Raw genomic sequence first — 72,089 nt, 5'->3', positions numbered from 1 at the left:
TCCCAATATCCCTTATGGATGCTAGAGGGGAAAAAAAGAAATCAGAGATATATACATTTAAATGGGAACCTCAATACCATTTCCCTATTTTAGCTTTAAGGCACAATGGGGTAAATGTATGATACTGGCACAATTCCCCCTTAGCGATGCCTGTCAACGGCCCCAATGTATCAGCCTAGTGCTGATGCGCTGAGTCTCTCCCTCCAAGCCAGCACATCTCGCAAGTCTCGTGAGGTCTCAGATGCAGCTTGGAGCCGCCAGCGCTGTCCCTGCTGTGGAGATAGGGCAACGACAACTGCGGCTGTTGAAATCGATAGCTGCAGGTGTCAGAATGGTCAGTGTCACTGACGATTCATACATTGCCCTGCATATCGGTGTGCTATCTTGTAGATAGCAGTGCTGATATAGACAGGGGGTATGCTCCGCCGCTGTAATACAATACATACGGGAGAAGCAGTATCAGTGCCCCAATGATCCCTATGGCTACATGCATTTTCAAACAAGGTTTCTTGTGGGGTGTAGTATAATATCCCAATCTTTGGGATGGCAGTGGACCAACCCGAAATCGAGAATCCCAAAACTTTTGGGGGTAAGTGCACTATCCCCCCCCCCCCCCCCCTTTATCTTAACCCTACTTCTCTACTAGTGGCAGCTAGTGCTAAATCTAGGGTGAGGCAGCTAGGGCTACATTTTGGGGGGCGGCAGCTATGACTAACCACCCCCCTAGTGCCGAACTCTAACCCCCCCTAATGCCTAACCCTACCACCCCCAGGCCCTAACCCTAATACCCACACCAATACTTACCTCCGGGATGTCGGCTGTTGGTGTCCCAGTGCCCTGAGCGGTGTCAGGATTCTGGCATTGGTCACATGACCGCCGGCATCCTGACTGCCAGGATGCCAAACGCATCCCTTCTTGTGGCCACTTATCTGGAACCACTTGTAAAACTCAATACATGAGCAAGCCCTAAAATCATCAACAAGTAGATCTTACTAACTGCTTTGGGACACTTATAGGTGTTGCTTTCACAATCTCCCTGAAATGCATTTTCAAAAGTAGGCAAGTATGACATACATAGATATATAAACACACACACACACACACACACACACACACACACACACCGGCTTGCAAAACTATTCAACCCCCTAATAAATTTGTATTACACATTGATTATTCCAGACAGTATTTTTGTGAACCAATGGACCCTTGTTTTCAATATCATAATTCATTATTTGCAGTTTAAAAAAACAACAACTGAAAACTGCTTGAATAACTATTCACAATGGCGTCAGAAGGGGGATGCCATGTGTACAGCCCGCTCACACGCAGTTGTCACCCTTGGAAGGCATGACATCAAAATGTTGGCTTCTCCAGAGTGACAGAAACTAGGTACTACAGTACGTATAAAACCCCCCAACTCAATTAACATTGATAATACTGTGAATCTGTGGAAAAGCTGTGAGAATGAAGACAGCGGAGATGCTTTGCAGGCCAGCAGGCCTGCAGCCTGATGAAACACTCTCCCAGGCAAGAAGCAACGAGTTTGCAAACTTCTTTGCAGATAAAATATCCACCATCTGGCCTGGAATCGCCACAGTGCCATTAAAGGATTGCCAAACTACCAAACCTACCAATGTAAGCTACCTATCTTTATGGCGTTCGGTATGGGATCCCGGCGGCAAGGATCTTGGCGGTCAGCATACCGACGTTGGGATCCCAGCTGTTAGAATGCTAGCAGGGGGGCGAGCACAGCGAAGCCCCTTGTGTGCTCGCCGCGCTGTGGGCTTGGCAGCTCGCTGTGCTCGCCACAAGTTCTTTTCCCACTCTATAAGTGCCGTGGACAACCACAACTGGGTATAGCCCCTGTTAGCCAGGATTCCGGCTGGCGGCATTGTCAGTGGTTGTGATTCTGGCGTTGGAATCCTGACAGTAGGGATCTCAACTGCCGACAATGTAACTATATCCCATCTTCATGGACCAGCTTTGAGCCAATGGATGTAAAGGATTTTGCTGAAATTGTCAGAATTTTGCATCCCATTTCCAGTGATCTGGACCCTCAACAAAGCTTCTAATAGGGTGTATGGATATAATTGGTCTTGTCTTTGCAAAAGTAGTTCAATGTGCTTTGCAGATAGACATTTTTCCTGAACCCCTAAAGGAAGCAATTGTTAGACCTCTTTTTAAAAAACCTAACTTAGATCCTAACTGCATGACCAACTACAGACCGGTATCAAACCTTTCTTTTCTAGGAAAGGTAACATAGTAACATAGTTTCTGAGATTGAAAAAAAGACAATTTGTCCATCGAGTTCAACCTCCTACACTGTATTATTTTTAGGACTAATTTTGTCTGTTGCTAATGTCGCTTGTTGTGTTTACTCCTCTTTTTTTTTATAACTATAGTGCATGACTAAGCACCATAACCCTGTCTATCCTTATCCATTAGGAATTTATCTAGCCCAAGTGTTGACCGAGTCCGCCATTACTACTCTCTCAGGCAGGGCATTCCAAACACGTATTGTCCTTACTGTGAAAAAACCTTTATGCGTCTGTGTGTAAAATATCCTCTCCTTTAACCTAAGCGGGTGTCCACGTGTCCTCTGTGTCGATTTTACCAAAAACAAATCCCACGCAAGCTCTGTGTATTGTCCCCTTATATAGCCTTGCAAGCTTTTCCTCATATTCCAGCATCTCCATCCCCTTAATTAGTTTGGCCGCCCGCCTCTGAACCTTTTCTAGTGCCAAGATATCCTTTTTGTAGTACAGTGCCCAAAATTGTGCACAGTAATCAAGATGTGGCCTCACTAGTGATTTATATAATGGGAGTATAACACTGTCATCCCTTGCATCAATTCCCCGTTTTATGCATGCTAATACCTTGTTAGCCTTCTTTGCCGCAATCCTACTTTGGGTACTGCTGCATAGTTTGCTATCTATGTGAATACCTAAGTCTTTTTCCAGTACAGAATCCCCTAATTTTGGTGGTCATTCCGAGTTGTTCGCTTGTTGCCGTTTTTCGCAACGGAGCGATTAACTGAAAAATGTGCATGCGCATGGTACGCAGCGCGCATGCGCTAAGTATTTTAACACAAAACTTAGGAGATTTACACAAGCTTGAGCGACGTTTTTTCATCGCTCGAGTGATCGTAGTGTGATTGACAGGAAGTAGGTGTTTCTGGGCGGAAACTGGCCGTTTTCAGGGAGTGTGCTAAAAAACGCAGGCGTGCCAGGTAAAAACGCAGGAGTGGCTGGAGAAATGGGGGAGTGGCTGGCCGAACGCAGGGCGTGTTTGTGACGTCAAACCAGGAACTAAACGGACTGAGGTGATCGCAATCTAGGAGTAGGTCTGGAGCTACTCAGAAACTGCAAGGAATTATTTAGTAGCAGTTCTGCTAACCTTTTTCGTTCGCTATTCTGCTAAGCTAAGATACACTCCCAGAGGGCGGTGGCCTAGCGTATGCAATGCTGCTAAAAGCAGCCAGCGAGCGAACAACTTGGAATGAGGGCCTTTACCCCATTTAGTATGTAGGTGTTATTTTTGTTCTTGCTACCAAAGTGCATTACCTTACACTTGTCTGTATTGAAACTCATACTCCATTTTGCTGCCCATGCTTCCAGTTTAACCAAGTCATTCGGAAGAGACTCAGCATCCCCCTCCATATTTATAACCTTACACAATTTGGTATCGTATGCAAAAATTGACAGCATGCTCTCTAGATCTACTGCTAGATCGTTAATGAAAATGTTGAACTATAGTGGTCTAAGTACAGACCCTTGTGGCACACCACTTAGTACTTCAGTACAATTTGAGAAAGTTCTATTTACCACAACGCGCTGCTCCCTATTATCTAACCAATTTCTGACCCAAGTGCATATTGTGCTCCCCAGCCCTAGTTTTTGTAACTTATGGATAAGTCTCATGTGCGGTACTGTGTCGAAAGCTTTAACAAAGTCTAAAAAGATTACATCCACCTCCTTACCCTGATCAAGCTTCGCACTAACTGTTTCATAAAAGCCTAGTAAGTTTGTTTGACATGATCTATCCTTCACAAATCATTGTTGGTTCCTATTAATAACCTTGTTGGCTTCAAGGAACTTCTGTACACTATCCATAAGAATACATTCAAGTACTTTCCCCACTATAGATGTAAGACTAACTGGTCTATAATTACCCGGTTCAGCTTTACTTTCCCTATTGAATATCGGCACTACTTCCGCTATACGCCAGTCTTTGGGAACCATGCCTGATGTAAGTGAATCATTGAAGATCAAAAATAATGGTCTTGCTAGTTCAGAGTGAAGCTCCATGAGAACTCTTGGGTGAATTCGTCGGGACCAGGTGACTTATTATTCTTAATTTTTTTAAATCGGTCACAGACTACCTCCTCACTTAAATAAGCACTTAGCAGTGGGACATTAACTTTGTTGATATTGTGTGTTAATCCCTACATCTGGTCCTCTCTTAAAATAGTAAATACAGATGAGAAAAACTCATTTAATTTATCCGCTATGTCATTATCGTTTTTGATTAAGACTCCCTGCTTGTCCTTTAAAGGGCCTATACTCTCCTTCTTTAATCTTTTGCTTTTGATATATTTAAAAAAAATAATAATTGGGGTTTGATTTGCTTTCCTTTGCTACTAGCTTTTCAGTTTCAATTTAAGCCGCTCTTATTTCTTTTTTGCATATTTTGTTACAATCCTTATAGTGCTGGAATGACTCTGCATTCCCGTCTGATTTGTATTTTTTGAGTGCTCGCCTTTTTTTGCCCATTAGTTCCCTAATCTTTTTGTTAAGCCACATTGGTTTGGAATTTTTAGTCCTTTGTTTGCTGCCCATGGGAATAAATTTGTGTGTATTATTAACAAGCAGTGATTTTAATACCTCCCATTTCTCTGTAGTATTTTTTTCCTTGAAACAAAATTTCCCATTCAATGTCCGTTAAAGCTTCCCTCATCATGTAATGCTTATTAAAACTGATATTGAATGTGACCATATTGTGGTCGCTGTTTCCCATGGGCCTACTACTATAATATTTGATATCGATTCCCCATTGTTAGTTAATACCAGGTCTAAGATTGTATTGTACCTAGTTTGTTCCTCGATTAGTTGAAGTAGTTGTCATTTAGTTTGTTTAAAAACATATTACCCCTAGCAGCATCACATGAATCGTTTGTCCAATGTATCTCCAGATAGTTAAAATCTCCCATCAGGGCTGGTTCTTAGCTTTGTGGCGCCCCGGGCAAAATATAGGGGCGTGGCTTCAAATGGGGGCGTGGTCACGACGCTGAAAGAAAAAATTAAATAAAAAAAAATACTTACCATCCCCGTTCCTGATCCAGACCGCTGCAGACCCCTCCGCCGGCGGCGCCGCTCTTCTCCTCTCCTCTCTTCGATCTATGGGAGAGACGTTATTACGTCTCTCCCATAGAACAGCATAGACACTAGAGGTCAATTATGACCCCTAGTGTCTGTGCCACTATGCTGTGCGGTGCGCGATGACGTCATCGCGCATCGCACAGCAAAGGTCCTCTACATGAAGGGAAACTAGACCGTAGTGTCTAGTTTCCCTTCATGGAGAGGACCTTTGCTGTGCGGTGCGCGATGACGTCATCGCGCAGCGCACAACTAAGGTCTTCTCAATGAAGGGAAACTAGACGCTACGCGTCTGGTTCCCTTCAAAGCGGGGGGGCACAGCAGGGCACTGCGGGGGGCACAGTGGCGGATCTTGCCCTGGTGCGGCGCCCTCCGGATGGCGCTGGCGCCCTCCGGAAGGCGGCGCCCCGGGCAAAAGTACCGCTTGCCCGTGGCAAGAACCGCCACTGTCTCCCATCACTATTACGTCTCTTACTCCTGCTTCTTTTTCAATTTGCTTCAGTAACATTTCCTCATCAGACACATTAATACCAGACGGCTTGTAACATAGCCCCAATACTATCTTTTTTGTTCCCTTTTCCCCGCTTGCAATTTCTACCCATAATGTCTCAACAATATTTACAGTCCCCTCGTGAATAGCTTCCCATATAACAGGTTTTAAAAATGGCTTTACATAGACATACCCATCCACCCCATTTATTTAATCTGTCTCTCCTGAACAGCGTATAACCCTCTAGATTGTCCAATCATGAGATTTGTCCCATCCAGTTTCAGTAATGCCTATGATATCATACTGTATGCTTTCTGCAAGAACTTCTAGTTCCCCCTTTTCTCATACGTCCTAGAGGATGCTGGGGTCACCATTAGAACCATGGGGTATAGACGGGATCCGCAGGAGACATGGGCACTTTAAGACTTTGAAGGGTGTGAACTGGCTCCTCCCTCTATGCCCCTCCTCCAGACTCCAGTTTTAGAATTGTGCCCAGGCAGACTGGATGCACTCTGAGGAGCTCTACTGAGTTTCTCTGAAAAAGACTTTTGTTAGGTTTTTTATTTTCAGGGAGACTGCTGGCAACAGTCTCCCTGCTTCGTGGGACTAAGGGGAGAGAAGTATGACCTACTTCCAGTGAGTTCAAAGGCTCTGCTTCTGGCTACAGGACGCCATTAGCTCCTGAGGGTCTGATCGCTAGGTACGCCTAGATGCTCGTTCCCAGAGCCAGCCGTCACCCCCCTTACAGAGCCAGAAGTCAGAAGATAGTAAGCTTGCGAGCAGGGCCTTCCTACCTCTATGACTGTTTGTTATCACCCAGTTTGTTATTGTTATTTCCAATTGTAAAGCGCAACGGAATTTGCTGCGCTATATAAGAAACTGTTAATAAATAAATAAAACAGGTGAGTAGAAGAAGATCAAGAAGACTTCAGTGAAGGCATTCTGAGGTACCGCACAGCGATCGCACGCTGCGCGCCATGCTCCCACACACACAACAGCACTACAGGGTGCAGGTGGCACGGGGGGGGGGGGGCACCCTGGGCAGCAGAAAAGCCTCAAAATAAACTGGCAAGAGGGGGTCCTAACTAGTGATGAGCGGGTTCGGTTTTTCGGAAACCGAACCCCCCCGAACTTCACCTTGTTTACACGGGTCCGAGGCAGGTTCGAACCTTCCAGCCTTGCTCGGCTAACCCGAGCGCGCCCGAACGTCATCATCCCGCTGTCGGATTCTCGCGAGATTCGGATTCTATATAAGCAGCCGCGCGTCGCCGCCATTTTCACTCGTGCATTGGAGATGATAGGGAGAGGACGTGGCTGGCGTCCTCTCCGTTTATTGTAGAAGACAGTTGATTGGTTGTTTAATGCTTAATTGTGGGGAGGATTGGGGAGCAGCTGTTAGGAGTACAGTGCAGAGTTTTGCTGATAAGTGACTACCAGTTTTTATCCGTTCTCTGCCTGAAAAAAACGCTCCATACCATATCTGTGCTCAGTGTGCTGCATAATATATCTGTGCTGAGTGCTCACACTGCTTAATTGTGGGGACTGGGGAGCAGCTATAGCAGGAGTACAGTGCAGAGTTTTGCTGACAGTGACCAACAGTATACGTTGTCTGCCTGAAAAACACTCCATATCTGTGCTCAGTGTGCTGCTTTATTGTGGGGACTGGGGACCACCAGTATAATTAATATTATATAGGAGTACAGTGCAGAGTGCACTGCTGTACCTACCTACCTCTGTGTCGTCATCCATTAAGTATACTATCCATCTACATTCTATACCTGTGGTGCATTTTAGTTTTGCAGTTTGCTGACAGTGTCCACCAGTATACTATATATAGCAGTACGGTAGGCCACTGCTGTACCTACCTCTGTGTCGTCACTCGTCATCCATTAAGTATACTATCCATCTACATTCTATACCTGTGGTGCATTTTAGTTTTGCAGTTTGCTGACAGTGTCCACCAGTATACTATATATAGCAGTACGGTAGGCCACTGCTGTGTACCTACCTCTGTGTCGTCACTCGTCATCCATTAAGTATACTATCCATCTACATTCTATACCTGTGGTGCATTTTAGTTTTGCAGTTTGCTGACAGTGTCCACCAGTATACTATATATAGCAGTACGGTAGGCCACTGCTGTGTACCTACTTCTGTCGTCACTCGTCATCCATTAAGTATACTATCCATCTACATTCTATACCTGTGGTGCATTTTAGTTTTGCAGTTTGCTGACAGTGTCCACCAGTATACTATATATAGCAGTACGGTAGGCCACTGCTGTGTACCTACCTCTGTGTCGTCACTCGTCATCCATTAAGTATACTATCCATCTACATTCTATACCTGTGGTGCATTTTAGTTTTGCAGTTTGCTGACAGTGTCCACCAGTATACTATATATAGCAGTACGGTAGGTCACTGCTGTGTACCTACCTCTGTGTCGTCACTCGTCATCCATTAAGTATACTATCCATCTACATTCTATACCTGTGGTGCATTTTAGTTTTGCAGTTTGCTGACAGTGTCCACCAGTATACTATATATAGCAGTACGGTAGGCCACTGCTGTGTACCTACCTCTGTGTCGTCACTCGTCATCCATTAAGTATACTATCTATCTACATTCTATACCTGTGGTGCATTTTAGTTTTGCAGTTTGCTGACAGTGTCCACCAGTATACTATATATAGCAGTACGGGAGGCCACTGCTGTGTACCTACCTCTGTGTCGTCACTCGTCATCCATTAAGTATACTATCCATCTACATTCTATACCTGTGGTGCATTTTAGTTTTGCAGTTTGCTGACAGTGTCCACCAGTATACTATATATAGCAGTACGGTAGGCCACTGCTGTGTACCTACCTCTGTGTCGTCACTCGTCATCCATTAAGTATACTATCCATCTACATTCTATACCTGTGGTGCATTTTAGTTTTGCAGTTTGCTGACAGTGTCCACCAGTATACTATATATTGCAGTACGGTAGGCCACTGCTGTACCTACCTCTGTGTTGTCACTCGTCATCCATTAAGTATACTATCCATCTACATTCTATACCTGTGGTGCATTTTAGTTTTGCAGTTTGCTGACAGTGTCCACCAGTATACTATATATAGCAGTACAGTAGGCCACTGCTGTGTACCTACCTCTGTGTCGTCACTCGTCATCCATTAATTATACTATCCATCTACATTCTATACCTGTGGTGCATTTTAGTTTTGCAGTTTGCTGACAGTGTCCACCAGTATACTATATATAGCAGTACAGTAGGCCACTGCTGTGTACCTACCTCTGTGTCGTCACTCGTCATCCATTAAGTATACTATCCATCTACATTCTATACCTGTGGTGCATTTTAGTTTTGCAGTTTGCTGACAGTGTCCACCAGTATACTATATATAGCAGTACGGTAAGCCACTGCTGTACCTACCTCTGTGTCGCCACTCGTCATCCATTAAGTATACTATCCATCTACATTCTATACCTGTGGTGCATTTTAGTTTTGCAGTTTGCTGACAGTGTCCACCAGTATACTATATATAGCAGTACGGTAGGCCACTGCTGTGTACCTACCTCTGTGTCGTCACTCGTCATCCATTAAGTATACTATCCATCTACATTCTATACCTGTGGTGCATTTTAGTTTTGCAGTTTGCTGACAGTGTCCACCAGTATACTATATATAGCAGTACGGTAGGCCACTGCTGTGTACCTACCTCTGTGTCGTCACTCGTCATCCATTAAGTATACTATCCATCTACATTCTATACCTGTGGTGCATTTTAGTTTTGCAGTTTGCTGACAGTGTCCACCAGTATTCTATATATAGCAGTACGGTAGGCCACTGCTGTGTACCTACCTCTGTGTCGTCACTTGTCATCCATTAAGTATACTATCCATCTACATTCTATACCTGTGGTGCATTTTAGTTTTGCAGTTTGCTGACAGTGTCCACCAGTATACTATATATAGCAGTACGGTAGGCCACTGCTGTGTACCTACCTCTGTGTCGTCACTCGTCATCCATTAAGTATACTATCCATCTACATTCTATACCTGTGGTGCATTTTAGTTTTGCAGTTTGCTGACAGTGTCCACCAGTATACTATATATAGCAGTACGGTAGGCCACTGCTGTGTACCTACCTCTGTGTCATCACTCGTCATCCATTAAGTATACTATCCATCTACATTCTATACCTGTGGTGCATTTTAGTTTTGCAGTTTGCTGACAGTGTCCACCAGTATACTATATATAGCAGTACGGTAGGCCACTGCTGTACCTACCTCTGTGTCGTCACTCGTCATCCATTAAGTATACTATCCATCTACATTCTATACCTGTGGTGCATTTTAGTTTTGCGCAGTAAATATAGTAGTAGGCCATTGCTATTTGCTATTGATACTGGCATATAATTCCACACATTAAAAAATGGAGAACAAAAATGTGGAGGTTAAAATAGGGAAAGAACAAGATCCACTTCCACCTCGTGCTGAAGCTGCTGCCACTAGTCATGGCCGAGACGATAAAATGCCATCAACATCGTCTGCCAAGGCCGATGCCCAATGTCATAGTAGAGAGCATGTAAAATCCAAAACACAAAAGTTCAGTAAAATGACCCAAAAATCAAAATTAAAAGCGTCTGAGGAGAAGCGTAAACTTGCCAATATGCCATTTACGACACGGAGTGGCAAGGAACGGCTGAGGCCCTGGCCTATGTTCATGGCTAGTGGTTCAGCTTCACATGAGGATGGAAGCACTCATCCTCTCGCTAGAAAAAAGAAAAGACTTAAGCTGGCAAAAGAACTGTGCGTTCTTCTAAATCACAAATCCCCAAGGAGAGTCCAATTGTGTCGGTTGCGATGCCTGACCTTCCCAACACTGGACGGGAAGAGCTTGCGCCTTCCACCATTTGCACGCCCCCTGCAAGTGCTGGAAGGAGCACCCGCAGTCCAGTTCCTGATAGTCAAATTGAAGATGTCACTGTTGAAGTACACCAGGATGAGGATATGGGTGTTGCTGGCGCTGGGGAGGAAATTGACAAGGAGAATTCTGATGGTGAGGTGGTTTGGTTAAGTCAGGCACCCGGGGAGACACCTGTTGTCCGTGGGAGGAATATGGCCATTGACATGCCTGGTCAAAATACAAAAAAAATCAGCTCTTCGGTGTGGAATTATTTCCACACAAATGCGGACAACAGGTGTCAAGCCGTGTGTTGCCTTTGTCAAGCTGTAATAAGTAGGGGTAAGGACGTTAACCACCTCGGAACATCCTTCCTTATACGTCACCTGCAGCGCATTCATCATAAGTCAGTGACAAGTTCAAAAACTTTGGGTGACAGCGGAAGCAGTCCACTGACCACTAAATCCCTTCCTCTTGTAACCAAGCTCCTGCAAACCACACCACCAACTCCCTCAGTGTCAATTTCCTCCTTACCCAGGAAAGCCAATAGTCCTGCAGGCCATGTCACAGTCAAGTCTGACGAGTCCTCTCCTGCCTGGGATTCCTCCGATGCATCCTTGAGTGTAACGCCTACTGCTGCTGGCGCTGCTGTTGTTGCTGCTGGGAGTCGATCGTCATCCAAGAGGAGAAGTCGGAAGACCACTTGTACTACTTCCAGTAAGCAATTGACTGTCCAACAGTCCTTTGCGAGGAAGATGAAATATCACAGCAGTCATCCTGCTGCAAAGCAGATAACTCAGGCCTTGGCAGCCTGGGCGGTGAGAAACGTGGTTCCGGTATCCATCGTTAATTCAGAGGCAACTATAGACTTGATTGAGGTACTGTGTCCCCGGTACCAAATACCATCTAGGTTCCATTTCTCTAGGCAGGCGATACTGAAAATGTACACAGACCTCAGAAAAAGACTCACCAGTGTTCTAAAAAATGCAGTTGTACCCAATGTCCACTTAACCACGGACATGTGGACAAGTGGAGCAGGGCAGACTCAGGACTATATGACTGTGACAGCCCACTGGGTAGATGTATTGCCTCCCGCAGCAAGAACAGCAGCGGCGGCACCAGTAGCAGCATCTCGCAAACGCCAACTCGTTCCTAGGCAGGCTACGCTTTGTATCACCGCTTTCCAGAATAGGCACACAGCTGACAACCTCTTACGGCAACTGAGGAAGATCATCGCAGAATGGCTTACCCCAATTGGACTCTCCTGGGGATTTGTGACATCGGACAACGCCAGCAATATTGTGCGTGCATTACATCTTGGCAAATTCCATCACGTCCCATATTTTGCACATACCTTGAATTTGGTGGTGCAGAATTATTTAAAAAACGACAGGGGCGTGCAAGAGATGCTGTCGGTGGCCCGAAGAATTGCGGGCCACTTTCGGCATTCAGGCACCGCGTACAGAAGACTGGAGCACCACCAAACATTCCTGAACCTGCCCTGCCATCATCTGAAGCAAGAGGTGGTAACGAGGTGGAATTCAACCCTCTATATGCTTCAGAGGATGGAGGAGCAGCAAAAGGCCATTCAAGCCTATACATCTGGCCACGATATAGGCAAAGGAGGTGGAATGCACCTGACTCAAGCGCAGTGGAGAATGATTTCAACGTTGTGCAAGGTTCTGCAACCCTTTGAACTTGCCACACGTGAAGTCAGTTCAGACACTGCCAGCCTGAGTCAGGTCATTCCCCTCATCAGGCTTTTGCAGAAGAAGCTGGAGACATTGAAGGAGGAGCTAAAACAGAGCGATTCCGCTAGGCATGTGGGACTTGTGGATGGAGCCCTTAATTCGCTTAACCAGGATTCACGGGTGGTCAATCTGTTGAAATCAGATCACTACATTTTGGCCACCGTGCTCGATCCTAGATTTAAAACCTACGTTGTATCTCTCTTTCCGGCAGACACAAGTCTGCAGAGGTTCAAAGACCTGCTGGTGAGAAAATTGTCAAGTCAAGCGGAACGTGACCCGTCAACATCTCCTCCTTCACATTCTCCCGCAACTGGGGGTGCGAGGAAAAGGCTAAGAATTCCGAGCCCACCCGCTGGCGGTGATGCAGGGCAGTCTGGAGCGAGTGCTGACATCTGGTCCGGACTGAAGGACCTGCCAACGATTACTGACATGTCGTCTACTGTCACTGCATATGATTCTGTCACCATTGAAAGAATGGTGGAGGATAATATGAGTGACCGCATCCAAGTAGGCACGTCAGACAGTCCGTACGTATACTGGCAGGAAAAAGACAATTTGGAGGCCCTTGCACAAACTGGCTTTATTCTACCTAAGTTGCCCTCCCTCCAGTGTGTACTCCGAAAGAGTGTTTAGTGCAGCCGCTCACCTTGTCAGCAATCGGCGTACGAGGTTACTTCCAGAAAATGTGGAGAAGATGATGTTCATTAAAATGAATTATAATCAATTCCTCCGTGGAGACATTCACCAGCAGCAATTGCCTCCAGAAAGTACACGGGGACCTGAGATGGTGGATTCCAGTGGGGACGAATTAATAATCTGTGAGGAGGGGGATGTACACAGTAAAAGGGGTGAGGAATCGGAGGATGATGATGAGGTGGACATCTTGCCTCTGTAGAGCCAGTTTGTGCAAGGAGAGATTGATTGCTTCTTTTTTGGTGGGGGCCCAAACCAACCAGTCATTTCAGTCACAGTCGTGTGGCAGACCCTGTCACTGAAATGATGGGTTCGTTAAAGTGTGCATGTCCTGTTTATACAACATAAGGGTGGCTGGGAGGGCCCAAGGACAATTCCATCTTGCACCTCTTTTTTCTTTCATTTTTCTTTGCATCATGTGCTGTTTGGGGACAATTTTTTTGAAGTGCCATCCTGCCTGACACTGCAGTGCCACTCCTAGATGAGCCAGGTGTTTGTGTCGGCCACTTGTGTCGCTTAGCTTAGTCACACAGCGACCTTGGTGCGCCTCTTTTTTTCTTTGCATCATGTGCTGTTTGGGGACAATTTTTTTGAAGGGCCATCCTGCCTGACACTGCAGTGCCACTCCTAGATGGGCCAGGTGTTTGTGTCGGTTACTTGTGTCGCTTAGCTTAGTCACACAGCGACCTTGGTGCGCCTCTTTATTTCTTTGCATCATGTGCTGTTTGGGGACAATTTTTTTGAAGGGCCATCCTGCCTGACACTGCAGTGCAACTCCTAGATGGGCCAGGTGTTTGTGTCGGCCACTTGTGTCGCTTAGCTTAGTCACACAGCGACCTTGGTGCGCCTCTTTTTTTCTTTGCATCATGTGCTGTTTGGGGACAATTTTTTTGAAGGGCCATCCTGCCTGACACTGCAGTGCCACTCCTAGATGGGCCAGGTGTTTGTGTCGGCCACTTGTGTCGCTTAGCTTAGCCATCCAGCGACCTCGGTGCAAATTTTAGGACTAAAAATAATATTGTGAGGTGTGAGGTGTTCAGAATAGACTGGAAATGAGTGGAAATTATGGTTATTGAGGTTAATAATACTATGGGATCAAAATGACCCCCAAATTCTATGATTTAAGCTGTTTTTTTAGGGTTTTTTGAAAAAAACACCCGAATCCAAAACACACCTGAATCCGACAAAAAAATTTCGGTGAGGTTTTGCCAAAACGCGTCCGAATCCAAAACACGGCCGCGGAACCGAACCCAAAACCAAAACACAAAACCCAAAAAATTTCCGGTGCACATCACTAGTCCTAACCACCGCCAGTATAAATATATATCTCAAAAAAGCGGGACTGAAGCACGCCATTAAGGGGGCGGAGCTTCGTCCTCACAGCTCACACAGCTCAGCGCCATTTTTCTCTACACAGGCTGCAGAGACGCTGGTCCTTCCTCACACTTCTGAATAAGTATCAGGGTGCAAAACGGGGGGCACAGAAATATTGGTGCAATATATATTTAATATAAAAGCGCTGCAGGTCTGGGGCATTCTTTAGTGTTTCAGAACCGGTGATTAGGCGCTGGGTTGTGGGCTGGCAAACTCCCTCTGTGTCTCCCTGACAGACATTACGGTGGGTCTGTCCCCTATATGCCCGGTGTGTCTGTGGGTGTTTGGTACACGTGTGTCGGCATGTCTGAGGCTGAAGGCTCTTCCCAGGAGGAGACTGTATTAGGGACACAAACGGCTGTGGGAGTGACCCTGTCGGCACCGCCGACTCCTGATTGGGTAAATATTTTGAATGCTTTGAATGCTAATGTGGCTCTTATTAGTAAGAGATTAGATAAATCTGAATCTAAGAACCAGGCATGGAAGAAATTTGTGGAGGATGTGTTATTACAAGTCCAGACCCCCTCGGGGTCACGAAAACGTTTGTTTGCCCAGTTGGCAGACACGGATACCGATACGGGCACTGACTCCAGTGTCGACTATAGTGATGCCAGATTTGGATCCAAAATTAGCAAAGAGCATTCAGTACACGATTGTGGCGATAAAAGACATATTACATATCTCCGAGGACCCTGCTATTCCTGATAAAAGGGTCTGTATGTATAAGGTAATGTTTCCTCCCTCTCATGAACTGAACACTCTTTTTGAAAAGGTTTGGGAAAGTCCTGACAAAATGTTTCAGATTCCCAAAAGGATTCAGGTGGTGAATCTGTTTCCCTCTGGGGATAGGGAAAAGTGGGAGTCGCCCCCCCCATTGTGGACAAGGCCCTATCGCGGTTGTCTAAAAAGGTGGCTCTCCCATCTCCTGACACGGCAGCTCTTAAGGACACGGGTACGCTGCTCAGACCAGCCATTGCATCTGCGTGGGTGCATAGTGCTATCGAAAAGTGGGCAGATAACTTGTCATCTGACATAGATACTTCAAACTACCAAAATTTCTGAATGTCCTCTTTCCTGCACTCCCCCTAATTGAAAAAACAAAAAGGGAATCTCTACTTATCTTGAACCAGTTGCTTCTCAGTTTTCCACCATCTTCATACCCCCATGTATTGTCAATAAAGGTGTATATTTTTCAGAAGTGGTACATGAAAAAGAGAAGTCAGGGATACAATCTAGCGTATTATCTTTTTAACTTTTTTTTTAAAAGGAGATAACTTCCAACATATGGAGTGCAATAACCAAAACATTTATGATAAAATATAATTCTGTTTAATAGTCCAAGAACAATCCAGCAGTAAAATCTTCATCATATGGAAAGATAATGAAAAAAACAGCCATATATTTGGTGCACTTCAGAAATCCAAAATCTGGTAGGAAGCCACCCTCATATTTTTGGATGTAAAGTGGTTTTTTGGAAGTGATCTCCTTTTAAAAAAAAGTTAAAAAGATAATACACTAGATTGTATCCCTGACTTCTCTTTTTCATGTACCACTTCTGAAAAATATACACCTTTATTGACAATACATGGGGGGTATGAAGATGGTGGAAAACTGAGAGAAGCAACTGGTTCAAGATAAGTAGAGATTCCCTTTTTGTTTTTTCAATTAGGGGGAGCGCAGGAAAGAGGACATTCAGAAATTTTGGTAGTTTGAAGTGTCTTTTTTTGGGTGAGGGTAACATCCCACTTCTGAGTGTCCATTGACCTGCAGCCTGGTAGCGCAATTTCTTGATGGTGTGAAATCTCTGTATTCTTTGTGTATATCTGACATAGATACCCTAGATAGGGATAGCGTCCTTTTGACACTGGGTTATATCAGAGACGCTGCGGCTTACCTAAAGGAAACGGCGAGAGATATTGGCCTTTTGGGGTCAAAGGCCAATGCTATGGCAATCTCAGCTAGGCGAGCATTGTGATCCATCAATGGAATGCTGATGCTGACTCCAGGAAAAATATGGAAACTCAGCCATATAAAGGTGGTGTCTTGTTTGGTGACGGTCTTGCTGATTTGTTATCTACGGCTACCGCGGGTAAGTCAGCATTTCTGCCTTACGTTCCTTCACAACAAAAGAAAACACACCACTATCAGATGCAGTCCTTTCGGCCCAATAAATAAAGGAAAGGCAGAGGTTCTTCCTTCCTTTCTACTAGAGGAAGGGGTAAAAGATCACCGACCTTGGCAGGTTCCCAGGAGCAGAAGTCCTCCCCGGCTTCTGCCAAATCCACCGCATGACGCTGGGGATCCTCTGCAGGAGGGGGCACGTCTCAAACTCTTCAGTCAGTTCTGGGTTCGTTCGGACCTGGACCCATGGGTTTTAGAAATAGTGTCCCAGGGGTACAAACTAGAGTTTCAGGACATTCCCCCTCGCCGATTTTTCAAATCGGCCTTGCCAGCTTCACTTCCGGACAGGGAGGTAGTATGCAATGCAATACAAAAGTTGTGTCAAAATCAGGTCATTATCAGGGTTCCCCCGTCACAACAGGGAGAAGGCTTTTATTCGAGCCTGTTTGTGGTTCCGAAGCCGGACGGCTCGGTCAGACAAATCCTGAACCTAAAATCCCTCAATTTCTACCTAAGAAAATTAAAATTCAAGATGGAGTCTCTCCAAACAGTGATCTCCAGTCTGGAGGAAGGGGATTTTATGGTGTCAGTGGACATAAAGGATGCCTACTTACATGTTCCCATTTATCCTCCGCATCAGGCACACCTGAGGTTTGCAATTCAGGGTTGTCATTACCAATTTCAGACGTTGCCGTTTGGTCTATCCACGGCTCCGAGAATTTTCACCAAAGTGATGGCGAAAATGATGGTTCTCCTTCGCAAACAAGGAGTCACAATTATCCCGTACTTGGATGATCTCCTGATAAAGGCGAGGTCCAGGGACCAACTAGTGCAGAACGTTACACTCTCCCTGGCAGTTCTGCAGCAACATGGTTGGCTTCTAAACTTGCCAAAATCACAGTTGATTCCGACGACACGGCTGTCATTTTTGGGAATAATTCTGGACACAGAATTACAGGGAGTTTTTCTTCCAGTGGAAAAGGCTCTGGAAATTCAGAGCCTGGTCAAACAAATTCTGAAACCAGCAAGAGTGTCAGTCCATCAATGCACTCGTTTGCTGGGGAAGATGGTGGCGGCCATTCAGTTTGGCAGGTTCCATACCAGAGTGTTCCAGTGGGACCTGTTGGACAAGTGGTCCGGATCCCACCTGCACATACACCGAAGAATAATTCTGTCTGCCAAGACCAGAATCTCACTCCTGTGGTGGCTGCACAGCTCTCACCTCCTAGAGGGGCGCAGGTTCGGTATCCAGGACTGGATCCTAGTAACCACGGATGCAAGTCTCTGAGGCTGGGGGGCAGTCACACACGGGGGGAAAACTTCCAGGGAAGATGGTCAAGCCAGGAGACTTGTCTACACATAAACGTTCTGGAGTTAAGGGCTATTTACAATGGCCTTCTTCAAGCGGAACATCTGCTTCACAATCTGCCCGTCTTGATCCAGTCGGACAATATAACAGCAGTAGCGTACATAAACCGCCAGGGCGGAACAAAAAGCAGAGCGGCAATGGCGGAGGCCACGAAGGTGCTCCGCTGGGCGAAAGACATACAACCGCCCTGTCAGCGATCTTCATTCCAGGAGTGGACAACTGGGAAGCAGACTTCCTCAACATACACGATCTCCATCCAGGAGAGTGGGGTCTTCATCAAGAGGTCTTCACAGAAGTGACAGGTCTTTGGGGAATTCCTCAAATAGACATGATGGCATCTCGTCTCAACAAGAAACTTCAGAGATATTGTTCCAGGTCAAGGGACCCTCAAGCAATAGCAGTGGACGCCCTAGTGACACCATGGGTGTTTCAGTCGGTGTATGTATTCCTTCCACTTCCTCTCATTCCAAAGGTACTAAAGATCATAAGAAAAACAAAGGTTCAGGCGATCCTCATTGTTCCAGACTGGCCAAGGAGGGCCTGGTATCCAGATCTTCAGGAGTTACTCATAGGAGATCCCTGGCCTCTTCCTCTATGAGAGGGATCTGTTACAGCAGGGGCCGTGCGTGTATCAAGACTTACCACAGCTGAGTTTGACGGCTTGGCGGTTGAACGCGAGATCCTAGCCCGAAAGGTTATTCCCAGTGAAGTCATAACCACACTTCTTCAGGCTAGGAAAGGAGTAACGTCTAAACATCACCACCGTATTTGGAGAAAATATGTGTCTTGGTGTGAATCCAAGAAGGCTCCTACGGAAGAATTTCAGTTAGGACGTTTTCTCCATTTTCTACAAGCTGGTGTGGATGCGGGCTTAAAGTTGGGCTCATTTAAAGTACAAATTTCGGCCTTATCGATTTTCTTTCAAAAACAATTAGCCTCCCTTCCAGAATTTCAGACTTTCGTGAAAGGTGTGTTGCACATACAACCTCTATTTGTGCCCCCAGTGGCATCATGGGATCTTAACGTGGTGTTGCAGTTCCTTCAATCACATTGGTTTGAACCTTTACAGAAGGTGGAGTTGAAATTCGTCACTTGGAAAGTGGTCATGCTGTTGGCCTTGGCATCCACAAGGCGGGTATCAGAGTTAGCGGCTTTGTCTCACAAGAGCCCTTATTTGATCTTCCATGAAGATAGAGCAGAGTTGAGGACTCGTCAGCAATTTCTGCCGAAGGTGGTTTCATCGTTCCACATAAACCAACATATTGTGGTGCCAGTGGCTACTGACGCCTTAGTGGAGTCGAAGTCTCTCGATGTGGTCAGAGCTTTAAAAGTTTATGTCGCCAGAACGGCTCAGATTAGGAAAACGGAGGCTCTGTTTGTCCTGTATGATCCCAACAAGATTGGGGCTCCTGCTTCCAAGCAGTCTATTGCACGCTGGATCTGTGTTACGATTCAGCATGCTCATTCTACGGCTGGATTGCCGGTACCGAAATCGGTGAAGGCCCATTCTACTAGAAAGATGGGCGCGTCCTGGGCGGCTGCCCGGGGGGTCTCGGCAATTACAACTTTGCCGAGCAGCTACTTGGTCGGGTTCAAACACTTTTGCAAAGTTTTACAGGTTTGATACCCTGGCCGAGGAGGACCTCATGTTTGGTCAATCGGTGCTACAGAGTCATCCGCACTCTCCCGCCCGTCCTAGAGCTTTGGTATAAACCCCATGGTTCTAATGGTGACCCCAGCATCCTCTAGGACGTATGAGAAAATAGGATTTTAATACCTACTGGTAAATCCTTTTCTCTTTGTCCGTAGAGGATGTTGGGCGCCCGTCCCACTGCGTACTGTATCTGCAGTTATTATTTATGCTTACACACAGGTTGTGTTACGTTTATAGTCAGCCTGTTGCTGACATTGTTCATGTCGTTGACTTGAGTTCTGTTGAATGCCACATTGTATGGCATGTTTGAGGTGTGAGCTGGTATGTATCTCACCTTAGTTTAACAATAAATTCCTCGAAATGTCCGTCTCCCTGGGCACAGTTCCTATAACTGGAGTCTGGAGGAGGGGCATAGAGGGAGGAGCCAGTTCACACCCTTTCAAAGTCCTAAAGTGCTCATGTCTCCTGCGGATCCCGTCTATACCCCATGGTTCTAATAGTGACCCCAGCATCCTCTATGGACTTAGAGAAAAGGATTTACCGGTAGGTATTAAAATCCTATTTTTACCTGTAAGGCTTCTAGAATTTACGTACATACAATTAAGACAAGTATTTCCCCTTGTGCTAGGGACATTTTCTATATGCAGTAAAGATGACCCATAATCATCGTTAGTGTTTTGGTAGTACCCTTGTTAGGTCGGCTACCCCAGGTCAGCACACAGGTGAAAATTAGGGGTTAATAAGAAGCACAGGTAAGCTGGCTCTCAAATGCTGTAGGAGCCATTATCATGTGGCCTTAAACTGGGCAATTGGATCCAGACATATGTGTAATTATTTATGGGGTGGGTGTGGGGTGCGGTGGACCATATGTTGGTATGGCTGGACTGCTTCAGGTTGGCACACCCTAATACTTTATTAACACTTATGATTTTCCCTATCACTTTGTATATATGTTTGTATTATTTTAATCACACTTCACTTACATAGCACTTATGTGCTTCTTATCAACCCCTAATTTTCACCTGTGTGCTGACCTGGGGTAGCCGACCTGTGCCGACGTGGTGGGGTCCTGCACCCCAGACCCATACCTAGTATTAGGGACCCCCAGTGACAGAGACGCCTTGCCGTTCGGCCTGGGGGCTTAACCCTATATCTGCAGATATACGCAACTAAGATCTCTGTATTGTCTGATTATTACGTAGTGTTATTTTTCACTCAGTGTGCATTAGGGATAGCAAAATGTTTTTTCTTACACAGAATTACCCCTCCCTTTTAGCACCTGAGTGACATCACTATCTGATTGAGCAGATTGCCAATAAATGTTCATTGTAGTTAGAGAGGCATAGATGGGTCAGCATTAGGAGGGATAGCTGACTCCAGAGTGCCATTGAAGAAACTAGGGGTGTCTCCAGGTAAGCTGGCTATCAGATGCTGTAGGATCCATTATCATGTGGCCTTACACTGGGCAATTAGACCCAGACATATGTATAATTATTTATGGGGTTGGTGTGGGGTTCGGTGGCCCATATGTTGGTATGACTGGACTGCTTCAGGTTGGCACACCCTAATACTTTATTAACACTTATGATTTTCCCTATCACTTTGTATATATGTTTGTATTATTTTAATCACACTTCACTTACATAGCACTTATGTGCTTCTTATTAACCCCTAATTTTCACCTGTGTGCTGACCTGGGGTAGCCGACCTGTGCCGACATGATGGGGTCCTGCACCCCGGACCCATACCTAGTATTAGGGACCCCCAGTGACAGAGATGCCTTGCCGTTCGGCCTGGGGGCTTAACCCTATATCTGCAGATATACGCAACTAAGATCTCTGTATTATCTGGTTATTATGTAGTGTTATTTTTCACTCTGTGCATTAGGGATAGCAAAATGTTTTTTTTTACACAGAATTACCCCTCCCTTTTAGCACCTGAGTGACATCACTATCTGATTGAGCAGTTTGCCTATAAGTGTGCATTGTAGTTAAAGAGGCATAGATGGGTCAGCATTAGGAGGGATTGCTGACTCCAGAGTGCCATTGGAGAAACTAGGGGTGTCTCCAGGTAAGCTGGCTATCAGATGCTGTAGGATCATTATCATGTGGCCTAACACTGGGCAATTAGACTCAGACATATGTATAATTATTTATGGGGTGGGTGTGGGGTGCGGTGGCCCATATGTTGGTATGGCTGGACTGCTTCAGGTTGGCACACCCTAATACTTTATTAACACTTATGATTTTCCCTATCACTTTGTATATATGTTTGTATTATTTTAATCACAAAATGCAGCTGCTAGGCTGTTAACCAACCAGCCTTGTTTCTAGCCACATAACACCCATTCTCTACTCGCTCCACTAGTTGCCTGTAAGATGGCGAATCATCTTCAAGATTGGCTTACTGACTTTCAAAGCATTATATGACCAGGGCCCAAGGTACCTGAAGCAGCTTCTGATTCCATACTGCCCCACTCGATTACTGTGATCTGTAGATGAAGGACTTTTAGCAGTACCTAGAATCTCCCGTAATTCATCTGGGGGGTCAAGCTTTTAGTCATGCGGCTCCGACTCTATGGAACTCACTTCCCCGCACAGTGCGAGAGGCCCCCACTCTAGAATCCTTCAAAAATAGACTCAAGACTTTCCTGTTTACTCAAGCATTTCCGTAATGTCTCTCCATGGTCTCTATATTTTATGAAAAGCTTTTCTGTACTTCATTGTTTCTGTACTGTATTTTGGGCCTAATTCAGTAAGGATTGCAAATTCAGCTTTTTTGCAGAATCTGCAATCCTTTTTTTTGCATTTGCGAAGCGTAAGCGTCCTGAATTTGGACTTATGTTCATTCTATCTGTTAAGCGCCTTGAGTCCTATTGGAGAAAGAGTACTATATAAATAAAATGATGATGATTATGATGATATTATTATTATTATTATTATTATTATTATTAATAAGAAGAATTATTATTATTATTATTATTATTATTATTCTATTCTAAGAAAATTAAAGCTACTGTAAAGTTACAGATCTGATAAAATACAGATATAGGACATTTCCTACAGTACTTATGCAGTTTTACATTACCTAGCAATAGAAGTTCTATGTTACACCAGAAGGTGGCAGCATATGTATAAAAAATATTTATGTTATTATTCTTTCATTACAAAAGGCTGGTATCATTTATAACTTCAATTGTAAAAGGCTAAAAACAGTGTATAAAATGTGTTTTCAGTGTATACTATAGCTAACAGACATTTATTAATAATAAACCATAACAGCAATGCATTCAGTATGCTTCCTGTTCCTCATTGTGGTCACATGATGTGTGTGAAAATGTCATTAGCGTGGCATATCTCAGTATCATGACTATTTCTCTATATATACTTCATTGTATTATATGTAAGAAGCAGTGATATTCCAATAATAATCTTCCAATTCCCATTTACTGGGTATCCTGATTTAGGGAAGTCTGTGGTGTGCGAACGGAGCTGCAAAGTAACCTGACAGAGTGCAACAGAACTGCAGGTGAGTGGCAGAGAGCAGCAATGTACTCAGTCTTATGTACATACCTCCCAACATGACCCTCTCCAGGAGGGACACAATGCTCTGCTTCTGGACTTTTCTCTTAATGTATGATTGCTGGCACCTGTGTTGAACAGGTTAAGGGATAAGAAAGGTGTTTCACTACAGGTGATGGCAATCATACATTAAGAGGAAAGTCCAGGAGCAGAGCATTCTGTTCCTCCTGGAGAGGGTCATGTTGGGAGGTATGGTACATTGTTTATCACCATTTCATGGATCACATTAGCAATGCAAAAAATCTATACATTGTTAATTGTATACATTGCAGATTGTAGACAGACTAACGTAATCTTGAAAGTTTCTTCATTTCTATTTGAGAAATTACTAGACTGGTAGAACAAACTTTTGTCAATTTTGTCAAATAAGAAATAAGTAAATAAAAAGTGATAATTACCATAGTATCAGTTACCAGTGGCGTACCTACCGAGGGTGCAGGGGGTGCAGCTACTATAGGGCCTGAGCTGCTTCCAGGGCGTTCTGCTCCCCCTGCACCCAGACATGGGCTGCCTCCAAGGCCCGCTGCTCCGCCCACGGTGAAAACAGCTGCTACAGCCGATAGCACCACCCTCCCCCGCAGGCTACAGCTACACGGAGGATGTAGAAGGGGGTGCCAGGGTCCTTCCTGCCTAGCTCCAAGTCCCGGCTACTGAAAAATATCAGTGTCTTTTCTTCAATGGGTAGATCTTACTAACTTCAAGGCTCATTTACATTAGAGATGAGCGCCTGAAATTTTTCGGGTTTTGTGTTTTGGTTTTGGGTTCGGTTCCGCGGCCGTGTTTTGGGTTCGAACGCGTTTTGGCAAAACCTCACCGAATTTTTTTTGTCGGATTCGGGTGTGTTTTGGATTCGGGTGTTTTTTTCAAAAAACACTAAAAAACAGCTTAAATCATAGAATTTGGGGGTCATTTTGATCCCAAAGTATTATTAACCTCAAAAACCATAATTTACACTCATTTTCAGTCTATTCTGAATACCTCACACCTCACAATATTATTTTTAGTCCTAAAATTTGCACCGAGGTCGCTGTGTGAGTAAGATAAGCGACCCTAGTGGCCGACACAAACACCGGGCCCATCTAGGAGTGGCACTGCAGTGTCACGCAGGATGTCCCTTCCAAAAAACCCTCCCCAAACAGCACATGACGCAAAGAAAAAAAGAGGCGCAATGAGGTAGCTGTGTGAGTAAGATTAGCGACCCTAGTGGCCGACACAAACACCGGGCCCATCTAGGAGTGGCACTGCAGTGTCACGCAGGATGGCCCTTCCAAAAAACCCTCCCCAAACAGCACATGACGCAAAGAAAAAAAGAGGCGCAATGAGGTAGCTGTGTGAGTAAGATTAGCGACCCTAGTGGCCGACACAAACACCGGGCCCATCTAGGAGTGGCACTGCAGTGTCACGCAGGATGGCCCTTCCAAAAAACCCTCCCCAAACAGCACATGACGCAAAGAAAAAAAGAGGCGCAATGAGGTAGCTGTGTGAGTAAGATTAGCGACCCTAGTGGCCGACACAAACACCGGGCCCATCTAGGAGTGGCACTGCAGTGTCACGCAGGATGTCCCTTCCAAAAAACCCTCCCCAAACAGCACATGACGCAAAGAAAAAAAGAGGCGCAATGAGGTAGCTGTGTGAGTAAGATTAGCGACCCTAGTGGCCGACACAAACACCGGGCCCATTTAGGAGTGGCACTGCAGTGTCACGCAGGATGTCCCTTCCAAAAAACCCTCCCCAATCAGCACATGATGCAAAGAAAAAGGTTAGGTGGCATACAATTATGGACGGACTGCCTGCCGAGTGCAGACACAGAGGTAGCCACAGCCGTGAACTACCGTACTGTACTGTGTCTGCTGCTAATATAGACTGGTTGATAAAGAGATGTCGTAGTAGTATGTATGTATAAAGAAGAAAAAAAAACCACGGTTAGGTGGTATACAATTATGGACGGACTGCCTGCCGAGTGCAGACACAGAGGTAGCCACAGCCGTGAACTACCGTACTGTGTCTGCTGCGACTGGATGATAAATGATATAAAAATATATATATATCACTACTGCAGCCGGACAGGTATATATTATATATTATATAATGACGGACCTGCTGGACACTGTCTGTCAGCAGAATGAGTTTTATTTTTATAGAATAAAAAAAACAACAACACACAAGTGAAGTCACACGACGAGTGTTTAACTTTTTCAGGCAATCACAATATAAGTATACTACTAACTATACTGGTGGTCAGTGTGGTCAGGTCACTGGTCAGTCACACTGGCAGTGGCACTCCTGCAGCAAAAGTGTGCACTGTTTAATTTTAATATAATATTATGTACTCCTGGCTCCTGCTATAACCTATAACTGGCACTGCAGTGCTCCCCAGTCTCCCCCACAATTATAAGCTGTGTGAGCTGAGCAGTCAGACAGATATATAATATATATAGATGATGCAGCACACTGGGCTGAGCCTGAGCAGTGCACACAGATATGGTATGTGACTGAGTCACTGTGTGTATCGCTTTTTTCAGGCAGAGAACGGATATATTAAATAAACTGCACTGTCTGGTGGTCACTCACTATATAATATTATGTACTCCTGGCTCCTGCTATAACCTATAACTGGCACTGCAGTGCTCCCCAGTCTCCCCCACAATTATAAGCTGTGTGAGCTGAGCAGTCAGACAGATATATAATATATATAGATGATGCAGCACACTGGGCTGAGCCTGAGCAGTGCACACAGATATGGTATGTGACTGAGTCACTGTGTGTATCGCTTTTTTCAGGCAGAGAACGGATATATTAAATAAACTGCACTGTCTGGTGGTCACTCACTAGTAAACTCTCTGCACTCTCTACACTTCTACAGTACTCCTCCTAGTCCTAAGCTCCAGTAAATCTCTCTCTCTTATAATCTAAATGGAGAGGACGCCAGCCACGTCCTCTCACTATCAATCTCAATGCACGTGTGAAAATGGCGGCGACGCGCGGCTCCTTATATAGAATCCGAGTCTCGCGAGAATCCGACAGCGTCATGATGACGTTCGGGCGCGCTCGGGTTAACCGAGCAAGGCGGGAGGATCCGAGTCTGCTCGGACCCGTGAAAAAAACCATGAAGTTCGGGCGGGTTCGGATTCAGAGAAACCGAACCCGCTCATCTCTAATTTACATTTGGATGTAAGTCATTTTTATGACATGCCTCTCAGATGTAGCAGTACACGTCCGCACTGATAGGTGTTACTTTCACATCAACCTGAAAGGCTTTTTCACAGTAAGGACACTGGCAAGCCTTTTCTAGACTCCAAATTTTCGCTGCCTCTGCTGTCATTACTTTGGTACAACTTATACCCCTTTCACACCGCAGCTATAACCCAGTAAATTGCCGTTTTTTAAGCCTTCCAAAACGGTTCTAGCTGCGATATGAAAGCGCCACATTGAATTTACCGGTTACAGAATACTGATATTTTAAAACGGTTAAAAAGTAGGGTCCTACACGGTTCAGACCCGTTTCATTGTGCAATGTGAAAGGCTCAGAAACTGTATTTCCAAGCCACAGAAGGTGATAGGCTGTCTCCATGCGTGATGTCACCAGGCAGAAGCAGGAAATAAACTGAAGGAAACACATGAGAGTGAAGAAGCATTTTATTATACAGAATACAGTTTAAAATGGCAAATTGGAGTGATGAGGAGGTTAGGGAGCTGCTTAGGATCAGAGGGGATGAAGAAATGTGTAAACAAATCACTGGGACAGTGAAGGATGCAGTAATCTACAAAAATATGGTAAAGATGCTTGAAGCTGCTGAGTTCCATCGTACGGCTAGCCAAATTATTAATAATTAATTGATAATTATTAATAATGTGTGGGCCAGAAAAGTCCATTTAAAATGACAACCACTGTTTTCTATGGGTGAAACGGGTTCAGTGTGAAAGGTACCAAAACGGTAATGAAATGGTAATATACTGGTTACAACATGCGATGTGAAGGGGGTTTAACTGCTCAGACCCGTTTTAAGAAACATTTTAAAAGCAGGGTTTGCGATGTGAAAGCGGTATTACAGTGGGCAACCACTAGATAAGGTTAAGGCTAAATTCATGGGCTTGATCTTGTGCTTGACATGGATACTAGTCTTACAGCAGCAGGCTTCCTCTCTTATTTAGGATAAGACATCTCTGACACCCTGTGAGCAAGTGGTTCCCAAACTTTTTGAATCATGGTGCCCTAGAGTATCAGCATTTTCCCCAGTGTTTCCATAGGCCAAAGGTTTCTTTGGCCTATGGTAAGTAAATCGTGCTCACCTGTCACCCTTTTGCTTCAGTTATGTGGTGGTGCACAGGGTTGCCCATATATTATGGGGTCTATTCATAAAGTGGCTTCTACCTTCATGATTTATCTCATGCTGCACCCTTTCTCTGGAATTCTCTACCTCTCCCCCTCAGACTCCCCACCTCTCTACAAAACTTCAAATGGGCTCTCAAGACCCACTTCTTCACCAAACTCAGCCTAATCTCATCCTAACCCTCTGTTCCACTCTCACTGTCTACTCCATGTGTGTCACACCCATCTGTCTGCCCCTCCCCTTTAGAATGTAAACTCTCAGGAGAAGGGACCTCAACCCTCATGTGCTTATCTTTCTCTTACTTAAACCATCTTTGACAGCACCAAATCCCGTGGTTTTCTGCCACCCTGATACTTATGTCAGTTTTGTCTGCTGCTGTAGCTATGTTTATTTACCCTGTACTTGTCCTATATTGTCTTCAACTGTAAGTCACTATTTTCCTGTTTTGATTATTTGTTTATGTGCTCTGTAATTGGGCACTGCAGACCCCTTGTGGCGCAATATAAATAAAGAATATTATTATTATTATTAATAATAATAATAATAATAATAATAAATAAATAAATAAAAACAAAGTAGTGAAAAGCCCTATTTTGCTGAAAACAATGCTTGTCACTGCTTTACCCTATTCAGGAAGGGAGTTACCATAGAGAATTTCCTGACTTCTCTAGCTGCAACCCCTGCTCTGTGCCTGGATCACTTCCCCATATCCATGCCTGGATCACTTCCCCATACTACTGTACGATTCACAGAGGAACGGAAAGATGAACTTTCCATTTTGCTGCAGTGTACAGATTCACCATCTCAGTATGGCATACTTGCCTACTTTGAATGTTTCAGAGAAAAGACGCTGCAGGAGATTTCGGGGGCGGAGCCGGGCTTTGACATCATCAAGCCCTGCCCCCACACCGGAAAACGCTGCGATCAGCGGGTCCGCGGAGAAGGAGGCGGGGCTAAAATGACGCAATATGCGTCATTTTTTTCCCTTCCCCACCCCACGGACCCGCGAATACAGGAGATTATCCCTCCATCCTGCCTGCAACACTAGGGCGTGAGCAGGATGCGGGAGACCTGCCTACTCTTCCAGGGGTACGGGGGGCTACCCCAAAAATCAGGAGCCTCCCACAGCTTCCCGGAGAGTAGGCAAGTATGCAGTATGGCGTAATCTGTACATAAAAACTTCCCTGCTCGTTGCCCGGCATCTGCTTAAGCCCCACCCCCTTTCGTAGACCAGCAGCCATTGCATCGTCTGGGTAGTGACCTGCTGCCTGCTGTTTACAGATTAATAGGGTTTTTTTCCCCTCAATTTCCCCCAAATAATAATTGCAGGCTATTTAAATAAGAGGATCGGTATTCGAGGCTGGCGGATGGGATGCCGGCGATCACAATAGTGATGCTGGCATCACAATGGTCACAATCCTGACAGGGGAGAAGTACTCAAACTCCTCACCCCCTACTCCCCTAATGCCCCCTTTCCGCAACCTAACCCTCCCCGCTTACTGCCTAACCTCCCCCCTTAGTGCCTAAACCTAATCCTTTCCCCTTAGTGCCTAAATGTGAAGTTTAGACCTAGTTGAAAGCCAGAGCATAATAACTCTATATCACAAGAAGCAAACTCATCGAACTTCAAGAAGAAGAAAAAAGTACTCTCAGTAAATATGATATAATAATATGCTACTATTTTACATTCATATGTCAATATGATACAAGATACGAAGAAAATTATAACTATACTAGTTAAAATCCCGTAAAAATAACGGCCACCAGGGCTGGATTATAGGGGGGGGGGGCCTCGCTACTCACACAGGAACTGTTGGGGCTCTGTCATGCTGAGGGTATAGCATTAGCCATATATGTATGTATATATATATATATATATATATATATATGCTGTATATCTGTAATGGGCAGGCTAAAATTATGTTGCACTATATACACCAGTGCTGGCATGTGTAAGCTCACCAGTCCCCGCACAGCTCCCAGTCAGTCTGGGGAGAAGAGGTCACCAGCAGCTGGCCAGAGGGGTCTGGGTATGGCCTGTACAGGATGCAGGATGTGGGGGGTGCAAGCTCCGGACCCTGCCCTTCTGCTGGCACAAAGTATGTATAAAGAAGATGAGCTGATTATCTGCCTCCTCACCCACATCATCTGCAGCCCCAGCGCCGACCCCTCCTCCTCCCGGTCACCGCACTGTTCATTAAACCCCTTCCTGTCGGACTGATTCACCTTCTCACCCTGCTGGTAAGTGGCCACACGTGTCCCCGGTGCCTCCACTCTGATCTTTGTGGGGCTGTCTGATGGTTCCTGCATCTGTTTAGTGGTTATTGCTGCTACTTGTTACTGAGTCGCGGGATGGCAAGTAACCTGTGGTTGCAGCATAGTATATGGAGGAGGGGGTGCAGAGTATGCGATATATGGTGGGAGAAGTATATACAGGTTGAGTATCCCTTATCCAAAATGCTTGGGACCAGAAGTATTTTGGATATCGTATTTTTCCGTATTTTGGAATAATTGCATACCATAATGAGATATCATGGTGATGGGACCTAAATCTAAGTACTGAATGCATTTATGTTACATATACACCTTATACACACATCCTGAAGGTCATTTTAGCCAATATTTTTTTTATAACTTTGTGCATTAAACAAAGTGTGTGTACATTCACACATTACATTTATGTTTCATATACACTTTATACACAAAGCCTGAAGGTCATTTAATACAATATTTTTAATAACTTTGTGTATTAAACCAAGTTTGTGTACATTGAGCCATCAGAAAACAAAGGTTTCACTATCTCACTCTCACTCAAAAAATTCCGTATTTCGGAATATTCCGTATTTCGGAATATATGGATATGGGATTCTCAACCTGTATATAATTTTAACTTTAAGTGGAAATCATACAAAAGGATAGAAAATCCTGTCAATTCTGAATATGAAAGATTGTTATAAATGCCACACCAAAAACCTACCGTTACCCCCGTTACCGACTGCGATATCCCGCTTTTTAGAATCCCGACAGGGGTCAGGAAACATGCTACCCCCTTGACCCCTTACCCTCTCTTACTGCAGCCTAAGTGGTGTCTAAACCTACCCCCCACTCCCCGCAGCCTAAACCTAACCACCCCTCCCTGCATGCCTAACCGTAACCCTCGCCAGAGGTGCCTAACCCTAACCCCTCCTTCCTGCAGCCTAAACCTAACTCCCCCTTCCCGCAGCCTAACACTAACCGTCTTCCCGCAACCTAAAGTTAATTTTGACAGCGAGGATCCCGGCCGTTTGGATCCTGGCAGGATGCCGGCTGTAACATCTCCCTACATGATCACTTTCACTTTCATTTGGTCCATGTGGCGGCCTCTAGTGGCCACCGGCGCACATAACAGAGGTGAGGAGCAGCTTAGCCTTTTATTACAGATATTTTGACAAGTCAAATATCCTGTTACACATTAAGGACTCTACAAATGGGTTATTTATTCAGGTGTAAAATATATCCAGGACATGTATTCAGGACAATTATATAACAATTTATAGTTACCATTACCATGAAAATATATTCTAAGATTTCCTTCCTGAAAAAACCTCAATAATTTACTTCTGCAAATATACAATATTATGTACTTTTAAATTACATAAAAGTTACATTTATGAGAAGGCATAACAAATCTAGCAGCATGAGTCAATAGCGCAGACTTTAATTATAATTTAGAGCATTAAGTATAGGTTATACATAAGACTACAGATATTGCTTTTATTAATAGACTGTTACATAACCAGTGTCTTCCTTAGAGTTTGCTTTGTTTTTTCGGGAGCAATGTTATTTTCTTCAGAAAAGTGGTGCAGTGTGGAGAAAGGAACAATATCTGTGATATGCTACTTATTACTTTTTATTGTTTTATTTTTACATTACAAATAAAGTCTATTATAACTGGTGGTAGAAATTATTCAGAAAACTGTTCATAATGGCGGAAAGCTGGATCTACTTCCAGTTCATGTTAACATTGAGCATTCGGTTACCTGATGGCAATAGCACATAGAGCTATAAAGTGTCATACCCCAGACCAAAATTCTAGGTGTCATTAGGTCTGATGTGCTCAGACCCTGATAAGTCCAGGTGTGTTCTTGTGGGGACATCAGTTTTCTGTTCTGTTTTTCGTGCAGGCTTCACTGCTCCAGTGGTCTCTGCTCCTTGCAGTGACAGGGTTCAAGTGAAGTCTTTGAATCTGTGGTCATGTGACTGCTGATGTCATACTTGCTGCCAAATTTTAGTAATCATGCTTATTTAAACCTTCTGAATGCTACGTATGGTGCCACAGTATTACTTCAGTGTCCTTGTGCTCAGTTGCTATTTGGATTTCCTGTCTACCTGACCTTTGGCTTGACTTCCGTTCCTGGTCCTTCACTTGTGACTTGTAGTGCCTTGACCATTCTCCTGTCTATCCATTTTGTACTTTACCTCCCTGACATTACCAAACCGAATTCACTGACATTTCGTGTTGGCTTCTGCCTAATGAGCCTTTTATTCTGGCAAACTGGGCAGTCTACAACCGGCATATCACTATCTGAGAAGCTCATACTCCCTTGCAGGGGGCTCTTGTAAAGCTCTTGTAAAGCCCAGTGTTCTGTTAGATTTTGTGCCTTTTTCGCACTTACTGTAGGACCAATCTCACATGACAGTATTGGATCCTCAACTTCCTAGTGTGAAAATAACATAAGGTCAGAGCCAATGTTTTGGCTACAAATGCTAAACATTTTGTTGAATTTCACACCCATCTTTAGAGGTCAAAATTTCAGGGTGAGTGACCTGATAGTAATTTCACAGCAGTAGATCTTGATAGCAGAGATACATGCAAAGGACATCTTCATGAGGTAATTTCCTACTGCCTTTCACACATGCCACAATATCATATGAATAGAAGCAGGAGGTCCAATCTAATCAATTTCAGGTATGCGGCTGTTGTAATATGACCTATGTCAGCCTGTGTGTATCTTCCAATTTCATAGGTCCTAGTCATGAAAAAGAAGGGACTGAATGGTTGGATCTTGTCCACAGGGCAGTTGAGAGCCTGGCTGGGCCCAGGTTCTTTTCAGAGGGTGTGGCCTAATCACAGGAGGCGTGACCATTCATCCTTAGAGAAAAATACTGAAAAAATTGTATTTTAACTGCCACCATGGCCACACTACAGCCCAGCACACAGCAGCGTGTGCTGGGCTGAGGAGAAAAGCTGCAGCTACTGCTGCTAATTAAGGAGGAATCCCAGGGCCCCCACTGGGCTCCTCCCTCAGACCTTGGCCTGGGTAATTTGTACCCTCTCCCCCCCTCTCTCGGCGCCACTGCTTGTCCAGTTTGGTCACCTATCTGAGTGTTCGCACAGAGCAGAAGAAATGTAAATTATGTTGCCTGGTGAAGCTCTAAGCGAATTCAAAACTTATATTGATATTGTTGGTGGTCATCTTTGTGAGAGTTCCCTGCAAACCTGTATTGCCGAGCTGTATACTGCTCCAACTTCAGACCCACTTCCAACTTCCTATTCTTTTCCCAGGTGACTAAAAGTAGAGAGGCCACTGTTGCTATGAGCCTGATTTAGTAATGCATGCAATGTCGAATGCAGTGGAGCGATTTTTTTGTCACTGCGCATACACAGAGATTGATTAGCGATTGAGGATTTATCTGCAAAGTGAGTGACAGGTAGTGAGAGTTTGAGGAAAGTGATGGGTTGTGGTTAGTAAAATGCAGGCCTGTGAAGACCATTCTCTTGGCATGCCCTATTTAGCCACTGCAAATTTTTACGTAGAAGGATAGATCCCAGGGCCTTAGGTAGGACGCTTATTCAGAGACAGCATACTGTAGGGTTGCTTAGAAGTCCAATGGTGCAACTGCTGTGTCTTCAACGTTCCCACTTTTGTACATAATCAGTGGTTGGTGAGACACCTGCAGCGGGTGTAGCTATTCACAGGAAAGTGACTGAGTCATTGGCAATTTTTTTGTAAGTTTGCTGCGAAATTGCAGCTGCACATGCAACTGCACACACCTTTAACTCAGGTCATATGTAAGCCTTTACACCATCTCCTGTATGGCATGCCAAGTTCTCAATGCCATTGCACCAACATCCAAGGCTATGGCAATAATGTCTTTCTTCCTCTTGTATCTCTTAAGTACCCAGTTATCGCTCATTGTTACCTGGCTGTAACTAATTTACATGTGGCCCCATTAATCCATAGTATAATTAATACTAGTATACTAGTATTTTAAACTTACAAAGAAAAAATAGTATACACCTGCGCTGGAACAGTGGAGGCAGCAAACGAAAATCTTCCAGTGTTATCAAAACAGGAATAAATAGGGAACATAGAACAAAGATGTGATATTCAATCTGCGCCAAACAAATGAAGGGTAATAGATACTTATTTTCGAAAACGGTCCATATATAATTTTCAAAAAGTCCCAATGTCTTGTTTCCTTAAATACAACCGAGAGACAGTCTCCTCCAAATGGATACCATATGTAAAAGAGAACATACAAAGAAATCCAATGTGTAGTATAGTTTTAAAAGTCTGGATAAGAGGTAATAAGGGAAGATCCGATAATACTCTTTAATTCCGTGAACTTCAAAGATTATAGGGTCACCCCAAAATCGTGCACTGATCAAAGGAACGGATGCTCACTCTTAGGCTTACATAGAGAAAAAGGTCCTATGCTTATAAAGGTATCTTTACTTTATACGTCCCCGATTGGCACCAAAGTGAACCTAATTCATACAGACAGAAGAAAATCACGCTTACACGTATGCTTACTTGTAGCGAGTATTGTAAGTTCATGTAAAGGTTTCTTTAAAATTCTTCCCCCGCTGTCAAGAATTTCCTCACAAATCCGTACCAGTAGGTCGTGAAAAAAAATAATAAAAGCAGGTCTCAGGCTAAAAGAACATTTCTCATACCTGTACAACTTTATATACAGTATATGTAATTAAAATGTAAGATATCAAACACGCTTACACGTGTGCTTACTTGAAATGGATATGGTCAAATCCCGTACCGTTTTCTTTTCCTCCCCACACAATTGATTTGATTCCAAAAACACACAACCGTTTGTAAATAAAAACGGTGTTTATTGGGTACATAAAATAACAAATAAAACAACAAAACAACAAATGGGACACCAAGCTGTCAAAGCCTGACCTGGGTCATAGATTGAATTTCACAACTCAGTGGATATCGAACAAAAAGGGCCCATCTATTCTCACCACTAGGCTGGATGCCACAGGTACAGGTCCGGGTGTCCCAAGTTAAAAACACTCCACCAACGCGTTTCGACTCGTATGGTCTTCCTCAGGGTAGTGTAATGGATCACAGAGCTCTCTATTTATGCTCTGTATAGTCCCACCCACTGTTATTCAGATTGGGTAGCACTATGTGTATTTTAGTGAGTGTGGGGAAAATGTGCCTATTTAAAGTGAAATAACTAAAATGTTAGTTCATAATTTCTAAATTTACATTCCTTTGTTAAGATGATAAATTAAAAAAAATGTTAATATACAGACACATTTATAGGTTGCCACTAGCAACTTTGTAACTGGCCAATCATATTATGCCACGTTTGAAAGCGTCCCTAGGGTCTCCATAGGAACGATGAACTTAGCCTATAAGAATGGAGCCGTGGGTGACGTACTTCCGCTACCGTGCGTTCCAGCGGTGCCGGGTAATGACATGTTCTACACGTGGGTGTTGTTGTAAGCGCTCACATTGGCTAGCCTGTAGAGTGTACTTCGGGCTGTGTGTTAAACTATTTCCGTTGGGACCGCCGGTGACGTACTTCCGTTTAGTGCGTTCCACCCGTGTGTTCCAGCGGTGCCGGGTAATGACATGTTCCACACGTGAGCGTTGTTGTAAGCGCTCACATTGGCTAGCCTGTAGAGTGTACTTCGGGCTGTGTGTTAAACTATTTCGTTGGGACCGCCGGTGATGTACTTCCGTTTAGTGCGTTTCACCCAGACTTTGGAATGTTATAGATATGCGTTCCACCGGCCCTTATTGTACTATGTTCTCTTGCGTGCCAAATAGAGGACCAACATTAAGTGTTACAAAATAACATAACATATAAATAAGACTTTAGTCTCATAACTAAATCACATGAAGATAAAATATGATATTAGGGTAAGATGACACAATAAAATGTAGCAGCAAGGTAGAATTGCCGGGGAATAGCTGAATACATAAATAAATAAGATATGAAGGAATTAACATAGGTACACGAAGCCTTGATGGTGACCAGAGAACAGTTCTATTAATAATATAATTCTAGCCTCTCTATATGTATAATAGAAAATATATATATAAATTAACCACAATTAATTATATTGGGGTTTTTTTTTGTTTGTTTCCCCCCCCCCCCCCCGTCTATCTAGGAGAGATCCCCGATTTGCAGTAGAGACAAAAAATGGAGATAATATTTTTCATCATAAAAACCATTTCAGCTCGAAGTCCGCATTTAAGCCCAACGGGATGAGTGTTTTCATATCATAAATATATATCATCTCCGTTTGAGCTAACGAGGTGGCAATATCTTTCTTCCTCCAATTACTATTAACTTTTTTGATCCCAATAACTAGAGAAATAGAATCGGGGGAACAGTTATGTGTGTTTCTAAAATGACTGGAGAGGTTATGTTTGTCAAAACCCTTTCTTATATTTTGTGTGTGTTCACCCCATCTTTCTTTTAGGGATCGAGATGTGCGACCCACATATTGTAGATTACAACTGCATTGTATAACATAGACGCAGTTTTTACTGTTACACGTGATGAATTCCTTAATAGGGTATTTTTCTCCGGTGGCAGTGGATATGATCTCAGTAACCTTTTTTGGGGTGTATTTATGTGCTTTACACATAACACAGTCTCCAAAAGTAAGTTTGATATTATAGGTATTAATATTCAAACTATCACAAAAATTCTTCAGATCTTTCTCCTCTCCAAGGAGAGGAGAAAAATCTGAAGAATTTTTGTGATAGTTTGAATATTAATACCTATAATATCAAACTTACTTTTAAAATCAGTACGAAGGAAGTCCATTTCTTGGATTTATGTATCTACATTGAAAATAATACCATAGAAACAAAAAATTACATTAAACCAACGGACAATAATACATATATACCAAGAACAAGCAATCACCACCCTGTGTGGTTGAAAAGTATTCCAAGAAGTCAAATACAGAGGATTAGAAGGAATTGTTCCCAAATTACCACATTTGAGAAACAGGCATCGGAAATGAAGACTCAATTTATAGAGAAAGGATATAAAGAGGAAGAGATTACTAATACAGTTGAGGAAATAAAGAGTTTAGAACGTATTAGGCTATTAAAATATAAAGATAAAACCGTGATACCAGCAAAAAAAGTACCGTTTATCACGCAATTTAATACTCAATATAAAGAAATAGAAAGAACTATAAAGAAGCATTGGCACATTCTCACAAATGATCCCTTATTAAAGGAAATAATTCCAGAAAGACCACAGTTTGTCTATAAAAAAGCAAACAATTTAAGATCAAAATTGGTGAAAAGTGCTCTTCCAGAGAAGAAAATGGGGAGAATAAAAACTGTAGGGTTCCACAGATGTGGAGACTGTGTTATGTGTAAAGCACATAAATACACCCCAAAAAAGGTTACTGAGATCATATCCACTGCCACCGGAGAAAAATACCCTATTAAGGAATTCATCACGTGTAACAGTAAAAACTGCGTCTATGTTATACAATGCAGTTGTAATCTACAATATGTGGGTCGCACATCTCGATCCCTAAAAGAAAGATGGGGTGAACACACACGAAATATAAGAAAGGGTTTTGACAAACATAACCTCTCCAGTCATTTTAGAAACACACATAACTGTTCCCCCGATTCTATTTCTCTAGTTATTGGGTTCAAAAAAGTTAATAGTAATTGGAGGAAGAAAGATATTGCCACCTCGTTAGCTCAAACGGAGATGAACTATATTTATGATATGAAAACACTCATCCCGTTGGGCTTAAATGCGGACTTCGAGCTGAAATGGTTTTTATGATGAAAAATATTATCTCCATTTTTTGTCTCTACTGCAAATCGGGGATCTCTCCTAGATAGACGGGGGGGGGGGGGGGGGACAAACCCCAATATAATTAATTGTGGTTAATTTATATATATACAGGTTGAGTATCCCATATCCATATATTCCGAAATACGGAATATTCCGAAATACGGACTTTTTTGAGTGAGAGTGAGATAGTGAAATCTTTGTTTTTTGATGGCTCAGTGTACACAAACTTTGTTTAATACACAAAGTTATTAATAATATTGTATTAAATGACCTTCAGGCTGTGTATACAAGGTGTATATGAAACATAAATGAATTGTGTGTATGTACACACACTTTGTTTAATGCACAAAGTTATAAAAAGTATTGGCAAAAATTACCTTCAGGCTGTGTGTATAAGGTGTATATGAAACATAAATGCATTCTGTGCTTAGATTTAGGTCCCATCACCATGATATCTCATTATGGTATGAAGTTATTCCAAAATACGGAAAAATCCGTTATCCAAAATACCTCTGGTCCCAAGCATTTTGGATAAGGGATACTCAACCTGTATTTTCTATTATACATATAGAGAGGCTAGAATTATATTATTAATAGAACTGTTCTCTGGTCACCATCAAGGCTTCGTGTACCTATGTTAATTCCTTCATATCTCATTTATTTATGTATTCAGCTATTCCCCGGCAATTCTACCTTGCTGCTACATTTTATTGTGTCATCTTACCCTAATATCATATTTTATTTTCATGTGATTTAGTTATGAGACTAAAGTCTTATTTATATGTTATGTTATTTTGTAACACTTAATGTTGGTCCGCTATTTGGCACGCAAGAGAACATAGTACAATAAGGGCCGGTGGAACGCATATCTATAACATTCCAAAGTCTGGGTGAAACGCACTAAACGGAAGTACGTCACCGGCGGTCCCAACGGAAATAGTTTAACACACAGCCCGAAGTACACTCTACAGGCTAGCCAATGCGAGTGCTTACAACAACGCTCACGTGTGGAACATGTCATTACCCGGCACCGCTGGAACACACGGGTGGAACGCACTAAACGGAAGTACGTCACCGGCGGTCCCAACGGAAATAGTTTAACACACAGCCCGAAGTACACTCTACAGGCTAGCCAATGTGAGCGCTTACAACAACACCCACGTGTAGAACATGTCATTACCCGGCACCGCTGGAACGCACGGTAGCGGAAGTACGTCACCCACGGCTCCATTCTTATAGGCTAAGTTCATCGTTCCTATGGAGACCCTAGGGACGCTTTCAAACGTGGCATAATATGATTGGCCAGTTACAAAGTTGCTAGTGGCAACCTATAAATGTGTCTGTATATTAACTTTTTTTAATTTATCATCTTAACAAAGGAATGTAAATTTAGAAATTATGAACTAACATTTTAGTTATTTCACTTTAAATAGGCACATTTTCCCCACACTCACTAAAATACACATAGTGCTACCCAATCTGAATAACAGTGGGTGGGACTATACAGAGCATAAATAGAGAGCTCTGTGATCCATTACACTACCCTGAGGAAGACCATACGAGTCGAAACGCGTTGGTGGAGTGTTTTTAACTTGGGACACCCGGACCTGTACCTGTGGCATCCAGCCTAGTGGTGAGAATAGATGGGCCCTTTTTGTTCGATATCCACTGAGTTGTGAAACTCAATCTATGACCCAGGTCAGGCTTTGACAGCTTGGTGTCCCATTTGTTGTTTTGTTGTTTTATGTGTTATTTTATGTACCCAATAAACACCGTTTTTATTTACAAACGGTTGTGTGTTTTGGGAATCAAATCAATTGTGTGGGGAGGAAAAGAAAACGCTACGGGATTTGACCATATCCATTTCAAGTAAGCACACGTGTAAGCGTGTTTGATATCTTACATTTTAATTACATATACTGTATATAAAGTTGTACAGGTATGAGAAATTTTCTTTTAGCCTGAGACCTGCTTTTATTATTTTTTTTCACGACCTACTGGTACGGATTTGTGAGGAAATTCTTGACAGCGGGGGAAGAATTTTAAAGAAACCTTTACATGAACTTACAATACTCGCTACAAGGGGTGGTAGTCATGTGACCGCCGGTCGGCTGACCGACAGTCACATGACCTCCTCCGTGAGCCCGACGGCTCACTATCCCGATGGTCGGCATGCCGACCAACAGGGACTATTTCCACTTGTGGGTGTCCACGACACCCATAGAGTGGGAATAGAACCCGTGGCGAGCGCAGCGAGCCCGCAAGGGGCTTGCTGCACTTGCCCTTCCCCGCCGGGATCCCGGCGTTGGTATGCTGCCGGGATCCTGGCGTCGGTAAGGTGACCGGCGGTCAGGAGACCGCCGGTCACCCGTACTACACCCGCTACAAGTAAGCATACGTGTAAGTGTGATTTTCTTCTGGCTGTATGAATTAGGTTCACTTTGGTGCCAATCGGGGACGTATAAAGTAAAGATACCTTTATAAGCATAGGACCTTTTTCTCTATGTAAGCCTAAGAGTGAGCATCCATTCCTTTGATCAGTGCACGATTTTGGGGTGACCCTATAATCTTTGAAGTTCACGGAATTAAAGAGTATTATCGGATCTTCCCTTATTACCTCTTATCCAGACTTTTAAAACTATACTACACATTGGATTTCTTTGTATGTTCTCTTTTACATCTAGTATTTTAAACTAGTCCTTCTCTGGGAACTTGCTATTGTGCCTGGCAGTGCAGTTTTTTTCCCTCTGTCTACCCCCCACCCCTGTCTTTTTCTTCATCTCAGTACCTCTTGTTGCCCCCCTCCCCCCCAATCTGTCTCTCTCATGACTATTTCCTCTACCTCCATATGTCTTTTTCTCTCAAATCTCTGATCCTCCATCCCATGTATTTCTCAAATCTGTCCTTCCTCCCTCCATGTGTGTCTCTCATCTTTGCCCCTCCTCCTCTTTCCCTCTATCATCTCTGCTCCCCTCTCTCTTTCTGCCTCTGTCATCTCTATCCCACTCCTGTCTCTCTCTCTCTCTTTCATCTCATCTCTATTTCCCTTCCTCCATATCTCTCTCTGATCATCAAACTTCCCCAGCTTTACCTACCGCCCACCCCTGTAATGGTAATAGATCCCTGTGGCAGAGCCCGCTCACCCCAGTGTCAGTGGGTCCTCACTGTTTTGTGCACCTGGTGTGTGTATCTGGTGCGTAATGTATCCTGCGGCATATTATGCCTTTTTGGAAGTTTCTGATGAGGTGAATATGAGTGTGTTCTTCAAACATAGTCTGCCTCACATTACTGAAGTGATGTAGAAGTCTTTGTTTAAAACTTTTGGTGCCAACGTTTTCAGGGTATGTATCCATTTGAGTTCCTCCCTGTTTATTTTCTTGATAAAATCTCCGCCTCACAGAAGGCACCCCCCGGCGGTGAGTATTCAAAAGGCCCATCACTCAGTGTCACGGACATTTATTATAGGACATATTCCACACAGGGGTTAAACTAGCGGGACGCCACACAAAGTCATCCCAGGACACCTGACTGTCAATCTAATTAGAAGCAGGGTACATAGGTCTGGGTAAAGATCCTATGGTAAAGGTGTGCCCTAAAAGCATCCCTGACATACATCCTCACGGATAGTATAGAACAAAAGGGCAGTCTGTTGACGGACCTCGTGGTCGGAGCATTTAAATCTGTTTCTTTTAATAAATACACATTGTTCTCATTTCTCTACGACAAGTCCCTTATTTCATCCTACCTATACACATTTTCTTCTGACATACTGTGTGCACCATTTTTGCGGAAGTGATACTTTTGTTAATGAGACATGAAGAATTATCACTATTGATAAATATTTAATGATGAATAGACTAATAAATAGAAAATAGAATACAGCTATTACAGGGGAAAAATAGAAAAAATAAATGTAATAAACATTCTGCGTGGCTTTGATATGTTAGTTATTAACAGCTGGTGTGGCTTTATGGTGAACATTGCAGTATACTGCAGCATTCTATATCATGTACAATAAAAATGTGTATTGTTTTCTTATATAGATTTAGATAGACTCTCCATATAAGAATATGATATATACAGCCACAGGAGAAAAATGAGCCACTACCCATCCTCCAGCAGTAGGGGTGGGGGTTGCTATCAGCGGCAGCTTTGATGTCCTGCGGGTGGTAGGGGGTGTTCTATCTTCTGGTCAGCATGTAGGACCTGGAGCAGTAATTTCTAGTAATTACTCCTTTACTGCACAGATGGTGGGGGATGGGGTTGGAGGGAGAACACTAAACTGTAGAAGGGGGCATTGAGCATGAATGAAGGGCCTTGGTACATGACTTCCAGGGTGGTAGGGGGTGTTAATATGCAGAAAAGGGATGGATAGTGGAGTCGGCTTAATATTCATCATTTTCCGGTGGGAGGGCAGCTTGCTTGACTGCAGATATCTTCAGTTCTCGGAAGTAGATTATTTAGCTGTCACTGGGATAAAAAAAACTAGAGAGACCCACCTTTCAGTCGGTACTAGATACTTGCAGATCAGAGTTCAGGAGCCAGAGCAATCCACCAACTAAAATATAAAACTGAATACCAGGCGTGTGGAGCAGGAGCAGGGACCAGCTGCTGGAAGGCTGATATCTCTGGTTCTGGATATTGTAGAGACAAGCTGCCATTGTCCACCTAAAAGGGAGAGTCACAGCTTTTGGAGAATACCCTCAGAAAAACTCTAAGTCAGACAGAACCCAAGACATCTGGCTGGGAAGACCAGTTAACAGGCTCGGATGGGGACCACTGACTTGAAGTCGGATATCTCCGGTTCCCCAGGGCAGATTATAAAAAATCTGGAGTCCCTGGAAAGAGAGGACCCTCGGCTAACAGTCTAGGGCCATTATACTCCTTGGGAGTTCTGGTATGAATGGTCGACAATGTTAAGGTCGACCACTAATGGTCGACATTGACATGGTCGACATGGATAAATGGTCGACATGTGAAAATGGTCGCCACATGAAAAGGTCAACATGGATTTTTGGACTGTTTTTGGTGTCATTTTTTCCGTAACATGACCAGGAACCTCAATTAGTGTACCGCGTCCCCTTGCATGGCTCGCTTCGCTCACCATGCTGCTGGCAAGGTGCCTTGCTCCGCTACCGCTGCGCTTGGCACAGGTTACCATTCCCCATCATAGTCCACAAGGATGGTAAAGTATGAAAAAGTTAAGAATCTACATTAAAAAAAAGCACGTCGACCTTTTCATGTGTCGACCATTTTCATGTGTCGACCATTTGTCCATGTCGACCAAGTCAAGGTGGACTATTAGTGGTCGACCTAATGAGTGTCGACCTTAACACTGTCGACCATCTGAACGGATACCCTCCTTGGGCCCTTGGGCAACTGCCCATTGAGCCCATACGAAAAGACGGCCCTGCACAGCAGCGATCAGGTCTGAATCACCCCCCAAGTATACAAATAGGGGAAGTTTGGAATACGTGAGCAACTGTGGCCAACTAATATTCAACTCTGCATCAGGTACTTTATGTATTATGCAGATATAGAAGCATTTTCTAGTAACAAGTGTGTAACAGGTCTCGCACAAATCATAACAAAAATAAAACAGTATATTGTCAGTTTATTGCAGTAAGTTGTTTTTTTGTTTTGCTTTGTTACAAAATCTAACTTTTGGAAACCCCACTCTAGAAATCCTACATGTGCCCCTGGGCAGCTGTAGAGCCTGTACCACATTCTGCATCAGACATCAGTATATTTGGACTGCAGCCAGCCAGCCAGAAAGGGGTAAGAGATTTTAGTTATATTTAAAAAAATAAGCGGGGAAGGAGGGGTGGTAGACAGAAGCTCCTAGGGCACAGAGAACCTTGCTTCGGTCCTGATTCTTTCTGCATTATGGGGGTCATTCCGAGTTGTTCGCTTGCTAGCAGTTTTTAGCAGCCATGCAAACGCTATGCCGCCTCCCACTGGGAGTGTATTTTAGCTTAGCAAAAGTACGAATGAAAGGATCGCAGAGCGGCTACAAAATTATTTTGTACAGTTTCAGAGTAGCTTCAGACCTACTCAGCGTTTGCGATCACTTCAGACTATTCAGTTCCTGTTTTGACGTCACGAACACGCCCTGCGTTCACCCAGCCACACCTGCGTTTTTCCTGGCACGCCTGCGTTTTTTCAAACACTTCCTGAAAATGGTCAGTTGACACCCAGAAACGCCCTCTTCCTGTCAATCACTCTGCGGCCAGCAGTGCGACTGAAAAGCTTTGCAAGACCTTGTGTGAAACTACAACACTCATTGTAATAGTACGATGCGCGTGCGCATTGTGCCGCATACGCATGCGCAGAAGTGTCTTTTTTTGCCTGATCGCTGCACAGCGAACTAAAGCAGCTAGCGATCAACTCGGAATGACCCCCTATATTACCAATGCAGTGAATAAAAACTATTGGTAGAGTTGGTTATCTGCTCATTTTCATTAGTCGTCCTTTGTAGTGAGGGTAAACCATCTTTTCAAACTGATTTGATTCATTGTAAACTGACATCTCCAGTGCAAAAATAGATTGATTTGAAAATATCCTAATGTTTTGCAACAGAAGGCAGGAGAAAATTACATAACATAACTGCAAATAATTATTGAATATGAATTAAAACAACTTGTATGGACTTCTGTTTTACAGCTAGGATGCAAATAAGACATTTTATTTTTATTTCAGTATTCCACCTATCATTGTTAGCAACTGAACCTGATATGTATGAAAATTATGGGAAACAGAAGTCCACAAAGAAAACCTCCCCCGGCAACTGGTGAAGTAGATAAACAGCAAATCATTAAAGTAGAATATACCCACTCCAATGCAGTTACTGAGTGCTGCCCCCTAGAGGACATGACAAGTACAACACAGACAGAGGACATCAATGAGGAAAGAAATGAGAATGTGTTTTATAAATTTGTCATTTTGCATGCAGAAACTGATACACTAGAAGCTACAAGAGTGAAGGACATGCTGCAAGACAAGTTCTGCATTAAACCAGGCCTCATCTTTGGAGAAATGCCGGCAGGTCAGCCTATTCTGAAAAACCTGGATAATGCAGTAAATGGTTCAGCCTGGACTATTCTATTACTAACAGAGACCTTCCTCCGAGAGACCTGGTGCGAGTTTCAGTCCCACGCGACATTAATCAATTCCATTCACATGGATCATAAATATAACACTGTGATTCCTTTAAGACCAAAAGACAATAACTTGCCAAGAGAGAAGACACCCCTTCCACTGAATCTCATTAACGCTTTGGAAGAAGGAAAAGCAGAATTTACAAAGCAAGTGGAGAAAACCTTTCAGGAGTCTCTGTATCAAAAACAGTATGCAATATGGAGGGCTGAGAAACAGGACATGGAACAGTGATGTGATGCAGCGCAGTATGGCAGACATTCATCAGTCTTTCTTCATTTATAATTTAAAAAAAGTACATTTAGGGCATTGCTCAGTGCTTCTGTAACATCTCTCAATTTTTATGAAAAGAATTTTGTTACAGCCAACAAAATGGCTGCCTCTTATGTGTTTTTGTAAGACTTCTAGTATATCATGTGGTGCATATTTAAATATAAACCATTTGCATTGCAAACCTAGGTTAAAACAACTGTAAAACAAAACACTTTACTCCTGCAGAGCTGGAAACTTCCACTTTTCAAACAATGAGGATATCTATGATATCACTGTATAAACACGTAGTGATGGCAATCAGAAAAAAGCCTTAAGCTACCCAATAACAGTCCGGCTTACTGGGATGATTCCTAATGGGTATTATAGCCAATCTGTCCCTGTTACAGTTCCGTCTAGCCTGCAGTAACTGGGAACACTGGCGTATCTATAATGAGTGTAGTGTGTGCGGTGTGGGCCCCCTCTGGACCACTGCTCCCATTTTTTCTAAATACTTACCTTTCTGGTGTCCGGGTGTGGGTCCCTTCCTCTCCTGAGTCCCGTAGCCGGCAGCTGCGCTGTTAGTGCTTTGTCTGAGCACTAGAGACTTTGGCACAGTGCCAAAGTCTACAGTGCATGCGCAGGTCTTCTGAAAAAAATGGCAGCCGTGCCATTTTTTTGGAGACTTGCGCATGCGCTGTAGACTTTGGCACTGTGCCACAGACTCTAGCGCTCAGACAGAGCGCTAACAGCGCAGCTGCCGGCTACGGGACGGGAGAGGAGGGGGCCCACACTCGGAAACTGCACACGGGTCTCCTCCTCTCTAGATTCGCCCCTGACTGGGAACACCCAGTTCACTGCTCAACTGTTAGAAAACCACCAGAAATAAAACATTGTTTTGTTGTCATTTTTTATTTGTTTTACATTATCCGTCCCAAAGCATAATACAGGTTGAGTATCCCATATCCAAATATTCCGAAATACGGAATATTCCGAAATACGGAATTTTTTGAGCGAGAGCGAAATAGCGAAACCTTTGTTTTTTGATGGCTCAATGTATACAAACTTTGTTTAATAAACAAAGCTATTAAAAATATTGTATTAAATGACCTTCAGGCTGTTTGTATAAGGTGTATATGAAACATAAATGAATTGTGTGAATGTACACACACTTTGTTTAATGCACAAAGTTATTAAAAATATTAGCTAAAATGACCTTCAGGCTGTGTGTATAAGGTGTATATCAAACATAAATGCCTTCTGTGCTTAGACTTAGGTCCCACCACCATGATATCTCATTATGGTATGCAATTATTCCAAAATACAGAAAAATCCAATATCCAAAATACTTCCGGGTCCCAAGCATTTTGGATAAGGGATACTCAACCCGTAAAAGTATTATTACAAACTTAGGGCCTAATTCACACCTAATTGCAACAGCAAACTTTTTCTCTAATGGGCATAACCATTGAGTTGATTGCAGCAGGAACTTTGTTAGCAGTTGGGAAAAACCATGTGCACTGCAGGGGAGGCAGATATAACATGTGCAGAGAGAGTTAGATATGGGTGGGTTATTTTGTTTCTGTGCAGGGTAAATACTGGCTGCTTTATTTTTACACTGCAATTTAGATTGCCAAAGTCCACACCACACCCAAATCTAACTCTCTCTGCACATGTTATATCTGCCTCCCCTGCAGTGCACATGGTTTTGCCCAACTGCTATCAAAAATCCTGCTGCGATCAACTTGGAATTACCCCCAAAGTTCCTGCTGCGATCAACTCAGAATTACCCCCCCATGTTCAGTGCTGGTAGGGGAGATATAACTGAGAGAGTTAAGCTGGGTACACACGGAAAGACCTAAAGATTGAAAGACTGACAGATAAAATCTTTCACTTTCAGCTCCCTGCTCCTGACTCAACGATCTAGAGCAGGCAAGTCCTAACTGCGGCCCTCCAGCTGTTGAGAAACTACACATCCCAGCATGCCCTGACACAGCTTTAGCATTCTCTGACAGCAAAACTGTGTGAGGGCATGCTGGGATATGTAGTTTCACAACAGCTGGAGTTTGGACATGCCTGATCTAGAGTGTACACATGGAAAGATCTAGCCAAATCTTTCAAAGATCTTGCCTAGATGGTTTTTGGCTCCAAATTTAAATATTTTCTTAGTGGCTAGATGACATCATCTAGCCAAAATCGTTCATCATTCATACACACTGTGTAGACAGTGAACGATCATGAACGATCTAGCCAAAATTGACCTTGCAGCACAGCCTATCAAAAATTTTGTTGTTTACCCACGGGAGCGTGCCTAGTGAACGATTTAGCCCGTACACACGGAACAATATTAACGTTCAACGACCTATCTAGCCAAAATAGTTGGCTAGATCGTCCCGTGTGTACCCAGCTTTAGATTTGGGTGGGGTGTGTTCAAACTAAAATCTAAATTGCAGAGTAAAAATAAAGCAGACAGTATTTACCCTGCACAGAAACAATGTAACCCACCCAAATCTAACTCTCTCTGCACGTTATATCTGACACAAATTGCAATGTGTATTGTAGTTATATATCATAGATAATATAGATAACTCAGTTGATGACTGCATCTGGGACATACTTACTAACATTTTATTTTTCCTCTCTGGGAGAAGCATGTGGGCGGTGGTGAAACAGGTGGGCCGTGATGGTGGCGGGGACAGACCAGTCATATCATTAGGCCCTGTCCCCTCATTGTAAAATGCTGCAACTCACGCATATTTGAATAGAAGGTGGGGCTAAAATGATGCCATTACCATAGAATTATGACACTAGGCCCCATCTTCTCCTGACTGACTGTGGATTTATGGTATTTATTTCCCTATTCTGCTCAGTTCACTAGAAAGGGGTGCCTACTCTTCCGGGGGGTGTGGGGGACTACCTGAAAAATCTTGAGACTCCCGCAGGTTCCGTGAGAGTTAGCACGAGCTGAGATCTGACCATGCATGTAATCTCACCCTCTCAGCAGTGCCGTAGCTAGGCATTTTAGCGCTGTGTGCAAGAAACATCATTGGCACGCCTTCCCCCCCTATGCAAGATAGGGGCAGTGCGCGGTGTAGGCGCATGGAAAATATATAGGGGCGTGGCTTCACGGGGAAGGGGCGTGGCCACAAAATAATACCAATTCATACTACGGTGCACAGTAGTCTCCATTATTCAAATTACGCTGCACAGTAGCGCCACTACACCAGGTAGAGCCCCTTTTTACACATTACGGTAGACAGCGTCCCCTTTTTACACATTACGGCAGTCAGCGTCCCCTTTTTACACATTATGGCAGACAGCGTCCCCCTTTTTACACATTACGGCAGACAGCGTCCCCTTTTTACACCTTACGGCAGACAGACTCCCCTTTTTACACATTACGGCAGACAGCGTCCCCCTTTTTACACATTACGGCAGACAGCGTTCTCTTTTTACACATTACGGCAGACAGCATCCACTTTTTACACATGAAGGCAGACAGCGTCCTCTTTTTACACATTACGGCAGACAGCGTCCCCCTTTTTACACATTATGGCAGAGTCCCCTTTTTACACATTACGGCAGACAGCGTCCCCCTTTTTACACATTATGGCAGACAGCGTCCCTTTTTTACACATTACGGCAGACAGCGTCCCCTTTTTACACATTACGGCAGACAGCGTCCCCCTTTACACATTACGGCAGGCAGCGTCCCCTTTTCTACACATTAAGGCAGCCAGTCCCCCTTTTTACACATTGTGGCAGACAGAATAGATAGATAGAGAGAAAGAGAGAGATAGATAGATACTTACCATCTTTCCCCACTGGCAGTCAGGCTCATCGGTGCAGAGGGAAGCGCATCCCAGCATTCACAGCAGCTCCGGGCAGCCAATATGGAAGGAGAGGGGACTGCTGCAGCGGCGCCACTACCAATTACATAGGGCTGCTGCGGCTCCAGTCCCCCTCCCTCCTCCTCCGCTGCCTCCGGCGCTTCTGCTCTCCTCCCCTGCCCCCGGATTTTCTCCAGCACAGCGCACACAGCAGAGGCGGCTTGTAATGAGTCAATTTGACTCATTACAAGCCGCTGGCCGTTGTGCCCTCAGGGCAACTGTGCTGGGTGCCAGGCACACCTGGCACACACGTAGTTACGGCGCTGCCTCTCAGATCACAATGGTGGAATCCCTCAGATTTGGCCACGTGTGCATTTATTTATGTGTCCGAGGTCTGGCAGCTCACCATTTTCTGTAGCACAGTGATTTCTGAGTGGGGATAGTGACAAGTAACCATGGTAAGTAAAAATGGACAGGGTTTTTTTTTTTTTACATTACATGAATTGGGCATTTCTATGTAAAGACAGTGGGGCCTCTCTTTTGCAGTCTTGGAGGCATAGGAAAGGACAAATATTATTTTAGCAAAGAAGAGTGAAAGGGGTGTTTTACCTTCAGTTGCTTTAATTGATTAGCTAGGCTGGGCGGTCGGCAGCCGCCCGTACACACTGAGCGATATGACCGCTCATATCGCTCAGTGACGTCATGCAGCGGTGCATACAGCTCCTGGACAACAGATAGAGCATGCATGCACTGCCGACAGCTACGATCGTTGCTGACCCACGGGGCCACACATCGATCATCGCTGGCGGCATACACACTTGTCGAGAAAATGACCAACGTTACTCAGGAAGGGGGAAAATGAGCGACAATGCTCAGTTTCTCGGCAAGTGTGTATGGGCCTTTAGGGCAAGGCCGGCGCTACCACTAGGCAGCTTTAGGCAGCTGCCTATGGGCGGCGACCACTGGAAGGCGGCACTGCACACTGAATTAAACAGAGAACGCTTTCTTTATCACTCTGCCTTGCCTCGCCTCAGCTCAACCAAGCTCCTGTTCTTCTTTCAGAGACGAGGAGCAGCCAGGGATGTCGTGGGCGCCCAATTGTCAGCACCCGCACCTAGTCTGTGTTCAAGGTGAGTGAGTCAGTGAATCATGCATCCATTTTTAATCACTGACTGTTCCTTCTTCCTGTACCTGCAATCGGAACCGCCCCCCCCCCAGCGCGATTGTGCGTGTGTATGTGTGTGTGTGAGTCACCCCACACGTGATTGAGCTCCCGAATGTTACTTTTTCCCCTCCGCATCTTGTTACACGCCCCTCCTCCCGCGTTTGTGCTCCCAAACGTTACCCGCTGCCTCCCCACCTCCTGCATCTTGCTACCATCCAGGGCTGCCAGGGCCAGGCTGAGGAGGGTCAAGACTTCCCCTTTGCACTAAAAACACAGCAGCATTGGGGCCCGGGACATCCTCCAAGACCATGCGCCCTCCCGCCCCCGGCTGTTGCTGCTGTGTTGCTGATCCTGACATTGAGCGGAGCTGAGCTGCAGCTACTGTACCACACTTTTCCATATATCTGGCTGGACACAGTTGGCTCTCGGACTCCTCACAAGCCAGCCAGCTGCGCAGTGCAAAGTGGCACTAGGTGAGCACTACTGGGTGCATTGTTTGTGTGTGGGTGACATTGTGGGTGACATTGGGTGAATGCTGTGTGTGGGTGACATTGGGTGAATGCTGTGTGTGGGTGACATCGGGTGAATGCTGTGTGTGGGTGCCAGTGAATGACTGCTGTGTGTGGGTGACATTGGGTGAATGCTGTGTGTGGGTGACATCGGGTGAATGCTGTGTGTGGGTGACATTGGGTGAATGCTGTGTGTGGGTGCCAGTGAATGACTGCTGTGTGTGGGTGACATTGGGTGAATGCTGTGTGTGGGTGCCAGTGAATTACTGCTGTGTGTGGGTGACATTGGGTGAATGCTGTGTGTGGGTGACATTGGGTGAATGCTGTGTGTGGGTGACATTGGGTGAATGCTGTGTGTGGGTGCCAGTGAATGACTGCTGTGTGTGGGTGACATTGGGTGAATGCTGTGTGTGGGTGACATTGGGTGAATGCTGTGTGTGGGTGCCAGTGAATGACTGCTGTGTGTGGGTGACATTGGGTGAATGCTGTGTGTGGGTGCCAGTGAATGACTGCTGTGTGTGGGGGACATTGGGTGAATGCTGTGTGTGGGGGACATTGGGTGAATGCTGTGTGTGGGTGCCAGTGAATGACTGCTGTGTGTGGGGAACATTGGGTGAATGCTGTGTGTGGGTGCTAGTGAATGACTGCTGTGTGTGGGGGACATTGGGTGAATGCTGTGTGTGGGTGCTAGTGAATGACTGCTGTGTGTGGGGGACATTGGGTGAATGCTGTGTGTGGGTGCCAGTGAATGACTGCTGTGTGTGGGGGACATTGGGTGAATGCTGTGTGTGGGGGACATTGGGTGAATGCTGTGTGTGTGTGTGTGTGTGTGTGTGTGTGTGTGTGTGTGTGTGTGTGTGACTGCTGTGTGTGACTGTGTGCAACAGTGGGTCACTCCTGTGTCAGTAACTGTGCTAAGTTTAAATTGCCACCATATCGCCCGTGGTGCTCCTGACTTGAGATGTCTGTGTCCCTGCTTGGGGAAGGCGCTGCATTGGATGAGAAATCGCACTGGGGAGAGGGGCTAGTGGTTAAAGAAAAGAAAGCTAGTGAGAGGTGCAGGGATGAGAGAAGGAATCAGGCAGGCAGTGGGGCAAGGAAGCAGGCAGGGAGTGAAACTATCAATGAGAGGTACGGGGAATGAGTGTGTGTGTGGGGGGTGTGTGTTTGGCTGAAGTTTTGCCTAGGGTGCCGAGATACCATGCACCGGCCCTGCTTTAGGGTTGGACACTCTGCATTGACAGACACCTTATGGGACACTGACAAAAATGTTTGAGTCTGTCCGGTGCCAAAGGTCCCAAAATGTGCTCCAGTGTCTCTTCAGTAAAGGCAAATAACATCAGCTGGGTCATAAACCCAGTAATCAAGATATCACTGGCACACTGCATGATATTTAATGGAGGATGCTGGCAGCCAGGAAAGCCTGTAAGTAGGTGATGATGTATGTGAATAATTGCTGCATAATAAATTAGATTATTAATACATCTCGCCCATAATGTTATTAGCTGGTACAGTTTATTAAGTCCTGTCACATTATCCATTTTACAGTATTCTGGCTTTTGTTTCCGTAGTGCAAAAGCACAAGGTGCAATGCAAAACCTTCCATGGAGATATCATGTTCTTGTAAGTGCATCTGCAGTAGATTTCCACCAAGATGACTATGTTTGTGGAGGAGTGAACGTTTATAGGAGAATCAGCCAATAGGAGAAACTAGTTGGAAAGTGGGCAAGGGCATAGGTGTGCGCAGGGTGGGTGCCTGGTGCGCACAGGCACCCCCTAATGTCTGGCACCCCGATCTCACATGCCTGATGCAGCGATCGCCGAGCAGGCTGATTTTTGTCCCCTCTGCGCTGCACCCTGTCGGGAATGCATTACTGACTGGATGCCTGGGTTAATCAAGGGTGCCACTGACACCGTCTTTCAAATTCCCAGCTCCACCATCACAAACAGTATGATGTGACGTGATTACGTCATGCTGATCGCATGCCTGCCCGTCACACCCGCCACATACACACCTCTCTCCTTCTTTGCTATGCCAAAGCCAGCCACTGATGAGGAGCAGCATGCAGCCAGCGTTCCTCTTAGGAAGACAAATTCAATACTAGCAGACGGCCGGCAGCAGCATTGACACGTCACTCATTTTTCCAGCAGAATCAGTACTAGTCTGCGACAGTCAGTGTCAGTGAGTAACTGACTTGTAAGTAAGCTGCTGCAGCTTGCAGGGGAAAGAGAGGGGGAGCCAGACCAGGCTGAGGAGGAACACTGTAATTGCAATGTGTGCCATCAGGGGTGTTTGTTTGGTGCACACCACAACATCTGACAATGTACCTGCTTTATTAGGATTGGTACAAAGATGGATATTTTATATGTGTTGACCAACAATAGGTGGTACTAAACACACCCAAAAGGCGGTGCTAGACCCCCCCCCCCAATGGTGCACCCCCTAATAAAATGTGCTGCGCACGCCAGTGGGCAAGGGTACCTTGTTTCCAGTGGCATAGCCATCTTTTGACATAGTAACAGTTTTTAATCCGCAAATCACATGGAGCAGGTGTGCACCTTTATGATTGCAGGGAGGCTCAACTTAGTGCGACCCAATCGCTCACTGCAGTTTGTCGCAGCGCAGCGATCGGGTTGGAACTGTGCATGCGCTGGCGCCACAGTGCGCCGGTGCGTGGCAGCTTTCTTTGCCTAGTGATCGCCTCTGAGACAGAGACGGTCGCTGGGCGGGAGGGAGCTGAACGGCGGCGTTAAGCTGCTGTTTAGGGAGAGCGGTCCGGCCAACGCAGGCGTGGCCGGACCGTTGGGGGGCGGGCCGTGGCGGCTGCGTGACGTCTCACGCAGCTGCTGCAGCCAGCGGCAGCGGCAATTAACTCCCGGCCAGCCGCAGGAGCTGCGCTGGCCGGGAGTTACTCCTCAAATACAAAGGCATCGCCGCTGTGCGATGCTTTTCTATTTGTGCAGGGGGGGGGGGGGGTGGCCGAACTGACATGCGGTGCGGACTACCCCTGTGCTGGGCATCCCCCCACATGTCAGGGAACATGATCGTAGCTGTGCTAAATTTAGCACAGCTACGATCAACTCAGAATGACCCCCTTTGTGCTTAGCATTCAGTGCATTTCATGAATTATGCCCATAGTGTTACTCTGTGTCTTGCAGCCTCTGGTTTCCAGGCCAGGGACTACAGAACATTTACGAAGCGCTGCTTCTCGGCGGATTGGAGCTGAATGCAGCTAAACCCGACTGCTATGGGCATGAAAATGGGGGACATTTGTATATCATCACCTGCAATCTCCCGTTTAGACGGGTTATAGGGGGCGATAACATTTGAGTCTCGCCATTAGAGGTAAATTTACTAAGGGGGAGTTTTTTAGAACTGGTCATGTTGCTCATAGCAACCAATCAGATTATACTTAAAATTTATCTAACTGCTTCTAGAAGATAATAGATAGAATCTGATTGGTTGCTATGGGCAACATCACCAGTTCTAACAGAAACTCCCACCTTAGTAAATTTACCCCTTATTGCCACTTTTACCTAGGTAGCCCCCCCATAGTGGTGGATTGTACCTAAGCAAGACCCCTCGTTAATACATACTTACCTACTCTCCCGGAATGGCCGGGAGGCTTCTGAAAATCGGGTGGCGCTCCTAGCCACCTGGAGGAGTCGGCAAGTCTCCCTGCTGGCAGCTGAGCCCCCGCACTCCCTGGAGAAACACTCAAGTATACCCCACAGCGGGGGTGCCGATGACGTGATTCGCGTCATCGTGACCCCACCCCATGCCCCACTGTGTCAGTAATCTCGGCATAGTGTAGCGGGGGCAGTGCCATGATGACACACTCTCACGGCCATACCCACTGCTCCTCCCCATTACGCCTCCCTTTGCCAAGCCATACCCTTTGCCACCCTGTTACGCCTCTCTTTGACGCGCCACGCCCACTGCTGAGCCAGAAGGAGGCAGCCAGAATGTCGGCATCTATAATTTAATAGCAATATATGAAGAAGGTGAGGGGTAATAAGAGCATCAAGATGAGATGGATATTAAGTGAGGGCTGATGACTTCTCTATAAATTTGTAGTTTATTAAATAAAATAACTGAAAAATGTCCACTAGTTTTGTGTTGTATATTTTATATAGAGCCTTTTTAGCAGTGTCCGCTACATAAGATCCTAAAACTATCATTAGCCCTCACCAACAGTGCATATGCTGCGCATCTCTTCATAGAACCACAGGTGGAAATATCAGCTAGTTAGTAGCGGACACTAATTATTTCATCTGTGCACTTGTGAGAAGCACTGTACTCTCCAAAGTATGCACTGAGGAAATGAAAGTATGTGTTGCCAATTCAATTAGCAGTGGCTGCAAAGTGCTGAAAAAAACAGAATGCTGACCACCAACATCACACATTTTTCCTTCCAATCCATAGAGGTCTACACTACAGTAACCTTTGGGATGTGTGCTGCACATTTATGGGGCTTCTTCTGTGTTGAGCAAATGAAAAAAGCTAATTTGTGTCTGGAACAAACCATGTTAAAATGCAAGGGGTGCAATTACATTTATTTATTTTTGCATGCAAGGTAAATTCTGGCTGCGTTTGCACGTAGCCCACAAATACTGGACAGCTTTATTTTTACACTTCAAGTTAAATCTCAATTTGGACACAACTCTCTCAAATTTAAATTTTTCTGCACTGTTTGAATCTGCCCCACCTGCAGTACAACATGGTTTAGCCTGACAGACTGCTTTCTTTCCTGGCACTCATTGTAAGAACTTTTTAACAAATTCAAATGTTAGCACTCTAACTTCCAGAGCACCCAGGATTCAGACCCTGTTGTAGAAAGCAACAGGAAGCAAGTATGCAGGCTCTTCATCTGTGCGCTGCTTAGTCCATAACAAATTTGCTAATACTAAATAAAAAAACAATTATATTTTGTTGTTGATTCGTTCATTTTTGAAACCTTAACACGTGAGGTCTGCAGATTCTTGGCAATATCTTCCCTGTCTAATCTGCTATGTTTGTCACCATGCCAAACGTTCAGCTCATGTTCAGCTGGTTGCCTGGCAGTTAATGTTTTGTTTTTCTGCTTTGCTCACCAGGCTTGCACTAGCAAGCAGGAGCCTATGACTATTTCTGGTCAGCTAAAAATATTGTGTAGCTCCTCACTTTAAAAGCATGTGTTCTTGGCTTATAGCGACCTTTAAACTACTTATGCATGAAAAATATTCACAATGAACTAAACTCTTTGTGGCCTGTGTATCATTAGTGGCAGTGGGGCCCCTTAAACTATTGATTCTTAATTAAAAATTACTTATCAAAATTCTCAAGAACCTAGCCCAGGGAATAGTGACAAAGTAAGGATATAGCTCTGGGTGGGATGTATCAAGTAGAAAAATCCGGTAAATCCTCAGAAAACTGCAGTTTTCTGACGTTTATCACATCAAGGCCTAATTCAGGTTGGATCACAGTAAGCGACCCGACCCAATATTGAGAAGATGCAGGCGCTTGCGCAGAGCCCGTCCTGCGCATGTGCCCGCATTTTCTGCAGGGGGGCCGCGGAAAATGCTATCGCCTCTGCCTGTCAATCAGGCCTGCCTCTCAATAAGGCAGATGCGGTCACGGGGCTGGCAACGCTCCATTTCCAGGGAGGAGACAAAGCGTTGCGGGGGATGGAGACGGACAAACGGGGCAGTGCGGAGCGAACAGGGGCGTGATCATGGTGGCTGCGTGACATCACACGCAGCTGCCGCAATTGTAAACATGGTGGCAGGAGCCATCCTTAGTTTCTGCTAACAAGCAGAAATTGCGATGCGTTCGCAATTTCTGCTTGTTGAACGGGGGGAGGTGGCGGTCAGCATGCTGGACTGCCTTGCTCAGCGATGGGCGGCCCCCAGCATGCTATCCAAAGGATTGCAAATTCTGCTGATTAGCAGAATTTGCAATCCTTACTGAATTAGGCCCCATATATGGATACCTTATTTACAGTATATATAAACATACATACATACATACATACATACATACACATACATAAACTAGCTGTTCTACCTGTTGTTCGACTGGGAGTTTCTGATTTTCACAGTTGTAAATATAAATGAGTGTTAGAAATTTGGTAAATCTATAGAGATGTAAATTTGAGACATTTTAATGTAAGTAAATATTAATCCATGGTTCTTGGCGTTGCCCGAGGAGCACCCGTAGCAGATACGGTAAAAAGGGACAGGACCAGTTTTGTTGTTTGTAGTTGTAGTAGGGATGTGAGAGAATTAGTTATCACCAGTCAGTCAGTCAGTCAGTGAGTGAGGGCTTTCGCATTTTTGTAGTTTATTAAATTCAACACACTGTAGGTGCAATTCAAATTTTGATCCAATTGTCCGTTTGGGCGTTAGCATTCAAGCAACGCAAGACACACATCAGCAATAATTTCATTAGGTCAACCCCCTGTTTATCTGCTTAGGGGAGGTTTATTAGAATTCTAATTACATAGTTTTCCTATTTCCCACCTGAAGAATACCTATGTTAAATTTCAGCTTCCTAACATTTCAGAAAGTAAAGGTGTGTACACACGGTAAGATATTTTCTTCCGATTCTGACTATATAGTCAGAATCGGAAGAAAAGATAGTGCAGATCGCAAGGTGACAGTCACCTTGCGATCCCGATCCGATGCGCGGCCCCGCGCGGTCGGCATCGGCAGAAAAAATAGGCTGTGCAGGCAAGTCAATCCTGGCTATCTCTATAGAAGAGATAGTCAGGATTGACATCGCACATAGCCAGCATCGCAAGCACACTCATTATGTGCTTGCGATACTGGCTAAGTGCCGACCCGGCCCCCTGTCGCACGGTGAGAATCGGATAAGTCCGAATCTCACCGTGTGTATGCACCCTAAGAGAATTATTGATCAGTCAGTCAGTCAGTCAGAGATACGGTAAAAAGTGACGGCCATTTTTGTAGTTTATGAAATAATACACACCGGAGGTGCAATCCAAATTTTGATCCGATTGTCCTTTTGGGCGTTATGGTTCATGCAACACAAGCCATGCATCTGTAATTATGTAAACCCCCTTTTCATCCCCTTAGGGGAGATTAAAATGTTAATTACATAGTTTTCCTGTTTCCCACCTGAAGAATACTTATGTTACAATTCGGCTGTCAGGATTCTGTAACTTTGTCTGTCCCCGGAAGGGGCACTAGTGGGTCAGTGTAGGTGTGATAGAGGAAACGGGGAGACTGAAGAAAAGTTCCGCGCATGTGCGCTTGATATTTATTATCACACAGGGATAACGGATGACAGGAACAATGAATAATAACTTAATCCGATAAATGAATATTTCAAAAGTCACTGGTAACAAATGAGCAATGAAGATGAACTTGTAACTTGATATAACTTAAAAGGCAATAATGAAATCAGATGCAGCAAACGAAACTCCGATATATAACAAATAGCAATCAAAGCACACAGTCTCTATGGAAGCACACGTCTTTAAGCCAAGCAAGGCCCTAGCAGGAGACAGTTCTAAAGGCCAGTACTCACTGGCCGATGTCAGAGAGATGTGTGCTGAGCGAACCGCTCAGCACACATCTCTCCCGGCGCTCAGCACAGCGCGATCTGTGCTGCGCGTGCAGGGGGAGACGGGGGGGGGGGCGCTCACTTCACCCAGCGGGTGAAGTGAGCGACCCGCTAGATTGGCCTGCATGCAGGCCAATCTAGCAGCAGCGATAGCGATGCGCGGGGCTGCGCATCGCTAAGGGGGCTACACACGGAGCGATCGTGCTTAAAATCTAAGCAATCTAGTCAGATTGCTTAGATTTTAAGCAGCGATCGCTCCGTGAGTACCCCCCTTAACACAGCAAGTTGTTAAGTGCTGAATGCAATGCACAATGCTAGATGCTGGTAATCAGGTGCACAGGCTGAGTAATGGAAGAACACCTGAAGAAAGTCTCTTACTGCAAGTTGTTGTGGAAAACTGTGGCTGGAGTTCATAGCAAACTGTAGACTTAAGAATGACAACAAGGAAACCACTGGAAACAGGAACACGGGAACCAGGAGAACTTGTACACCGAATGTGACTCGTAGGAAAGCTGGAGTGGATGCTGGTACTAGTAGTTCCACAGGAACACTGGAACAGGGAATCAACTTGGAGATGCCAGAAATAGGAGATCGCTGGAAACAGGGGATTGCAGACTGGAACTGGAATGGAACTGCTGGAACCTGTAGTTCCACAGGTCCAATACACTGGGGAATCTCTGCAGAGGACTGAAGACAGGCGCTACCTGTTCAAAGGATGTGACACATTGTCCAAGGGAATGAGACTGAACCAGGAACTGGAGTTTATATTCCCCTTGGTCTGTGATGATTGGATGTTGCATCTCTGTGAGAACACACCCCGCTGGATTGGGTGTTCAGATCAGCTGTGAGTTAGCTGAAGCACTGTGTACTCCAGGCTGCAGTAGACTGAAAACTGGAACTGGAACTGAACTGCTGGAACCTGTAGTTCCACAGTAAGTGATGCGATGGAGAATGCAGATTCCTGACATCGGCTTCCTAACATATCAGAAAGTAGGAGAATTATTGATCAGTCAGTAAGTCAGTCAGTCAGTCAGTGAGGGCTTTCGCATTTATATATAATATATATAGGAGCTTATTCAGGTTGGATTGCAAATCGCGATCCAACCGCTAAAAATACAATAACAATGCAGGCGCATGCGCAGGGCCCATCCAGCGCATGCGCCCGCATTTACTGCGGGTGACCCGCAGTGAATGCAAATGCCTGTCAATCAGGCAGAGGCGTTCACGGGTCGTGAGGGGGGCGGCAATGCTCCTTTTCCAAGGCAGAGACGGAGCGTTGCAGGGGCGGGGCGGTGAAATGGAGGCGTAGTTTTGTGAATGGTGGCATGGCATGGGCGCGATCTGCGTGACTGCGTGACATCGTAAAGATGGCAGCGGGCCATCTGCCTGCGCCAGGAGGCATCCACAATTTCTGCGAACATGCTGAAATTGCTGTGCGACCGCATTTTCAGTGTGTTCGCAGAGGAGGGGCCGCGGTAAGCATGCGCTGCGATGGGCGGCCCCCAACATGCGAGCAAAAGGATTTAAAATTCTGCTATAAAGCAAAATTTGTAAACCTTACTGAATAGGGTCCATAGATAGGGGAACAGAAGACATTGGAGATATTGAATCATCAACACAGGCTCCAGAGCCGTCTTAACAGCAGTGTAGGCCTCTGGGCACAGAAATGCACTGGGGCCTCTACCCACCCATCAGCGGTAGGGGTGGTGGGTGCTATCAGTGGCAGTTTTGATGTTCCGCGGGGGGTAGGGGGGTTCTATCTTTCGCTCAGCATGAAGGACCTGGAGAAATAATTTCTGCTAATTACTCCTTTACTGCACAAATGGGGCGGGAAGGAGAACACTAAACTGTAGAAGGGGACATTGTGCTGAATGAGGGGGCCCTGGTACATGACTTCCAGGGTGGTAGGGTGTGTTTAATACACAAGAGAGGGGTGAATAGTGGAGTGGTCTTAATATTCATAATTTTCTGGGGTCAGGGCAGCGTGCTTTACTGCAGATATCTCCAGTTCCTGGAAATAGATTTCTTAGCTTTAATGGGATAAAAAAACTAGAGAGTCCCACCTTTCAGGAGTTACTGGGGACTTGGGGATCAGACTTGAGGAACCAGAGCAATCCACCAACAAAAATATAAAACTGCATATTAGGCGTGTGGAGCTGGAGCAGGGACCAGCTGCTTGAAGGCTGATATCTCTAGTTCTGGGCATAGTAAAGACAAGCTACCAGCGTCAACTGAAAGGAGAGAGTCCCAGCTTTTGATGTATACCCTCAGAAAAACTCTAAGTCAGTCAGAACCCGAGATATCTGGCTGGTAAAAACAATTAACAGGCTTGGATGGGGACCACTGCTTTGAAGTCGGATATCTCCGGTTTCCCAGGTCCGATTTTAAAAAATCTGGTACCCCTGGAAAGAGGGGACCCTCAGCTATCAGCCTAGGGCCCTTTTACTCCTGAGGCCCTTGGGCAAGAGCCCATTGAGCCCATACGAAAAGACGGCCCTGAACACAGCTGTCCCCACATCCGTTAAGTTCCGGAGCTTGTGCCCACTGGCTGACACCATTATTACATGGCACTGACCTCTCTAGCACTGTCCTTGACTGGTTTATCTCTTACCTCACTAACCGATCCTTCTCTGTGTCTGCCTCCGGCACCACCTCACACCCTTCCATCCTTCCTGTTGGTGTCTCTCAGGGTTCTATCCTAGGCCCCCTTCTGTTCTTCCTGTACACCTCTTCCCTGTCTGTGCTCATCCCATTCTCCTACAGTATCCTCTTCAAACTCCTCACCCTCACATACAAGGCCATCTCTAATTCCACTGCTCCCTACATGTCCAATCTCCTCTCCCTTTACTCCCTCCCGTTCCCTACGGCCGGCCAATGACCGTCGCCTCTCCTCTGCCCTGGTCACTGCTTCCCATGCGTGAGTTCAAAATTTTGCTTGTGCAGCACCCCTTCAGTGGAACATGCTCCCTCGCTCAATTAGACTCTCCCCGACCTTGCAAAGCTTCAAATGGGCACTAAAACCCACCTATTCATCAAAGCATACCCTTCTGATGCATAACCTAGTCCTGAGGCCGCTCCTCCATCCCCCTGCCTCATGCCTTTAACATCTCTGCTTTGCTTACATACTGCCATCAGGCTACCTCCCGCTTGCTTGCACCTCATGTCATCTGTCTGTCGCCCCTTCCCACTAGATTGTTAGCTCTTCAGAGCAGGGCCCTCTTTCCTCTTGTTGTCAAAACCGTGTTCTCAACACATTTCACTCGCAGCTCTCTCCTACTCAGCAACCATCTTTACCCGGTTTTTCTCCTGCTTATAAAGGCTCATCTCCATCTATGGCCACCAGCCCCAAGTAGTACGATGATTACTTCCTCGCTACTTACATTTTAGCTGTATTATGTTTTGAGAATTGTAGTGTTCTTTGTTACCTGTACTCTATTTTTGTTATTTATTTACTGTAATGCTAAGTTTTGTCTCCGCGTACTGTCATTTGTACGGCGCTGCGAAACACTTGTGGAGCCTTATAAATAAAATGTAATAATAATATAAAAGCCTAGGAGCTTCTTTTCATACAAATCTGGGAGAACTATCTGAATAATCCCTCTCCGTAATTTGTGGCTTGTTCATGTGCAGTACAGTAGCCAGGCATTTGAATTTCAACACCTAGGTCATGAACCTGTAAGTCTGTGCAAATCTGGGGCAGCTCTTAAGCAGAATTGCTGTCCCAGCAAGAAGGGGTTCATGCATACAGGTGACATAAATTGCTGCTATGTAGCGGGGAGATGATTGCAATGTATTTGAGATAAATAAAACATATCATCTCCCCACCCCCCTCTATAACTTTACTACTGGGTTCACACTAGAGATGAGCGGGTTCGGTTCTCAGAGAACCAAACCCTACCGGACTTTACCATCCGAGCCCGAAACCGAGTCTGACTCGGAAACCAGAACAAGGCAAAACGTCATCACCCCGCTGTCGGATTCTCGCGGGGTTTGGATTCCATATAAGGACCCGCGCGTCGCCGCCATTTTCACTCTGGCATTGGAGAATGTAGAGAGAGGACGTGTCTCCGTTCTCTCAGTGTCCGTGTCTTAAGCTGCATCTGTCCAGTCACAGTGGTTGTGTCCTCTGCTGCCATATGTCCAGTGCTGTCCAGTGGTGCTGTGTTGTGCTGCATCAGTTCAGTGGTGCTGTGTTGTGCTGCATCAGTTCAGTGGTGGTGTGTTGTGCTGCATCAGTCCAGTCACAGTGGTGGTGTCCTCTGCTGCCATATGTCCAGTGCTGCTGTATAATAAGTCCCTTACAGTGTTGCTGTGTTGTCCTTAGTGATGAGCGGGTTCGGTTTCTCGGAAACTGAACCCCCCCGAACTTCACCCATTTTACACGGGTCCGAGGCATACTCGGATTCTCCCGTATGGCTCGGTTAACCCGAGCGCGCCCGAACGTCATCATCCCGCTGTCGGATTCTCGCGAGATTCGGATTCTATATAAGCAGCCGCGCGTCGCCACCATTTTCACTCGTGCATTGGAAATGTTAGGGAGAGGACGTGGCTGGCGTCCTCTCCGTTATTGTTGAACTTGATTGTGCACTATTGCTTAATTGTGGGGAGGACTGGGGAGCAGCTGTATAATATAGGAGGAGTACAGTGCAGAGTTTTGCTGATCAGTGACCACCAGTTATCCGTTCTCTGCCTGAAAAAAACGCTCCATATCTGTGCTCAGTGTGCTGCATATATCTGTGCTCACACTGCTTAATTGTGGGGACTGGGGAGCAGCTGTATTATATAGCAGGAGTACAGTGCAGAGTTTTGCTGACAGTGACCACCAGTATACGTTGTCTGCCTGAAAAACACTCCATATCTGTGCTCAGTGTGCTGCTTTATTGTGGGGACTGGGGACCACCAGTATAATATTATATAGGAGGAGTACAGTGCAGAGTTTTGCTAACCAGTGACCACCAGTATATAATATATAGCATTACGGTACAGTAGGCCACTGCTGTACCTACCTCTGTGTCGTCATTAAGTATACTATCCATCTAGATTCTATACCTGTGGTGCATTTCAGTTGTGCAGTTTGCTGACACAGTGACCACCAGTATATATAGCAGTACGGTACGGAAGGCCACTGCTGTACCTACCTCTGTGTCGTCATTAAGTATACTATCCATCTACATTCTATACCTGTGGTGCATTTTAGTTTTGCAGTTTGCTGACACAGTAACCACCAGTATACTGTATATAGCAGTACGGAAGGCCACTGCTGTACCAGCCTCTGTGTCGTCATTAAGTATACTATTCATCTACATTCTATACCTGTGGTGCATTTTAGTTTTGCAGTTTGCTGACACAGTGACTACCAGTATACTATATATAGCAGTACGGAAGGCCACTGCTGTACCAGCCTCTGTGTCGTCATTAAGTATACTATCCATCTACATTTTATACCTGTGGTGCATTTTAGTTTTGCAGTTTGCTGACACAGTGACCACCAGTATACTATATATAGCAGTATGGTACGGAAGGCCACTGCTGTACCTACCTCAGTGTCGTCATTAAGTATACTATCCATCTACATTCTATACCTGTGGTGCATTTTAGTTTTGCAGTTTGCTGACACAGTGACCACCAGTATACTATATATAGCAGTACGGAAGGCCACTGCTGTACCTACCTCTGTGTCGTCATTAAGTATACTATCCATCTACATTCTATACCTGTGGTGCATTTTAGTTTTGCAGTTTGCTGACACAGTGACCACCAGTATACTATATATAGCAGTACGGTACGGAAGGCCACTGCTGTACCTACCTCAGTGTCGTCATTAAGTATACTATCCATCTACATTCTATACCTGTGGTGCATTTTAGTTTTGCAGTTTGCTGACACAGTGACCACCAGTATACTATATATAGCAGTACGGAAGGCCACTGCTGTACCTACCTCTGTGTCGTCATTAAGTATACTATCCATCTACATTCTATACCTGTGGTGCATTTTAGTTTTGCAGTTTGCTGACACAGTGACCACCAGTATACTATATATAGCAGTACGGTACGGAAGGCCATCTACCTCTGTGTCGTCATTAAGTATACTATCCATCTACATTCTATACCTGTGGTGCATTTTAGTTTTGCAGATTGCTGACCGTGACCACCAGTATATATAGCAGTACGGTACGAAAGGCCACTGCTCTACCTACCTCTGTGTCGTCAAGTATACTATCCATCCATACCTGTGGTGCATTTCAGTTGTGCGCAGTATATATAGTAGTAGGCCATTGCTATTGATAGTTACTGGCATATAATTCCACACATTAAAAAATGGAGAACAAAAATGTGGAGGTTAAAATAGGGAAAGATCAAGATCCACTTCCACCTTGTGCTGAAGCTGCTGCCACTAGTCATGGCCGAGACGATGAAATGCCATCAACGTCGTCTGCCAAGGCCGATGCCCAATGTCATAGTAGAGAGCATGTAAAATCCAAAAAACAAAAGTTCAGTAAAATGACCCAAAAATCAAAATTAAAAGCGTCTGAGGAGAAGCGTAAACTTGCCAATATGCCATTTACGACACGGAGTGGCAAGGAACGGCTGAGGCCTTGGCCTATGTTCATGGCTAGTGGTTCAGCTTCACATGAGGATGGAAGCACTCATCCTCTCGCTAGAAAAAAGAAAAGACTTAAGCTGGCAAAAGCACAGCAAAGAACTGTGCGTTCTTCTAAATCACAAATCCCCAAGGAGAGTCCAATTGTGTCGGTTGCGATGCCTGACCTTCCCAACACTGGACGGAAAGAGCTTGCGCCTTCCACCATTTGCACGCCCCCTGCAAGTGCTGGAAGGAGCACCCACAGTCCAGTTCCTGATAGTCAAATTGAAGATGTCACTGTTGAAGTACACCAGGATGAGGATATGGGTGTTGCTGGCGCTGGGGAGGAAATTGACAAGGAGGATTCTGATGGTGAGGTGGTTTGTTTAAGTCAGGCACCCGGGGAGACACCTGTTGTCCGTGGGACGAATATGGCCATTAACATGCCTGGTCAAAATACAAAAAAAATCAGCTCTTCGGTGTGGAATTATTTCAACACAAATGGGGACAACAGGTGTCAAGCCGGGTGTTGCCTTTGTCAAGCTGTAATAAGTAGGGGTAAGGACGTTAACCACCTCGGAACATCCTCCCTTATACGTCACCTGCAGCGCATTCATCATAAGTCAGTGACAAGTTCAAAAACTTTGGGTGACAGCGGAAGCAGTCCACTGACCACTAAATGCCTTCCTCTTGTAACCAAGCTCCTACAAACCACACCACCAACTCCCTCAGTGTCAATTTCCTCCTTACCCAGGAAAGCCAATAGTCCTGCAGGCCATGTCACTGGCAAGTCTGACGAGTCCTCTCCTGCCTGGGATTCCTCCGATGCATCCTTGAGTGTAACGCCTACTGCTGCTGGCACTGCTGTTGTAGCTGCTGGGAGTCAATCGTCATCCCAGAGGGGAAGTCGGAAGACCACTCGTACTACTTCCAGTAAGCAATTGACTGTCCAACAGTCCTTTGCGAGGAAGATGAAATATCACAGCAGTCATCCTGCTCCAAAGCAGATAACTCAGGCCTTGGCAGCCTGGGCGGTGAGAAACGTGGTTCCGGTATCCACCGTTAATTCAGAGCCAACTAGAGACTTGATTGAGGTACTGTGTCCCCGGTACCAAATACCATCTAGGTTCCATTTCTCTAGGCAGGCGATACCGAAAATTTACACAGATGTCAGAAAAAGAGTCACCAGTGTCCTAAAAAATGCAGTTGTACCCAATGTCCACTTAACCACAGACATGTGGACAAGTGGAGCAGGGCAGACTCAGGACTATATGACTGTGACAGCCCACTGGGTAGATGTATTGCCTCCCGCAGCAAGAACAGCAGCGGCGGCACCAGTAGCAGCATCTCGCAAACGCCAACTCGTTCCTAGGCAGGCTACGCTTTGTATCACCGCTTTCCATAAGAGGCACACAGCTGACAACCTCTTACGGGAACTGAGGAAGATCATCGCAGAATGGCTTACCCCAATTGGACTCTCCTGGGGTTTTGTGACATCGGACAACGCCAGCAATATTGTGCGTGCATTACATCTGGGCAAATTCCAGCACGTCCCATGTTTTGCACATACATTGAATTTGGTGGTGCAGAATTATTTAAAAAAACGACAGGGGCGTGCAAGAGATGCTGTCGGTGGCCCGAAGAATTGCGGGCCACTTTCGGCATTCAGGCACCGCGTACAGAAGACTGGAGCACCACCAAACATTCCTGAACCTGCCCTGCCATCATCTGAAGCAAGAGGTGGTAATGAGGTGGAATTCAACCCTCTATATGCTTCAGAGGATGGAGGAGCAGCAAAAGGCCATTCAAGCCTATACATCTGCCCACGATATAGGCAAAGGAGGGGGAATGCACCTGACTCAAGCGCAGTGGAGAATGATTTCAACGTTGTGCAAGGTTCTGCAACCCTTTGAACTTGCCACACGTGAAGTCAGTTCACACACTGCCAGCCTGAGTCAGGTCATTCCCCTCATCAGGCTTTTGCAGAAGAAGCTGGAGACATTGAAGGAGGAGCTAAAACAGAGCGATTCCGCTAGGCATGTGGGACTTGTGGATGGAGCCCTTAATTCGCTTAACCAGGATTCACGGGTGGTCAATCTGTTGAAATCAGAGCACTACATTTTGGCCACCGTGCTCGATCCTAGATTTAAAACCTACGTTGTATCTCTCTTTCTGGCAGACACAAGTCTGCAGAGGTTCAAAGACCTGCTGGTGAGAAAATTGTCAAGTCAAGCGGAACGTGACCCGTCAACATCTCCTCCTTCACATTCTCCCGCGACTGGGGGTGCGAGGAAAAGGCTAAGAATTCCGAGCCCACCCGCTGGCGGTGATGCAGGGCAGTCTGGTGCGAGTGCTGACATCTGGTCCGGACTGAAGGACCTGCCAACGATTACTGACATGTCGTCTACTGTCACTTCATATGATTCTCTCACCATTGAAAGAATGGTGGAGGATTATATGAGTGACCGCATCCAAGTAGGCACGTCAGACAGTCCGTACGTATACTGGCAGGAAAAAGAGGCAATTTGGAGGCCCTTGCACAAACTGGCTTTATTCTACCTAAGTTGCCCTCCCTCCAGTGTGTACTCCGAAAGAGTGTTTAGTGCAGCCGCTCACGTTGTCAGCAATCGGCGTACGAGGTTACTTCCAGAAAATGTGGAGAAGATGATGTTCATCAAAATGAATTATAATCAATTCCTCCGTGGAGACATTCACCAGCAGCAATTGCCTCCACAAAGTACACAGGGACCTGAGAGGGTGGATTCCAGTGGGGACGTATTAATAATCTGTGAGGAGGGGGATGTACACAGTGAAAGGGGTGAGGAATCAGAGGATGATGATGAGGTGGACATCTTGCCTCTGTAGAGCCAGTTTGTGCAAGGAGAGATTGATTGCTTCTTTTTTTGGTGGGGGCCCTAACCAACCAGTCATTTCAGTCACAGTCGTGTGGCAGACCCTGTCGCTGAAATGATGGGTTCGTTAAAGTGTGCATGTCCTGTTTATACAACATAAGGGTGGGTGGGAGGGCCCAAGGACAATTCCATCTTGCACCTCTTTTTTCTTTAATTTTTCTTTGCATCATGTGCTGTTTGGGGACAATTTTTTTGAAGTGCCATCCTGCCTGACACTGCAGTGCCACTCCTAGATGGGCCAGGTGTTTGTGTCGGCCGCTTGTGTCGCTTAGCTTAGTCACACAGCAACCTTGGTGCGCCTCTTTTTTTCTTTGCATCATGTGCTGTTTGGGGACAATTTTTTTGAAGTGCCATCCTGCCTGACACTGCAGTGCCACTCCTAGATGGGCCAGGTGTTTGTGTCGGCCACTTGTGTCGCTTAGCTTAGTCACACAGCGACCTTGGTGCGCCTCTTTTATTCTTTGCATCATGTGCTGTTTGGGGACAATTTTTTTGAAGTGCCATCCTGCATGACATTGCAGTGCCACTCCTAGATGGGCCAGGCGTTTGTGTCGGCCACTTGCGTCGCTTAGCTTAGCCATCCAGCGACCTTGGTGCGCCTCTTTATTTCTTTGCATCATGTGCTGTTTGGGACAATTTTTTTGAAGTGCCATCCTGCCTGACACTGCAGTGCCACTCCTAGATGGGCCAGGTGTTTGTGTCGGCCACTTGTGTCGCTTAGCTTAGTCACACAGCGACCTTGGTGCGCCTCTTTTTTTCTTTGCATCATGTGCTGTTTGGGGACTATTTTTTTGAAGTGCCATCCTGCCTGACACTGCAGTGCCACTCCTAGATGGGCCAGGTGTTTGTGTCGGCCACTTGTGTCGCTTAGCTTAGCCATCCAGCGACCTCGGTGCAAATTGTAGGACTAAAAATAATATTGTGAGGTGTTCAGTGTTCAGAATAGACTGGAAATGAGTGGAAATTATGGTAATTGAGGTTAATAATACTATGGGATCAAAATGACCCCCAAATTCTATGATTTAAGCTGTTTTTTAGGGTTTTTTGAAAAAAACACCCGAATCCGACAAAAAATTTTCGGTGAGGTTTTGCCAAAACGCGTTCGAATCCAAAACACAAAACCCGAAAAATGTCCGGTGCACATCACTAGTGTAAACCCTATTTACAGGAATAGAGACTTAAATCCCTGTTCACAGGTCGGGTTTTGTTTACCACACACTTGCAAGTGTTAGTAATAAAAGGTATACCGTTGCTAGCCTAAAATAGTGAGTGGTACATACTAATATTAATCGCACTGTTGTGATATGGTATATAAGCTATAGATAAAGTAACTCACTTACTGTTGATGAGACCACTGTACTAAATGTGTTGTGTTTGTTACAAGTGCAGAAGCATTATTGAAGTGACCTGTTTATTTACCAGATGTCTGACAGCATAGAAAAATTCAGGGGTTCTCGCTCCAGTGACGTAGTACACATGCAGATTTTAACATTTGTGGAATAATAAAAGACCCTGATTGCATAGCCCTAGTGTTACTTGCTCCTTGAGTCCCCAGCAGGTGTCTCTGACCTGCCGGATAACAAGAACTGGGGTATTCCCTGCACCGATAAGGCAATTACATCTACACTCGGGTCGTGTGCACCACACATACTTGCCTACTTATGCAATCTCTCCTCCGGGATAAGCCCAGAGAAGAGATGCAGTTGACTGTAGGTTAGGGCAGGGCCCAGCAATGCATGTCACTAGGCCCCGGCCCCTCATTGGCTGACATGATTTTTATAGAAACACTTCATATTATCCCTTCCCCTATTTACCTGTGATTCATTGCATTTTATCCTCCTCATTTTGCCCACTTTGCTAGGAAGTGGGCAGGATGTAGGAGGTCCATCTACTCTTCCAGGGGTAGAAGGGAATGCCCGCCGATTGGATAGTCTCCAACACCTTCCGAGAGAGTAGGCAAGTACTCCAAGAGGTATTCTGTAAACCACTAGACTGGTGATTTGAGTTTCCATAGCTGATATCTGGTTGAAGAACCATCTAATACTTACTGGATAAGTGATAGTATGGAAACAATCACTTTGAAGTGAACCCCCCCCCCCCTCCCAATCCTTCATCACCCTGTGTATGATTTATTTTACAAGCAGCATACAATTAAATACTTTTTTGAGAGTTTATCTTAGTTGTAACAAAAAAAAAAAAAAGAAAATAAACCATAGATTTATATACCTACCTCTCCACACAGTACGGTAAGGCATACAGTACCAGTTCTACCACTTTAAACCACTCAGAGATCTATTTACTAAGCCTTGGATGGAGATAAAGCTGCTGGTTCTGGTATGAATGGACAACCATGTTAAGGTCGACATTCATTAGGACGACCAATATTGGTCGACATGGACTAATAGTCAACACATGAAATGGTCGACATGTGGCAGATCGCCACATGAAAAGGTCGACATGGATTTTTTTAACTGTTTTTGGTATCATTTTTTCCGTAACATGACCAGGAACCCCATTTAGTGTACCGTGTCCCCTTGCATCGCTCTCCATGCTGCAGACAAGTTGCCTCGCTGCGCTCAGCACAGGTTACCGTTCCCAGTCGTAGTCCACGTGGATGGTAAAGTATGAAAAAGTAAAAAATCTACTTTTTTTTTAAAGCCATGTCGACCTTTTCATGTGTTGACCTGTCCTGTGTCTACCATTTTCATGTGTAGAACATTTGCCCATGTCGACCATGTCAATGTCGACAAATAGTGGTCGACCTAATGACTGTTGACCTTACCATAGTCGACCATCCAAACGGATACCAAAGTTGCTGGAGATAAAGTACCAGCCAATCAACTCCTAACTGCTGTGCCACAGGCTGTGTTTGAAAGATGACAGTTAGGAGCCGATTGGCTGGTACTTTATCTCCAGCGACTTTATCTCCATCCAAGGCTTAGTAAATAGACCCCTTAGACTCTATGGAGATATATTATTCCATATATAACTATTAAATCAATCTGTAATGACAAGGGTGTTCATATTGCTTCAATAAAAGGAAAACACTACTTAGCTTATGTAATCACTTTGTGTATGTTAATGTTATGTTATGTAATGTTGTGTATGTTAATGTTATGTAAGTGAAGTCACTCCCCGGTCACTAACCTATGAAAAATGTATTCACAAACATTTATAGGGTATGAAGCTTATTTTGCAATATAGAATGTCTGGTAATAAGGGTGGAGTTGCAGTCAAAGGTTTACTTCAAATATGTGTGCTACTAACTCTACAAGTTTGGATTAGTGATAATTACATAATAGTTACACACCACTGCTCTGTCTGAGCGAATGGAAACAATTCTAAAGGTTTATTACATGACATATATAAAATGTATGAAGCACCTACAGAAACTGAACATTGAAAAGACACACACCTCACCTCCATCCTGTATTACTAAGGAGCCGTTCCAACAAGATTTGCAATTTTGTCAATAAAATGTTCAGTTCTTATCGCCGCGTTACAAAATGTTAAATGAGGACAGTTCACCATAAGCCCATTGTGGGGCAGCACTTTACTTCAGGCTGAGCAACAGTGCATATATGTCCAGCACACTGCGGCGCAGTGTCTGGACGTTCGGCAATCCGGCTGTCGGGATTCCGATGCCGGGATGTGTACCCATTCAGGTTGCCGGTGTCAGCATTTCGAATACAGCTTTGAGTGCCCTTTTCTCCACAAGACTTATATAATGATTTATCCACACTGGAGGTCTGGGCAGACAAATGGAAAATGAGTTTCAATAAAGAAAAATGTAAAGTTATGCACTTTGGGACTAAGAATAATCGGGCAGCCTATAAAAAATTAAATGGGGAAAATGTAAGGACAACCGTAGTGAAAAAGGATTGGGTGTGCTCATTGATAATAGATTTAGTAGCAGTACACAATGTTAAAATGCAGCAACAAAAGCAAATAAGGTGTTAACATGCATAAAACGGGGAATGGAGACAAGGGATGAGAGTGTAATCCTGCCACTGTATAAATCATTGGTGCGGCCGCACCTGGAATATAATGTACAGTTCTGGGCACCACACTTTAAAAAAGATATCTTGGAACTCGAAAAGGGTTCAGAGGCGAGCCACCAAACTGCTTAAGGGGTTAGAGGCAGGGCCGGCTCTACCATTAGGCAGCTTTAGGCGGTTGCCTAGGGGCGCCGGCCCCTGGAGGGCGCCACTAAATGATTCTAGCAAAAAAGTGAAGGATTTCTTTGTATGCGGCCTCCTCCATTTACACCGCACTGACTGCTGCTGAACAAAGTCACAAAATGTTGTGACTTTGTTTACAATATACTTTTTCACTTTAAAAGTGTTGTTCCTTTTCTCTGTATATGTATAATGATGCAATTCACCCCAGCCCAC

General features: G+C 44.9%; 1 protein-coding gene across 2 annotated transcripts; it reads left to right on the top strand.

The window, feature by feature from the left end:
• The first annotated feature begins 23,072 nt into the window (after positions 1 to 23,072).
• On the top strand, positions 23,073 to 45,667 carry TICAM2 (TIR domain containing adaptor molecule 2). Of its 2 annotated transcripts, XM_063964156.1 has the most exons (3): positions 23,073 to 23,262; positions 43,406 to 43,501; positions 44,423 to 45,667. In XM_063964156.1, exon 3 carries the CDS (start codon positions 44,462 to 44,464, stop codon positions 45,110 to 45,112), a length of 651 nt encoding a protein of 216 aa, XP_063820226.1. In that variant the 5' UTR covers positions 23,073 to 23,262; positions 43,406 to 43,501; positions 44,423 to 44,461; the 3' UTR covers positions 45,113 to 45,667. The 2 variants fall into 2 exon arrangements, with proteins under 2 accessions (XP_063820226.1, XP_063820227.1); XM_063964157.1 differs by lacking the exon at positions 43,406 to 43,501.
• The last annotated feature ends 26,422 nt before the right edge of the window (positions 45,668 to 72,089 follow it).

Source organism: Pseudophryne corroboree, chromosome 1 (assembly GCF_028390025.1).
Source record: "Pseudophryne corroboree isolate aPseCor3 chromosome 1, aPseCor3.hap2, whole genome shotgun sequence".
Lineage (NCBI taxonomy): Eukaryota > Metazoa > Chordata > Amphibia > Anura > Myobatrachidae > Pseudophryne > Pseudophryne corroboree.
Note: the sequence above shows the minus strand (reverse complement) of the source record. Positions and strands in the feature narration are given on the sequence as shown.

What these genes read in the sequence shown, in the direction of transcription:
- TICAM2 (XM_063964157.1), top strand. Translation starts at nt 44,462, where the DNA reads ATGAAAATTATGGGAAACAGAAGTCCACAAAGAAAACCTCCCCCGGCA.